Source organism: Nematolebias whitei, chromosome 21, assembly GCF_014905685.2.
Source record: "Nematolebias whitei isolate Nwh7 chromosome 21, NemWhi1, whole genome shotgun sequence".
Taxonomy (NCBI): domain Eukaryota; kingdom Metazoa; phylum Chordata; class Actinopteri; order Cyprinodontiformes; family Rivulidae; genus Nematolebias; species Nematolebias whitei.
In genome coordinates, this window is record NC_056518.1 from 15,960,747 (window position 1) to 16,024,043 (window position 63,297).

Genomic DNA, 63,297 nt, shown 5'->3' on the forward strand with positions numbered 1-63,297 from the left:
AAACATCACATGAATTATCTGTAATGGAGAGGACTCTGTTCTGGCACCGCTGACGGAGAAAATGAAACAAAACACGAGTTTAAATTTGGTAAATATTTGGGTTTTGTTTTGATTCAGCTCTTTTTTTGTGTGCTCGTAATTAGATGGCAAATATAGATCCACGTTGAAACCTTTCCTTTTGCGAAGCGGGAAAAGACTTCAGGTGCAGCAGCTCTTTGCACATCGCTCGTAAGAAAAGTTTATTAGTGTCCGCAGTCAAAAGCAAAAGGGTGAGAATGTTTTTGCATGTGAAAATCTACTGTTGGCAAAATATCTCATGGATGGATTTGAATTAAACTCTCAGATAATAATCATTGTAGTTTTAGTCTATAACGGGGCTATTCAAATGGTGGCCCGGGGGCCAAATCAGGCCCAAGGGCGTGCTCAGTTCGGCCCACCAATGGGTTCATTTTTAAATAAAACTACATTTTAAATTGTAAAACAACCTTAATGAGAATACAGTAACTGCTGGATGTCTGGCCCCTGAGCTCTTGGCTTGTGGTCCCCTGAGCAATTTAGTTAAATAGCCCTGGTCTATAACTACCATATCTTCCGTCGTACACGTCACACCACCGTATAAGTCGCTTCAGTCCAAATATGTCTAATAAAGTAGAAAATCACATAAATATGTTGCTTTGCCATACTAGCAATGTTTACATGGACGTAAGTAACCGGATCAAACGGCCGTTTGGAATAAAAACGCGCCATGTACACACACTGTTCCGGTTATTTTTTGTTTATTCAGCGTGATCCAAAATAATTAGTGATCAGAGCGAAACAGGTGGTTTACGCCGATTCATAACCCGAATGGTGTCCATGTAAACACTTAATCTGTTCATTTTTTTTCTGATCATGAAAAACTGACCTGACTGCGCATGTGCGACCCATGTCATTTCCGCCTGGCTAACGCTAGTAATATTAGCATGTCAGGGAAGCAAAACTGGTCGGTGAGCCCTGCAGCTCAGTCAAGGAGTGCAGTAACGTCTCCACCGTCATTAAAACCTGTCGCGGGTCCATTTTGTGTGCTCAGGTTTGTCTAAGTTCATCCCAGAAGAAAACCGGAAGTAGAACTTCTTCTTCTATGTTTTATTTAAAGGAGCGTTTACCACTCTGCACATGTCAGTACTTCTGTTCAGAACAAAGCCCGCTGCATGTAAACGTTCGACGTGAACAGATTGTGCCCATGTAAACAATACATTTTAATTATTTAATCTGAAAACATTTCAATCCGGTCAAAAATTTTGCGCATATAAACATAGCTTAAGTTGCATCTATTATGAGTCACCACTGATCACCCGGAAATGTGGGCCGGTGTTGTGCCAAAAATCGATTGGCTGTCAAATGGGGGCCGCGAGGACTTTAACAAGAATTTAACAAGATTAGCAATTAAAAACAATTATTTGTCTGCTTGAAATTATAGCAAAGGTGTGTCTCAGTTGAACTTTTCCTTAATAAACGCAATTTAATGGTCAGAACAGCGTCATTTCAAAAATCAATTTGCGGCTGCGGGAGCGCGCAGAGGGAGGACACGCTGTGCATTTCTTCAAAAATTTAATGATTAACACCTAAAAACAATTATTTGTCTGCTTGAAATTACAGTAAAGGTGTGTCTCAGTTTAACTTTTCCTTAATAAACGCACTTTAAGGGTCAAATCAGCTGCATTTCACCTGGGCAGCGCAGTGAAACGCAACTGATTTGACGTCGGCATCAGGAGTTTCGGAGCGAGACAAAGGTGACTCTGTATGGCAAGCCAAGTGTCTCATTAATAACCACTTTTCCTTATTAATGAGACACTTGGCTTGCTATATTAGTTGCGGGCCCTCTAGTGGCTGAAAATGCTAATGTTTAATATTTTTCATGTCAGAATGAATGAAATCGTCAGATCTCAGCCAAAAATTGGTTTATAAATATGGGGAAAAATGTATATACGCTTTGGTGTATATGTCGCAGGACTTGCAAATTTATGCAAAAAGATGTGACCTATATGGCGAAAAATACGGTAAATAACATTTGGAGTCAACCTAATTCAAAATGGCCACTACAGGAACGTGATCCAAGCAAATGCAAACATGGCTACAACTTAGCTAATTTAATAAACATAGAGCTAAAACTACGGGGTAGCAGCTGAGCGTCATCTTAAAGTGTGCATCTTTTACTCTTGCATGACACGCTGCATGTCATATTTGACCAAAACAGCTAAAAAAAAAAGTTCCTCAACATAAAATGATTTTGGTCTTAAACTGTAGCATGAAAAGCGGTGAGCGATACGCATTCCTTCGTGGAATGTTAGGCCTTTAAATTTCAGCCAGCGTCATCTTCCACTCTTATAAATGCACTTTAAGAAGAGAAATCCGCTCTCTGATTCCTCCATCCATCCATCTATCCGAGGCCGGCGGCACATTCTGACAGCTCCACCGGCTCAGGAGCCAAGCAAACAATGCTGCTCTGACAAGCGAATCTCCCCGTGTCGGAATCTCATCTACTTAAAGCACTATTTATTCAGCGCACATCCTTTTAATGCTGAATCTTGGCACCGGCGCATAAAATCCAGCACCTTAATTCCATTAGCTTGTTACTTCAATAAGTCCCAATAATCTACACCTAACTGCAACACATGCACTGACTCAGGAAGTACACAAACTGTAGCTGCTCCCTCAGGGCCATTTTAATAACACTAATAGCCTTTAAAGCTTGATTCATTCTACTGATATTAAAGCAAATGGCAGCATTAACCTGTTGGCGGAGACTAACTGTGGTGGAGCTGATCATATGGAGGAGCTAAAACCTGATGGCGAAATGAAACGCAGCAGGGTTTGGGGTATTTAAAATAATTACATTACAAAAATGCACCCGTAGCGGTTTGAATTCTTTCACTCTTCAGCTCGCAGCTCAGTTTCCCACCATCCTGAATGAACCTACTTACACTTGATCATAGTCCACACACAGGGCCGGGGCTATTGTCGATAAGAGACTGAAGCATCTCTTCAAATGGGGCTTAGCGAGTGTCATTCAAAGGCGCTACTCTTCATCTCAAAAGTGACTCAGCTTTTGTTGGTCGAGGGGGAAAAAGAGTCCTTTTTAGACCCCAGATGCCCTTGGTGGGGGGGGGGAAAATAGATAAACTGGGAAAATCAAAGAAAAGAGCAAAGAGAAAGTGAAAACAAAAGGCATTTTGATCTAAGGGAGGGAATGTGGTAGTAATAAGGATATTAAGAGCACAGCAGACAGAGAAAGTGTGCGCTGGTCGGTCTGATCCTACGTGAGCCGATGAGACGTGAGGAGGGGCGAGAGATAAGAGCCGAAAGAGGATTAGGGCCGTGAGAACCTTTGTTGTTGTGATCAGTTAAAAGCACTGCGGCTCTCAACAGTCCACCTGACCACTTCAGCGCGCTTACAGCAGCAAATCTGCATGAGAGGAATGACTAGACGCCACGTCTGCAGGCAGAGCCACACCAGCCTGGATGGGGTTTATTCAAGTTTTATTTAAATATCTAATCATAAATGTTGATTTTTTTTATTTTTTTTTTTGCAGAAAATGTACCAATGTGAATATATTAAAGAGTCATTTATTGGCATTTGTCATTTTTGCAAGTTAGACGGTGAAATTAGGCGTAAAGCAATTTATTTTACTCATATAACAAGATTCCTCGTTTAAAAAAATAAGAGACATTTGAGAGCGGTTTGACCTATGACCTTAGCCTGTTGGTGCGTCCTGGGCAGGCAAACGGGATGCTAAGTAAATCACTTTCATTGTGAGAACGTGCACTTTTCTAATGCAACACATTTTTCACACTTGCTCTGTACAATAAGTAACGCTTCAAAGACAGTGAAAAAGCATCTTGGCAGTGATGTTGTTAAGCTGTCAGCTTGGAAGGAAACAGACTGCATTGTTTTCCTGCTCTAGCATTTTATTTATTTTTTATGATTTTGGTTTTGAAAAAATAAGAGCTCTTTTATTGGTTAAGATATTTCCACTGAGGGACTAAAATATGAAACAAAAATTTAAGAAAAATGCCAACGAGTGAAAAAAAAAAAAAAAAAGTGACATTTTGAAAGCATTAACACTCACAAAACCACATTTCTTAAAACATATTTCCACAAACAAAAGCTCTCAAAAACAAAAAAAAATTATAATTATTTTTTAATCGCATATTTGTAGCCCACTGCTAAAAGAAAAAGAAGACAGGTGATGATGTTTTTGCCCCTGTCTCTGTGTGTGTACTTCTTTTAGCAAAGTATTTCATGAACTGGATTTGATTGAACTCAGGAAATAATCATTGGATGTTTAATAACTTTTGAAGCCAAGCTACTTTAAGATAATTGCCACAGCTAAGAGATATTGGTAAGCATTATAATACCTATACTGTAACTCTTTAGCAGCTATTAAGCTAAGACATGCTTGTTTTATTTTCATATTTTCAAATTACCAACGTTTGGTGAAGAGTTCTCATATTTTGCATTGTTCCTTTCATCGTCACACTAATTTTCTACCGCATTTTCCGCTGTACACATCGCACCGACGTATAAGTTGCATCAGTCTAAATATGTCTAATAAAGTGGAAAAATAAATAAATAAGTCGCATCTATTACGCAACACTGACAACCCGGAAATGTGGGCCGGTGTTGTGCCAAAAATCGATTGGCTGCCAAATGGCGGCCACGGGAGCATGCACAGGACTTTAACAAGATTAACACTTAAAATCAATTATTTGTTTGCTCGACATTATAGGGTGTATTATAGGTGTCTCAGTTTAACTTTTCCTTAATAAATGCACTTTAATGGTCAAATCAGCTGCATTTCACCTGTGCGGCGCAGCGAAATGAAGCTGATTTGATGTTTGCTCCAGGATTTCCAGAGCGAGACGAAGGTGGCTCTGTATGGCAAGCCAAATGTTTCATTAATATCCACTTTTACCTATTAATGAGACACTTGGCTTGCCTTATCAGTCTAGTGGCTGAAAATGGTAGTGTTCAATATTTTCCATGTCAGAATGAATGAAATCGTCAGATCTCAGCCAAACAACTGCAACATATACAGCGAAAAATATGGTTCTAAGGCTTCAAACAGGCGCCACTGTCCTGCCATGCAAACGTCTGCATTCAAAACACATTCCAGCAGCAGACTTTTAAAAATGCACTTCTCACCATCGGCTGCAGCCGCCCTTCAAAACACCAGACATAGACCTGAGAAGATCCAACGAGTGGTCAGAACTGGAACAGAACGCCACGGTGGTCTGTTCTCCATTTTCACAGAAACAAGCATGTTTCCTGCATTAACTCTCTCTTCCCTTTGTGTCGTATAAATAGAAAAAGATTGAGTAAGAGCAACAAGACCGACTTTGGTTAGGAGGAAGTGTACTTTTCTGCCACTGAACTCTGACAGGAACAAAGCTCTCCTAAAGAGTGAACTTCTCCAGGCTCTTCAGGAGCATGAGCTTCAAGCTCTTCAACTAAACTGCTCAGGGGGCCACAGTTACTGAAAGTCAAGAGCTCAGGGGCCCGACATCCAGCTCTTATTGTCATTAGTTTGTTTTATGGTTTCAAATCTAGTTTGATTTCAAATGAAGCCATTGGTGGGCCAAATCAAAGTAATCCATGGGTCTGATTTGGCCCCCGGGCCACCAGTTGAATAGCCCTGACTTAAAGCATCATTTAAAATACTCCAGCATCACTTTACATACACATATTTCTTCTAGTTGTCTCTTTTTAACGTTGCATAATTAGATTTAGTCTGAAAGCAATCAAATCTGTTGCAGCACAAACAACAAAAAAGCTGTTTCTCGGTTTTTTTTTCTTTTAAATCAAACTACAAAATAATACGTCTTTTTATATATTTAGAGCGCATTTAGCCCCAATTGAATTAGGCTTCTGTCTTCAGATTTGTATAAACATTTAAGCACGGACGGTTTAAACATTGTGATGCCTCATCCTCCCAAAAATTATTAAATATTGCACTAATACGCATGATAGGAAGCAATGCAATTTGGACTTACCGTAATTTTCGGACTATAAGTTCAATGAATAAGGCGCACCAGGTTATAATAAATTTCAATTCAATTCAAATTCAAAAAAAAAATTTTTTATTCCCAGGGAGGCAATGAAAAGCATTAAGCGAAGTTAAAATATTTTTGGCAGATTTTTGAGCATTGTGTACCACATAAAATCAGTTCCAAGTCAATTAGCACAACAGGAATTAAAACATAAGGCGCACTGTTGATTTTTGAGAAAATTAAAGGATTTTAAGTGCATCTTAGTTTGAAAAATACGATAAAAATTAAAGTCAAACAGTGAAGCAGATCAGCCTCCATTCAAACCTGCCATTAACAAACAGTGTTTCAAGGAGTTTTCCATTAAGTCATGACTATTTTAGGAAAAAAATCCCCTTCTTCATCCTCTTATAAATCTTGTAGAAAATAATTATTAAAAGGACAATACCCTTGGAATATGTGCATTGATTTGTTAACAGATGTGCATACTTCAGAATCAATGTTCTTGATCGCGAGTGAATCCTCACTAAATCTTTATAGCATCATTAGCCCACATTCAAGCAGTAAATAAATGCACTTATTGTCATCGTGTTTGAAGTTTTGTCTCACAAACTACCATAAATAGGAACTAAATTACGTCATGGCTGCAGAAACATCAGACCAAGAGATGAGACGAAAGTTTAAAATGAAACGTGTCTTGTGTTGTTTTTATATGTTATCAAGTTTATATAAAGCAACGAACGTGTTGCAAAATGACAGAAAAGTGACGAGCTGCACAGCCAGCGGAGAAACTCCTGGAAACTAGAGTCATCTGTTGGACACCGATTCTCAGAAGTCTGTGGGCTCGGTGGTATCAGAACCTGGTTTCAGGTCTCTTAAAAATACTCTCAATTCCCCTTGGAATAGAGGAACCTGTCAAACTGCAGCCTGGGATTTAAAGAGCATCACGGCACTCGTTGAAACGTCTGCAGATCTAATGACCTTCCATTACGACTGCCTGCACCTGATGCATCCCACAAACTGACTGAGTGGTCATTAAACCCCCAGTGTTGACACTGATAATACAGCTCTCCGACAGATCCTAACTTCTAATTTACGCCCAAACACCACCCCTCTCACCTCTGCACACAAAATTTGATTTCCCCAGTCCTCCAACTGGAAACCGCACCGTCCTACTCCCTGTGTGCAAATGAAGATATGCAGATATCTGATTACGGGGGCACAGACTACTCGCTGCAGTGACAGCTGTGCCGCAGTGATAGGTGGGCGAAACAGCTATGTTAACGTGTGATTGCGTGCCAACGGGCAATATTGCTCTAAAGTTACGCTGCAGCCAACTTTTCCACATTGCCAACTGGTTGTCACACATGTCCGCCTGATCTGAGTGAGCTGAACCTCAGAAACTAAGAGGAGTTTGAACTATTTTCATCGACTAGTTGCCTGATTCTTTCACACAGTGGAAGCAGGTTGCAGCATCCTCCTCCATTCCTCCTGTCTCACCTCCTGCAGCCAGCTGTGTGCTGAAGGGAGGAGGAGGAGGGCCGGCCTCCAGGGAGGCTTGGAGTGGCCACTCCACGACCAGCCTGGAAGGCACTCGGGCAGCCACGGTGCCTTTTGTCTCCCTGTCCAATCTGGCCTCCTCATCTCCCCCCGTCCTCCCAGCGCTTCGATCTGCTCCTGCTGCTGCGTCTCACGTGACAGCACCGAGCCCTGATGGCTGTTGCTCAGAGAGCAGAGAGACCCATCTGGACCTCAGGACAGAGAGAGGACAGGCACAAAGAGACCAGATGTTTTAGTCAAGGTCCAAACACCAGCTGAATCACATCTTACCTTGGTTGAATTTATTTTGTCCAACAGTTAAACAGATAGTCTATTTTCAAAATAATGCCCTGTCAAATATATTCCTTTAACTGATGAAGAAGAGATAGACGTCACCTTGCTGCAGTTGTTACAGCTGCTTCCCTCCATCTTTAAGCCTGTTTTACTTAAATCCAGCATCAGGGGGGTGTCTGATAACAAGCCCCGCCCCCCCGGGGGGTCAACGCTGCGAGGCTGGGAGACTGAGCGCTCCTCCACGCGACAGGCGCGTGGCAGCCCGCAGGAGAGGAGACGGAGCGCGAGACGCTGCGCTTCTCCCAGACCACAGCACAAAAAAAAAAAAAAAAAAAAAAAAAAAAAAGGAATCGTGATAGAAGTGGATTTTAACCCTGCTGTGTTTTTAATAGGTGGGCAGAAAATAACACGTGCACGGAGAACCCGGAGCCCGGACAGGGTGAGGCCGGACCCCCGCACCCCCAGGGAGGACAGCAGGGCTGAAACGTTTGCTGTGAAGGTTTTTAATCTAATATAGATCACTCCTGCTAAAAGTTTGCAGGCAGTTTCCTTGTTATAAGATTATTTAACACTTTAAATACAATTAAATAAACCACTAATTCAGTAATCCTGCACTGGTGTTGCTGATGAGAAGGAATGCATATCGCCCGCAGCCGTTCATGTCACCGTTTTAATCATTGCACGTTGAGAAATTACAGTTATAGTCAATTTATTCAAACCTTGAAAACTAATTCCTGCACAATAGCTCATGCAAAGTTGTGAAACGTTGCGTGATTTGTTAGTGCTTTGCTTGCAGGAAGTGTTATGACTCACTCTCTGCTACTACCACGCCAAATTGTAGCGCAATATTTCTAAAACTGACTGAGGTATAGTCGTTTGAATGTTTTCTAATTTCAGTTAGCTGTGACAGCATCTTCAATCGGCTTGGAACCAAAAGTTAATCAGTTGTAGAAGTGCATTCAGTGACTACATTAGTAGAGTTTCATTAAAATCCAACCAGTAGTTCATGAGATATTTTGCTAACAGACAAGATGGAGTTGCCAGCAGCTATTGGTAAAGTTTTAAGCACAGATCTCATATGAAACAGGTAGTGCTCAAACTATAGGTTGCTGATGACTCTCAGCTACCATCACATAAAATGTTATCTCAAAATGTGTAACATTGACTGAGTTATAGCCATTTTTGTGTTTTTTTAACATCACATTGCTGCAGTGGTCAAGTTGAATCGGGTTGACTCCAAATGTTAAAAGTTTGCAGATATACATCCATGATTACATACTGGCAGTTTCATTAAAAACCATCCGTATTTGAGATATTTTTCTAACACAACATTCACAGCAAAAACACTACCCCCTTAGGCAGCAGGTGATTAATTTAAAGCTAAAATATCATTGTAGTTGTTAAAGTATTACACTGTCAGCCTAGGTTGTTTATGTTTATTCATTTATTTTTTTGGTATAATTAATTTATAGGGGCTTACATGCCACTGCTGGAGTTAAAATATTTGAGTTGAGAAGTTCCGCTGGTCCCTGAAAGCACCACCTCACGAGAGATTCCGGCAGAGACCTTCAAACCCGTCCCCTCCCTAGATCCTCCCCCCACGGCCGGGCCGCCCACCCCCTGCGGGTGGATCAGCTGAGAAACTCCTCAGATTCCCATCCCTGAAACCCCGTCTCCATGGAAACCGCCTCAGCGGCGCCGCGAGGGCTTGGCTCGAGGGCTGCTGTGAATGAGCTGACGTCACGGCGCCAGAGAGTCTGAGGAGCGAGCGAGAGCGAGAGAAAGAGAGAGAAAGAGAGAGAGAGAAAGAGGAGGAGGAGAGATTGCTGCTGCTGGTGTTCCGCTCAGATCAGCACCGACGTGCTCTTGCGCCAATTCATCACCCGTCTGTCAGGCATCAGTCAGGGATGGGAACGGGTCCACAGCTGTGGGAGCGACATGAAGAAGGGGAGAAAATGAAAATATTGTCTCGCGCCAGATGTGGACACAGACTGCGGGAGTTTCAGATCGTGGTGGAAATGCATAAAAACACGGAGCGGAGGGAGGAGAGGCGCGCGCGTAAAACAGTGGCACAGATGGTGTTTTTACTGGATGTTTAACAAATAAATGCATCCCGCAAAACATCTCTCTGATTTAAACTGTCTGTGGACTGAAAGTCACCATTAGAAAAAATAAATCCATGTATGTTTGCAGAGTGTAACAATGAAATGCCAGTCTGTTCTTAAATTTTCTATTTGCGTCATCTAATAAAATATATATATATATATATATATTTCACAAAGTTTCAACTTTTTCTATAAAATCTAAAAATTAAAGCATCTTAACTTTAATTCTTTTTTTTTTTTTTTTTTTTCGGAATATGGCAACGCCAAGTGAGGAAGCGCGCAAATCCAACAAATACGTTGTTTTTTTTAATAACTAAATAAATTTTAGGCTAATCCCATTATTACCATTTGTCCGTTTTTATAACTGCCAATCCAAACAAAGATGCGCAAAACTCTTTAAAATTGCAGATTCTGTTGCGCATCATCACTTGGAGAGGTTCTTTGCTCCAACAACTATAAAGATAACACCGCTACATGCACACGAGTTTGTTTTTGCCCCTGTAATTTTATCCCTCAGCATTAAACGTGTGTTCACACCGGTTTCGGGCTGATGCGAATTAAGGATGATCAGACGCGCCCAGTTCAAAACCCACAACAGAATCTGTCCAAACCTGGAGTGCGTCTCACTTAAATCCACAATAAACTCTTATAGATGTTCCCAATTTATGTCGACACCTCTGCTTTTAAGTCTTCAGTAAATATTACTGAACTGTGTGGTTGGATGTGCGGGTGCGTGCGTGCGTAAAACGCGCATCATTAATTTTCTTGATCAGAAACAGGTAAGGGTTTAATTTTCCAAATTGCCCACCGGAGCTGCCGGAGCGCCCTGCCTCCTACAAGCGTTGCCACTGGTAACGCGTTGGGTAAGGGGCGGGGTTTGGGCCGAGAGAGCCAATAGAAAGGGAGGAAGGCGTTGAGTGACGGTTTGGCTGCGCCCAATGAGCGCGTTCGAGCCGCCCGTGTCACAAGCGCAGGCCGTTTCCTATATAAAGCGCACTGACAGCTCGATAATCCAGTCTGATCGCTCATCGTCTGACAAATTCAGGACTTTACGACAGAAAGGAAGATCCGAACCGAACCGAGCCGACACAATGAAGGCAATAAGCCCCGTGCGGTCCTTCCGGAAAAGCAACGCCAATTTCACGGAGCACTCCTCCGCCGCCTTGGGGATCTCCCGGAGCAAGACCCCCGTGGACGACCCCCTCAGCCTACTGTACAACATGAACGACTGCTACTCCAAGCTGAAGGAGCTCGTGCCCAGCATCCCGCAGAACAAGAGCGTCAGCAAGATGGAAATCCTGCAGCATGTCATCGACTACATCCTGGACCTGCAGATCGCGCTGGACTCCAGCGTGGCGCTCACCAGCCTGCATCACCCCGCGCGGACGGGGCAACAGACTCCATCCAGGACCCCCCTGACCACCCTCAACACAGACATCAGCATCTTGTCATTACAGGTAATTACACAGAGCGCGCGCACGCGTCCAGACCGAGGAGCGCTTTTTAATGAAAATGTTCTATTTGAGCGCAGAGGCGCGTCTCTGGCGCACAAAATGGCTCGTTGGGATCAGAAAATGGCTTTCCTCCCCCCCACACTCTCGCTTTTGTTCACAATCCTACAAGAAACAAACGTTGATAGGAGGCAAAGCCTTTAACATTTTGTTTGTGTGTGCGTTTGTTTTCAGTCCCCGGAGTTGCCGTCAGAGCTGCTGACAGATGACAGCCGGACTCTGCATCGTTAAAGCGGTAAGTCCTCATGTCTTCTGCTGCTGCGTTCTGTCCCCCAGCCAGTCTCCAGTCTGCTGGAGAATTATGGGCTAGAATTACCCCCTCCTTCCTTCACCCATCCATTTGTCCCCCCTTGCTGACGTCGCTGTAAAGATCACCAATGTTTTTGTTGTGGGAGAAAAAATGCGCACTTTGCGGCTCAGCTTATCTGACCGAACGCAAAGAATTGCGCTCCTGGCTCGGTGTATTCAAGTAGTCCAGGGTTGGATTATAGATTATAGCCTCTTGTGTCTGTAATGAAGAGCATCTGCAACAGGGAATAATGGCTGTTTGGATTACTGCTACTACGATGTCTGCACATAATTGGTACAAGAAGTGGGAAGGCGCCAGCTGAGCGGCAATTACGTTGATTCTTCCCCAGATTGGAGGCTGAAAGTTGTGAGAAAAGTGTGTGCGTGCGTGGCCCTCCCCCGTTCCCATCTATCCACGCGCGCGCGCGCGCGTGTGTGTACATCTGGAGCGCAGGGTTTGCTCAGTATTGGGAGTGTTTGGTTAAATGTTAAAAAACTGCGGCTTCCTCTCTGGCGCCAGTCTGTCCGGATCTCTGCCCTGTTTGCATTTTCTAAACACGCCTTCTCTTTTTCTCTCAATCTCTTGCAGGTGTTTGGTCAAGACGCAAAAACACCCACGCGCACACACACACGGGCCCTGAGGAGCAGGACTTTACCCACCCCTCCAGCCTCTGCCCTCCAGGCCTGGATTTTTTTTTCTCTCTCCTGACGCAGAAATCAAACTTTTTTTTATTATTATTATTATGGGACAATCTTTTATGTGATGTGTTTCTGTTTTGGACACCTCGTTAATATTTATTTGTAGGTCCTTTTCTGGAAAATGGAAGGCGCGTTTATGTTCCCAGCATTGGGAGGAAAACCGAGGATTACCCCCCGCCCCCCGCCCCCCCACCACCATGTCCATGTTGAACTCTTCGCTTTTTCTGCGAAGCTGTATAGAAACAGACCTGATTTTTAGTTCCTGTACAAAGAAAAGGGTTAGTCTCGTCTTGTCAGAATTGTTGGCACTTGTAGGACTGGACGATGTTTGAGGGGGAAAAAGAATAGAAGAAAAAAAAAAGAGAGAAACAAAACGAAAGAATGAAACTTTGTGAACTCTCATCCGGGAGTTTATCTTGTATAGTTGCAGGAATTTGAAACTTCTGCAAAAGTGTAATGTTGTACTTAATTATGCTGAGACTTTTTATAAAAGTAATGTAAATTGTACCTTTTTTATACAAAATAAATTAAAAAACACAAGTTGAGACATGTTTTATTTGGAGGGGGGTGTATTTTGGGGGGCCGTGGTGCGAAAAATCAATTAGTGTGGACATCAGGGACGTCTTAATGTCCTCAGATGTGCAGGATTTGATCTACAACTAAAGGACACATTTCCCAAAGGCAACAGTTGCATTAAAACTTCATGAAAGGTGCTCGGGCTGATTGCACTCTCACTTTCTCACATGCTATGTAAAGTAAATGGGATTAGGGGATTAACGGGCAGTCTGAGCCACTTAAATTCAAGTCTATCATTTTGTTTCTTCTGAGTGGAAATCATGGGAATTAAACTTGACATGAAATTGAGTGATCTATACATTTTAGATCTTGGGACTTAAAGCTGTTTACTCAAAACAGCAATACATTCCATGAGACATGAATTAGGTCCTTTGTTTTATTATTCAGTTTAAAGTGTTTAAATGACAGGTTTATAGGAGGCTACAACAGAGGTGCTATTCATTTTCTCATTTGAACTATATTTTTTCCTGTTTAGAATCTGCTTTATTGTCATTGCACCAAAGCACAACGCAATTGCATCATTGCAAATTATGCCATCTTATCTGCAAAATGTGCTTAAAGTTGGTCAGATCTGTCCTAATGGTCATTATTTGTGTAAAGAAATCCATAAAGTTGTCATTATCAAAGACTGGTTCAGGCAGTGCATTAAAAACTGATGTGCACGCTCCTTTGGTTTGACGCCTGCAGCAGGTTTGTATGAAGAGTGCGCCATCTGTCGGACACAAGCAGACCTGCCGCAAACATGTTCCCCATAAAGCTGCTCAAATACAAAACCGATTAAAAAAAAAAAAGTAATTTTAGTTTTGTTTTTATTAACCACTTAATATTTGCACAAACAGCTAATTTTCCATTAAACAGCCAAAAACAAAGATTAGACTTAAGAGTTCATGCAGTGAAATGTTTAATGATTCACAAAACGCACTCGGCAACAAATCACACTCCGGGGTCCATTTCTTCTCAGGCGACCACTAAACAGTAAGCTATTGGAAATGTTTGAGGACAAACGGCACAACGATGTAGTTTAGAGGCTAAAGGTAAAACTGAAATTTGAACAACGTGTAACTAGTTTTTCCACAGCAACAGCTTTTCCTCTGAGAACTTAACATTTCTTCAAGAAACACAAATTCCACACAACAGCAACAACACACATCTAAGTCGTTGTAATGCTACACAATCCACGTTTGACCTGTTTTGGTTTTTGGTACCATTAAAAGTCCAAATGTAATTTTGGATATTTAAAGCTTTACATGTGATTTTTTTTTTTTCTAACTATGAACATGAACTAATTCTTTGGAGCAGATCACAGCATCAACAACCGGACACATGACGACACACACACAGACGTGTTTCAGAGGACGCTCTCCCTCTCATCTCCCAGACTGAAGGTGCGCAGGTTCTGGTTGTGGTGGACGGTGGCTGCTGTGGTGTTGGTGGCGCTGCTGCCGGGGGTGATGATGACAGCTGGCGAGATGAGGATGCTGGTGAAGGGGGTGGTGGACTCGGTGGCTGCGCTGTTGTCCTGCTGATGGCTGTTGTTGGTGTTTGTGTTGTTGGGGCTGCTTGTGTTGTTGTTGAGGGTGGTGTTGCTGGCGGTGCGGTTCAGGTTGCTGACCTCGTTGGACAGCCACTCCTCATCTGGGCTGCTGGCCATTAGGCTGGCTTCGGACGGCACGTCGGAGCAGATGGACATGCGGGCCACCGCGGCGTCCTGAAGGCCGCTCAGTCTGCTCGGGAGGGCGCCTCTCTTCTTCACCAACCCCTCCAGCTCCAGTTCAATCAAACTGGGCTTCAGTGTTTCTTTCGGTCTGTCTGAGGCTCCTTCTGCATCCTCCATGGTGAGATCTGGGGAGCTGTCATTGGAGCCTGAGTCCAAAGAGTCCTTCTTATCCAGGAGGACTTCTGTGAGGAGGCCAGGCTTGGTCAACAGCCCAGCAGGCTGTGAGGCTCGGTGTGAAGATGGAGAACTGGCTCGAGCCTCCTTCTGAAGGAGCGGTGTGGTGTTGTCTGCTTCCTCCGGGCCAGAGTCTTCTTCATTGGACAGCCTGCAGTAGAAAGATCCAACTCCTTTCTTCCTGAAGCCGGAGGTTCTTGAGGACAAGCTGTGGTCCAGCTTCTCATCCTCTTCACTGATGGGGTCTAGAAGCTGAGCATCAGCACCCGGGGCGAAATCTGTGGCATCGCTGCTCTTCGAGGCCCTCTTGTTGAACGGTTTGCGGTTATCTTGGTCTGTTCCTTCTTTAGCCTGAGCAAAGGGAAGAGGATTAAATGAAGAGAGCAGAAAAAAAATATACAATAATTTGCGCTGCTGGTCCCTGAGAGGCCTCTGAAGAGGGGATTCCTGTCTCCCCCAGTAGCGCCAAGAGAAACAAAGTGTACAAGCCAATAATTAAGAAATGCAAGAAGCAATGATCTTCATTTTCCCAGCTCAAACCCAGCTTCTTGCAACTGCAGAGATCAGAGCAACACATTTAAAAACACTAGTTTCTTACTAGCAACTTACATAACTATCTCCACGTTTAGTGATGCTGTAATAAAAAGCTGACAGTTTACTTGTGAGTGTCCACCCACCCCTTTGTCCTCTGAGCTGGAGACCTGGAGGAACTGTCCGGGATGGGGCTGCACGGGTCTCTCCCCGCCACTGCCGGACATGTCGAGCTGGGCCATCTGAGCGATGTACTCCCTGTAGGCATCGCGATACTCAGCCTGCTGCTTGTCTGTCAGCTTACAGATGTCATTGGAGGATTCCTGAGAGTTGAGGCTGGATATGCTTGAAGTGTGTTGAGTCATCACCTGAAACGAGAAAAAAAAAGGTCCTCTACTTCAGTCATTTACATTTCAAGGCTAATAAATTCAAATTTGTAATAAAAAGACACAACAAATCCTGCAAATGTACTCGAATTCTGCGCAATAATAGACTTTTAATCAATGAAAACATAACATGAGAATCAGATCAAGTAAAAAGTTGACAGATAAATTATTTTTGTTAATTATTATTAATTTTTATTTAACCAGGCAAATACCACTGAGATCACAGATCTCTTTTGCAAAGGAGGCCTGGACCTGAAGGCAACCTAACATGCATGTTTTTGGACTGTGGAAGGACGCCGGTGTATCTGGAGAAAACCAATGCAAACATGAAGATGATGCAAACTCCCCAGGTCCAAACCAGGGATTGAACCCAGGACCTTCTTGCTGTGAGGCAACAGAGCTAACCACTAAGCTGCCATGCTGCCAGCAATGAAAATGTGTGCTTAATAGAGTCAAAACGCAAATCACTAAAAGAAGAGACTTTTAAAATAATAGCAGATACAGCTGTCTACATGCAAGAGTGCTCGTGTCTTAAAAGAGTTTGCAAACTGTGAACAGGAAGGGTGAAAATAAACAGAGGGCCTCATGACACCTTTTGAGCGTGCAGCAGATAGCGCATGTATTTTTAATTCTGTCAAATTCAAACAAGTTTCCTCTGCCGTTCTGTTTTCTCACTTAGAGCCTCCAATATGAAACCAGTGAGGCCACCAACATGCTGGTTTGGTGCAGCGGACACATGCACATTTCACAGTCTCAAACCTTTTCAGTAACATTTTGAAATTCAGCTGAAACTTTTCCTCTCTTTGCACGGTAACGTGTACAAATTTAAAGTTTTTGTACACTTCATGTTAAAGCTTCTGACTGGGACTGACCGGCCAGTGTGAGTTGTTGCTGCGTCTCGGAGGCTCTTCCAGCCCCGCTCCGCTGAGTTCCTCAAAGCTGAGGTTGAGGCTGAAGGGCCCCGTTTCATGCTGGGCTGCTGCGCGTCTGCTGGGCTCCCCGTGGACGACGCTGCTGCCTTGCTCACTGGCAGCTCGGGACTCATCCTGAATCACTGCCTGGCTTTCAGCGTGTCGTTGCTCTATCACCTTAAAAACAAGTTTCCAAAACACAATATTTTACTTTGGTCACAGGAGATGTTAGCTAAATTACACCGAAACGTCCTGACATAAGTTAAAAAACATGTTGTGTTTTCTTAGAGAACATGATACCAAAACCAAAAGCACAAGGTTGTGAGCAGTTCCTTTAAGTAAAGCTTCTCAGCTGTCCTTCCTCCCTGACAATAACCTCCCTTCATCCAGATATCGGTCAGCCATGTTGAACCAGATGGCTGTGCTCGCAGCATCCTGGCAACACAACGCTGCTTTTTACATGGAGCTTTAAGACTCTGTGGTTTCCAGCTGCTTCAATGTGGGACCTGCATCCAGTACTGGGCCCTGCTTTAGTTTTAGAAGCACAGACTGACATTTGACAAAGTGGAGCCGACTACATGTGGTAGTGATTTCGGCTTAAAGCTCAGCTGACCCAACTCCTGGCTGACTGGCGAGGGAGCTTCTCGTAATACAGATTATAAAATCTCCATCCCAAATTTTAAAGCAGAAAAAGACGTCTTGTTATGAGACATGATACTGCATTATTTTGTAGGTGTGCATCAACTGCAGCGGCAAGATATCACAAAGTGAGGAGGATGCACGCTGCTGAAAACGAACAGTATGAAAAACCTTTATTGACATAGACGTTATTTTTGTTATTGCAATGCAACAACATACCCAAAGCATGCTGGGAAGTGACTTCAAATCATCTAAAGGAACTTTGTCTCACCATTCCTCGGAAGAGCTGCCAGTCACCAAAATTCATCTCCATCTCTCTCTTCAGCTCGTCTAAGTTGCAGTGAGTAAGCACTCGACCATTTACGTTAGCCTGCAAGATGCAAATCAATATTTTAATGTGGAAAACTAATACAAGATAAAGGAGAAGGATCTGGAGGAAAGTGTCAAAGTATTAAAAATATAGTGCAGTAGTCCCTCGTTTATCGTGGGGTTTAGGGGAATTTAAATACTGTAATAAAATATTACAGTATTTAAATTTAAATTGTAGAGAAGAGAAGCGCAGCAGGACAGCAAAGGGTTAACCCTTCACAGAGCAGAAATGTGAAGACTTGATCAATTACACTGTAACAACTGAACATAGAAGTTCTAAGTATAAATAACTTTTAACACTTTTATATTTTGTGATTATGAAGATTTTACGATGTGACACATTTTAAATTTTAAGTTGGAAGACAAAAGTCGATCGGTGCAGCTGGACAGCAAAGGGTTCACGAAGCTGCTGCAGCTGGAGGAGAAATGTGGGCGGGGCAGAGAGCCGCAGGTGGCAGAGAGCGGAGATCATGACAGGCTGCAGGAGGGAACTTCTCCCTGCACCTAATGATCTAACAGGTGCTGAATTATTCAAAAATAATTTGTTTTAAATGAACAATCCATACAAATCGTGTGGCTCATCCATCAATCAGCAAATTGTGTGTCATGTCCAATCTTACTTTGAAAAACCGTAAAGTAGCGAGGGACTATTGTATCTAAATTAAGTAGTAATTCAAGAGCACACAAATCAATGAGGAAGTCTGTACCTTTTTGATCTTGGCTGCATACTGAGGCAACATGTTGGGGTCAACTCCATCCATTTGTCTGAGATGCTCGCACACTGCATCCGTGCTCAGAGAGCTGAGCAGCACCGCAGGACACATCTACACAATAACAACACACATAAACACATAGTTACTGTTTTCAGGGATTATTAGGGCGAACCCACGCACTGTCAGATCCAGGCATTATTACACCCAAAACACAGATGAATGCTGATTGAGCATCAACTCCTGGCAAAACGACATGCAGGCCTGTTACTGAGAGATACACAAAACACAATCCCACACAGTAATTCTATCAGTTTTAAAGTGAGCGTAAAGTAAACAAAGCTGCCAACCTGTGTCTAAATACAGTTACGTGCTTTTATCCTACTTCCTCAGCGTATATATAAGCACATTAAGTGTGTGCACAACACTTACGGGTTGCAGTCTGTGAGCAGCTGACGATCTGAGCCGCCGCTGTCGAAAGGCTAAAGGGCTTGATGTGACTAAAACACAGCCGGCATGCCAGCCACTGGCACAAACCCCCATACCTCATCTACTCACCCCTCTCCCTCTGCTTGTCTTATTGTCAAACACATTTCTCACACGTTCCTTCTCGTTTCTCCTCCTTCCTACCTTACAAACTATCCCACTCAGCCTCCTGTGTCGACCTCCTACATCTTTTTACTTTCCCTTCTCTTCCTCCAGCTCTACCCGGCTATTAGCACCATTAAGACATGGCTTCAGACTAAGCCCCCCAGCTTTGTGTCTGGTATTGAGGGAGAAAAAAGGCAAGCTTAGCTGGAGTGCAAGTGCTTGTTAGACAAAATAATCATCATCTCATTCAACACGGTACACAAAAGTAGGTGCCAACTTTGTGTAATGGAGGGGAGGAACACTAGCACTCAGGGAGTTTAACTACAGTGAGGGGTGTTCGCTCCACTGAAACTACTTTAGTAAACCTAAGGACTGTGACGGGATCTTATTTTGTGCGTACGACTATTTCTAGAGCATGCTGGATGGTGTTAGCGTGTTGAAGATGAAACAGAGCGATAGGTGATTGAAGAAAACGGCTGAAAGTGGAGATAAAAGAAGGAACGAAACCAAAAGTGTACCTGCTTCAATTTGTAAGGCAGCGACTTTAAATGCTTGATAAGGAGACAAAAAGAAGCGAACAGTCAAAACCACAGAAAAAGTCTCAGAAGGTTACGAAACCGAGACTGTACCTGTGAACAAAGAAGGTGGGAAGACAGAAATAAAGACAGTAGCACACACGTTGAACTGAACAGCGCAGACATTTTTCCATCTCAGAGCAGAGGAGGAAACAGCTTCTGTACAGTGCCTGGGAAAGTATGGCTATTAGAAGCAGAATTATTAAACAAAAAGGTTTTTGGTTTGCTGGAGTCAGAACAGACAACAGACTGCAAATAGATAGGAAGATATGGTTAAAAATATATATATATATTAAAGTATCGCTCACTCAACAAAAAGTAGAACTTTCCATTCAAGGAAGGCTGCAAGATTCTGATGGAAAATGTGTGAGAAATGTGAGTGAAAGTGTAAATGTCTCTGTATATATATATATATATATATATATATATATATATATATATATATATATATATATGTATCTATGTGTGTGTGTGTGTGTGTGTGTGTGTGATAAGACTGTAATTACAGCTGGGCTGAGCTCTGGGCTGTGCAGAAGGATGAGGAAGAGGAAACAGAGCTCTGTGAGGGAGGAAGCGCCTTGGTATGGAGATAAGCTCCACCAGACTTGGACTCATTGTCAGTGTACAGTATGTGTGTGTGTGTGTGTGTGTGTGTTTCCAGCTCCAACAGTTGCTCTGATGATAATCCCAGCAGCCACAGGGATCCACACTCACACTTACATCAGCTAGGTAATTACACTCGGGTGGGTCTGCTTACATATCCAAGAGCCGCACACAAATGTGTACAAACACGTATTTTCACAAATGAGAACTGCACAAAAAGATTAAGTATGAACCTTAAAGAGTGGGAAAACATACAAAATGACACTAAGGAAAGAGGAAAAAGAAGATATAAAAGAGTAAAAAGTTGCCTCAACTTTAATACACTGATGCATTAAGGACAGGATTTATATAAAAAAAATAAAAACACAAAATCCCGACAGATAAGAGGTAGAGGAATAGAACATTACACAATAATCTTTACTTAAATCTTTCATACAGCTTCTCTCAATGCTTGCTGGCAGAGCCCTGATAAGTGGCTTTGTGAAGCAGAAATCTCCTGAGTTGTGTCATCATTAAGCTCTTCTAATAGTAGCTGCTCTTTCTGGAAATGTGTGGATATCTGGACACAGTATTCTTTTTTTTTTTCTCCATTTGGTGGATAAAAAAAGAAAAGAGCCTCATAAGAAGTCCAAAAAGACTTAGCTCTTTGCAAGAAACTATATGAAGCCATATCTACGAAAGAGAATTAAAACTTTGACTTTGCCAACATTGGAATAAACTTTATTTTGACTGTTATAATTATATGTGATATAGTCTTCATAGTCATGTGTATGCAATCTGAAAGCCAATGGGCTACTGAAAAGGTTTTTTTTTTTTCACAATATGGTTCTAAACATTACATTTTCAACACATACCTTACCAAACACATGCATTTTATGAATGCAACTAAAAACGACGCATGACTGAATTAGTAAATCAACAGGCAGAAAATGTTAGAATAGTTCCACAACTGTGCAACAAAGTGCAGAAGACATGCTGATGTGTCTGCCCATGTTAGACAGGTTACCATCGTGTGCTCAAAGGGGCTTGAGAGGAGACCTTCCCTGGCATCCTCTGCAATAGCAACCTGGCACAGGCCCAGAATGGAAACAAAGATGGTATAAGAAGGAAGATTAATGAGGATTGAACTCATGACCGTGCAGTTCACAAAATCACCTTCTTCGCTTGTCCTTTCTGGAGAGTGGTTGAGAATAGTGACAGTGGAGGCAGAGTGACAATAAAATTAACAAAACAATAAAGGAGAATAGGAAAGCTAAAGCACCAAATGAAGAAGAGGGAAACAAAAGAACTGAGCAAAATATGTGAGACAAGAGGAAGCGTCGTAAAAAAAAAAGAAAAAGAGGAGAGACTGTGCAATAGATTAATTAATTGTTTGATCTGAAATAATTATCTCTTAACCAGTAAACGATGCTAAAGTCAACACAATCATACACTGTTGGCTTAAAAGATAACTTCCCCAGCATCTGCCTGTTTATGACACGAGATGAGACATGAGTGAAATGAGTCTAGTGCTTTGTTGTTGTTTTTTACTTACAAGTCCACTGGTATCCTGAGGTTGACTGGGTGGTTTAACAGAAGGGCGCAAGGATGGGGGGACATGGTGGGAGTAATGACGTGGCAGGTGATACACATGTTGGGGGAAATAAGGCTATGAGGGGAGAAACAAAAACATATCCAGATGTGGAAAGAAGAGGAGGTGAACCAAAGTAAAATAAATCAATAAAACAGAAAATTATATGAGGAATACACACATGGGACAAAATGAAATGAACACTTTCTTCATCTTTTTTTTTTTTTTACATTTATTTGCACATCTGAGTGAGTAGAGGTTTGGTAAACATGAGGACCCTTCATATCTCACCCGGTTGTAGAACGGATGCTGAGGGCCGGTCATTCCACTGAAGTAGGAGCTGTGGGGTTGAGGAGGCAGCGACCCGGCAAAGGAGGCCGTCGGAGAGCAGACGGCAGAGTGCTGGCCGTACCCTGCTTGTGGACGGGGCAGTGCCTCTTGCAGGGGCAGCGTGGGATAGGTCACTCCTCCCATGTTGATCTGCTCCCTGGCTGCACGCACATCTAAAAGAGGGCATAGCCGAGGGGGAATACAACGTCGTGAGGGGAGGGTAGAAGTGTTCATCTGTGACTCTGATGGTCGTGTTTTGGCCATAACTTTAAAGACCCTTCAGATCCACCCACACATCAATAACTTTGGTTTATTTCATGATCTCATGGGGGTTTAGACAGCTATGAATCTACAGAAAAAAATACTGATCAAACAGTTGATGCGAGCTAGAAGAGAAGTCCTGGGAATTACAAAAAGAACATTATTCCCAACATGTCCTTATCTAGAAGACAGTCAAAGGCCAAAGGAGTTTGGAGAAAATGGGAGCATATTAACGTGAGCTTCAGCTGCGAATTCAATTCCCATTTCGACTTTTGAATTATTTTGTTTGCTTGCAAACAGCAGGCGTGTTGATATAATCTGTTTTTCCAAATTATACGCCAGCCAAGTGATGACTCTCACACACGTAGGCTCTTGCTGTCCCGAACAAACAAATTAACCCATGTCAACAAACATAGCTGAACTCATAAACATGATCTTGTAAGTACTTTGCCACAGTTGTTTTCCCATAAATCTATTTGAATTTGAGACGGAGCTAAGTAGTAAGCGTCAGGAAAAATAAAACTCCCAAATTATAGTGAAATAACCCAAAAGACAGAACAGAGAGTCTCTGTGTGAAGGACCCAGAAACAGAAGCAGGCACCAGAATGTCTCCTGGTTATACAAGTGGCTGCTGAATGACACGCTGAGTGAGACCCAATCCAGGCTGTGAACACAATGGGGCCCTTATGATGTGAGTCAGGCTCATGGGTTCTGTATCACTGACAGCACTGCCCACTGGACACTGGACATCAACTACCAACTGGTCACATAGGGAGAGAGATGACTGAATAAGAGCATTGGTCACCTTCCGCTACTCGTGGACATGTGTGGAGCTGAAAACACCCTCCCTACGCAAATTTTAGAGGACGCCAATAAACACACGTTACAGTCCACAAACACCTAAACAGTTTTGGGGAATGAGTCTGCAGTTACAAATGGGACATCTGGTTGCAGAGCTTCATCAGCTGCGCCCTCCACGAGTTAAGGTTGGCTGAGCGAAACAGACGTTCTCTGTGTGTGATTGTTTTCTGCGGTCTCACAACGCTATGATGCAGCAGCTTCACACTGAGCGTCATTGACACGCCTGTACGAGCCGAAAGGCCGCTGACGCACGGCTGCAAAGCACGGCGCGGGACTGGACCTCAAGTTGAACACTGCTGCATTTTTCGTCACAGTAACCACAAACTGTGAAATTCTGTGCAACACTGCAGGCAGACTGGTGACTGGGAGTGAGAACATTGTCTTGATTTCACAGTTGTGGGATTCAAAACCTGCTCGACATTTAATTGTTTGAAAATGAGAAGCACAATGTAGGATCAGGAGAGTCCCAGGAGAAGACTGTTTTAAATTAAACCCTATGCTTTGTTATAAGTAATGCAAATGCTACTTAATACCGTTTTTAAATACACATTTACATGCTAACTAAGAAAGGACACAACATATGGTTTAGAGCAGGGGTGCCCACACTTTTTCATCATGCGAGCTGCTTTTAAAATGACCAAGTCAAAGTGATCTACGTACCTACTATAAAGCATCGTTTACACAGAACAACCTCTGGAAATGTTGGTGTTTTTTCAATGTTTACAAAAAACGAGTGGGTTTACATGAAAACGATGTACAGTAGACCCTCGCTACATCGCGGTATGTTTATCGCGGACTCTCTCTATCGCAGTTTTTCAAAATAAGACTGGACATGACACAAAATTGGCTGATTGATGGATGAGCCGCACATGGAATTTTTATTTAAAATAAATTATTTTAAATTATTTAGCACCTGCTGCACTTTGTGCAGAGCACAGCTGCAGAAAAAGCTTCCTCCTGCAGCTGATCAGCTGAGCTCCGTGCAGAGTGGAGAAGTGGGCGTGGCCAAGAGCGCTTGCAGGTGGCAAAGAGCAGCCGAGGCAGAGAGTTGAAATCATGACATTCTGTGCTCTTTTAGGCGAGCGGGGGAATACGTTGGTTCAAAAGGTTGGCTTTTAGGGTGCATTCACACCAGCCCTGTTTAGTCTGCTTTAATCGAACTCTAGCTCGTTTTCCTAGAAAGTCCGGTTCATTTGGGGAGGTGTGAACGTGCCATCGAACTCTGTCACGGAACAAAAAGGTGAACTCTGGCTCGGGCTAAAACCTAGGTCTCGGTCCGGTAGAAGAGAACTCCAGCACGGTTCGAGTACAGTGTGAATGCAATCAGACCGGGCCCCGCTCTACAAGCAAGAAGTGGAGTACAGCGCAGGGCAAACAAACACGCATTTCTCTTACTTGATATGGAGCCGTCAGCTGCCTTGTGTGAAAAATAACATTCTCCATGGTCTTCTGCCTCATCTTCTGCTCATGCGGAGTCCATTTTTGAAAAATGACAAAATATAACTCCTAAAACTGCTAAAACTTGATGCCACTCCATTTTCCAGAAGAAGAAGAAGTGTCTTTAGAGGTTTTTGTGTAATTTCTTTCAGTAGTTCTTGGTGCAGCGCCCACACAGGCGAGCGGGGGAATACGTTGGTTCAAAAGGTTGGCTCGACTGCACAGTGCAGTGTGAATGCAAAAGCGCCAGCTCAAATGTAAACAAAAGGTCATGAATATTGTTCCCCAACCGAACCGAGTCTACCAGACAATCAGGTGTGAAAACAACCTTAGAGCTTTTAGAGTTTAGAAACATTTTTTAGAATATTGCAAGAGTGTGGAAAGGGTTTAAAATGCATATATTTATATATAAATCAGATTCCAAAAAAGTTGGGACACTAAACAAATTGTGAATAAAAACTGAATGCCATGATGTGGAGATGGCAAATGTCAATATTTTATTCGTAATATAACATAGATGACAGATCAAAAGTTTAATCTGAGTAAATGTAACATTTTAAAAGGAAAAATATGTTGATTCAAAATTTCACAGTGTCAACAAATCCCAAAAAAGTTGGGACAAGTAGCAATAAGTTGCTGGAAAAAAGAAATTGAGCATATAACGAAAAACTGTAAGACCAATTAACACTAATTAGGTCAATTGACAACATGATTGGGTATAAAAAGAGCTTCTCAGAGTGTCAGTGTCTCTCAGAAGCCAAGATGGTAACAGGATCACCAATTCCACCATTGTTGCGCAGAAAGATATTGCAGCAATACCAGAATGGTGTTACCCAGCGTAAAATAGCAAAGACTTTTAAGTTTTCATCATCAACCGTGCATAACATCATCAAAAGATTCAGAGAATCTGGAACAATCGCTGTGCGTAAGGGTCAAGGCCGTAAAACTCTACTGGATGCTCGTGATCTCCAGGCCCTTAAACGTCACTGCACCTCAAACAGGGATGCCACTGTCAAGGAAATAACAGAATGGGCTCAGGAATACTTCCAGAAAGCATTGTCAGTGAACACAATCCACTGTGCCATCCGCCGTTGCCAGCTGAAACTCTACAGTGCAAAGAGGAAGCCATTTCTAAGCAAGCTCCACAAGCTCAGACGTTTGCACTGGGCCAGGGGTCATTTAAAATGGAGTGTGGCAAAATGGAAGACTGTTCTGTGGTCAGATAAGCCACGATTTGAAGTTCTTTATGGAACACTGGGACGCCATGTCATCCGGAGCAGAGAGGACAAGGATAGCCCAAGTTGTTATCAATGCTCCGTTCAGAAGCCTGCATCACTGATGGTATGGGGTTGCATGAGCGATTGTGGCATGGGCAGCTTGCATGTCTAGACAGGCACCATTAATGCAGAGAGCTATGTTCAGGTTCTACAATAACATACAGGTCCTTCTAAAAAAATTAGCATATTGTGGTCATTATTTTCCATAATGTAATGATAAAAATGAAACTTTAATATATTTCAGATTCATTGCACACCAACTGAAATATTTCAGGTCTTTAATTGTTTTAATACTGATGATTATGGCATACAGCTCATGAAAACCCAAAACGCCTGTCCCAAAAAATTAGCATATTTCATCCCACCAATGAAAGACAAGTGTTTTTAATACAAAAAACGCCAACCTTCAAATAATCATGTTCAGTTATGCACTCAATACTTGGTCGGGAATCCTTTTGCATGAATGACTGCTTCAATGCGGCGTGGCATGGAGACAATCAGCCTGTGGCACTGCTGAGGTGTTATGGAGGCCCAGGATGCTTCGATAGCGGCCTTAAACTCATCCAGAGTGTTGGGTCGTGCGTCTCTCAACTTTCTCTTCACAATATCCCACAGGTTCTCTATGGGGTTCAGGTCAGGAGAGTTGGCAGGCCAATTGAGAACAGTAATACCATGGTCAGTAAACCATTTACCAGTAGTTTTGGCACTGTGAGCAGGTGCCAGGTCGTGCTGAAAAATGAAATCTTCATCTCCATAAAGCTTTTCAGCAGATGGAAGCATGAAGTGCTCCAAAATCTCCTGATAGCTAGCTGCATTGACCCTGCACTTGATAAAACACAGTGGACCAACACCAGCAGCTGACATGGCACCCCAGACCATCACTGACTGTGGATGCTTCACACTGGACTTCTGGCATTTTGGCATTTCCTTCTCCCCAGTCTTCCTCCAGACTCTGGCACCTTGATTTCCGAATGACATGCAAAATTTGCTTTCATCCGAAAAACGTACTTTGGACCACTGAGCAACAGTCCAGTGCTGCTTCTCTGTAGCCCAGGTCAGGTGCTTCTGCCGCTGTTTCTGGTTCAAAAGTGGCTTGACCTGGGGAATGCGGCACCTGTAGCCCATTTCCTGCACACGCCTGTGCACGGTGGCTCTGGATGTTTCTACTCCAGACTCAGTCTACTGCTTCCGCAGGTCCCCCAAGGTCTGGAATCGGCCCTTCTCCACAATCTTCCTCAGGGTCCGGTCACCTCTTCTCATTGTGCAGCGTTTTCTGCCACACTTTTCCCACAGACTTCCCACTGAGGTGCCTTGATACAACACTCTGGGAACAGTCTATTCGTTCAGCAATTTCTTTCTGTGTCTTACCCTCTTGCTTGAGGGTGTCAATGATGGCCTTCTGGACAGCAGTCAGGTCTGCAGTCTTACCCATGATTGCGGTTTTGAGTAATGAACAAGGCTGGGAGTTTTTAAAAGCCTCAGGAATCTTTTGCAGGTGTTTAGTTATGTCGTTGATTCAGATGGTTAGGTTAATAGCTTGTTTAGAGAACCTTTTCATGATATGCTAATTTTTTGGGACAGGCTTTTTGGGTTTTCATGAGCTGTATGCCATAATCATCAGTATTAAAACAATTAAAGACCTGAAATATTTCAGTTGGTGTGCAATGAATCTGAAATTTATATATAAATATATATATATATATATATATATATATATATATATATATATATATAAAATACTACTCACTACTTGTACTACTATCCCTACTTCTTGGTTTTTCACTGATCGCGGGGCTTCAGAGTACGGATCCCCTGTGATAAACGAGGGACTACTGTAGTTTCCATGTCAGTCGGGTTGCCAGATAAGAGATTATGAACTATAGTACTGTGCCTAAAAAAATGATAGTATTTTGACCTAAACTGTCATATGTGCTGAGTAAATTTATTCTAAGGTGAGGTGTGTGTTGTGTTTGTTGAACATGTGCACAGAAAAGGAGGTGGTAAATAAGACTTTTTTAATTTATCTTGCAACCCTGATGCAGGGCTCAGCTGCATTCATTGTGCTTACAGTGTCTACACGACAGTTGAAACTGATGAATGCACCAATGTCTCTATGGACCCTGGATTTTATTAGTTTAGCTCCTACATGTTGAAAAAGAGTGAGCAGCACAAAAACACTCTGCTCTCTGCTATTTATTACAACTGTTATTAGTGCAGAAAAACTTTGGACTGCAGCCACCTGTAGTGCACATGCGTGACTTCACACTTGTGGAGGATTTCAGACCTCCATGGGGAGTTCCTCCAAATTTCTCCACTCTGAGACCTGGCTTCAGAAACCTTCATTTTCAGATAGAACGAGGGCTGTTGTCATGTAGATCAATGGCTGAACGTTTCACGTCGTGTAAACAGGGCCTCAGACTGGCTGCCCTGTATGTCAATGAAGTGACAAATTTCATAGTTTAACCTGTATAAATGTTTCATAGATTAACCTGTATAAATATGTTTCATACATTAACCTACATAAATAAAGGCTGAATAGTGAGGATGGATGATAGGCTGACGCCTATTTTTATTAATGCAATGCTATCTCCCCATAATACCTTTGCGATCTGGGCACCCGTGGTTTAAAGCTTCAGGAATAGCAGCAGAGTTGGTAGATGAAATTTATAAAGCAGCTGCTTTTAAGTTTTAAAAATCTACCTAAAAATCTATTTTCTAAGCACCCAGAATGAAACAGAAGTTTGATACAAAAAGAGCACTTTGCAACATTATCACCAAAGCACAAAACCGAGGATTATTTTTAGGAAGATTGTTAATCCCTGCAGCAGAAACCCACAGGCTTGCAGAATCCAGGCGTTGCATGGTTTGAATACCCAAACTAGAGAATAATTCAACCGTTTGTGAAAATACTGAGTGTGCACAGACCTGCTATGATCTCCCTGAGTTTGGGGTCCAGGTTGACAGTGCAGGGCAGAAACATCTCAACGTCTCTGGCATTAAGAACAGGCGTCCTGGAGGAGAGGAACACCTCAAAGCTACGGATGTCTCCATCGATCTCCAGCAGGGGCTCAATGTCCTTTGTAGTGGGGATGTTTTTGGAGATTCTTCAAGACAAAACACAAAAATTTGTTTTTAAACCATTTTAATGTGCCTTATTTTTTTTATTTTTTTTTTACTAATAAAGACTTATTTTATTCTCTAAAAATTTGATGATCAAGGATGCAGTGAAAATACAGCTACAAATAAGCCAAAGTGTCAGTTCATACAAAAGTGACTTGAATATTCAGAGCAGAAAACACAAAGTGTTACAAAGTCTAAAAAAAGAGGAAACGGCAAGCAGCACTGCTAAGATTAAAAAGATATGCCAACGGTCATCATCGTCGTGAGAGCAGAGAGATAACTGGATTTAGAGAAGGGAAGATAGTGAAATGGGGGATGTTCGAGGACAGATAGAGTGAGGGATGTTATCTTTTCTGAGCAGAGGAGGAAACCTGAGAAGATGACAATCAGAGTAATTTAGCAAGCAGCAGACGGAAGCACGTCATGATGCGCTGCAGCGGTTAACGTGACGTTTGTTATCGCAGACTCTAAGCAAACCAAATGTTTTGGAGATCGCTCCATGACCGTGTGATATAGTATTTCAGGCCTGCACTGCAGGAATGAACGCAAGAATGCTGCATTATATGACAAACATCAGACACTATTTGGAAAAACACTGAACACTGAATTTTTACTGCATAAACTATAAATAAACCAGTGGTGGCAGGATGACAGAAATGATGAGTAAACTCTAAAACATGCAATAGAAATTCATAGTTTAGTTACACCAAGTTAAAGAGTATCAGTTAAATCAAGAACAGGAACATCTGGACCCAAAGATGCAAACTTTAATAACTCGTAGCAGTAAGAACGTCTTGCCGATTCTATCATTCAGACATGAATTTCCTTACGATACAAGCCATTTATCACAAAAGTGGCAGCTTTTATCAGATGAATGAGGAGACTCCACTGGAGAGAAGGCATTTTTCTTACCCCTGCCTCCATTTGTCATCCAGACTGTTCATCATTTTCTCAGGTGATGCTTCTCTCCCTCTCCATCCCGCTTAACCGCCCCTCCTTCCACATAAACCCCATCTTACCCTCGTTCTCATATATCAACCAATCTGTCTAATGCTGAAGTGGCAGGCCCGAAACATGGGCTTTTCCCTCAAACTGGTGCATGGTTGAGAACAGGCTGATCTTTCTGAATGATTAGAGTCAGTGTTGCAGCAAACAAGCCAAGTCAAAATGGGGTCAGAAGGGCAGAGCTCAACAGAGCACCCCGTTAACTAAAACTTTTAATTAGTCTCATTTAGCTTGTCTGGTCAAAAGTTCCTACTAAAATCTATTAAGTGAAGCTCTCATTTCTGTGTGCTAAACAAGACTTATCTTGGAGTTACGTACGGTCATTTTTAAGTTCAGTTGGCTTAAAGTGAGTGAACAGGTAGGGGTCCAGACCTGTTCAAGGACATTTTGACAGGACAGATGGCTGGTGATGGACACATCTGCTGCTGTAGAGCCTAAACCTTTGACCTTGTGCTTAGAGGATGTCTCCAACCAAATGTACAAGTGAGGCAAATAATACTCAGAAGTGTGCGACGTATTCACACACTTGAAAGTAACAGTTAAAACACCCTTTAATCTGAGTTTTGTTGAAATATTGGTGCTACTTTCCCTCGTGTGCTAAACGCTAGCAAACTATTTGTAAAGCTTTAAGTACACATTTATGCACAATGATTAAACAGACTGTGCTTCATGCCGGCTCAGACATTAACCTCTTTCCTGTGACCTCCGCGTCAGGATAAATGGGACTGTAAAGGTATGGATGTTACTTGTGTGTACACACAGCATCAGCACCTGTGAAGGGTCGCAACACGGCTGCTAATTTAAGTAAGAATGACTAAAATAACTGCAGTGGTCACCACAGACACCTTGGCAGGGAGGATGAGGAACTTTGCAGGGTGGAGTGTGTGTTTGTGCCAACGTGTACATGCAATTCTGTGTATAGTATGCATGCGTGGGTGTTTGTTCCTTTTCTCGTGAACTATATTAACTCATATAAGAGAAGCTTGTGCTTTTCTCTATTTCCAGCTGGATTGCTGATGTTTATTTGTGGGTCTTTAGACACAGACCAACAGGAGCCAGTGACTCTCTCTCTCTCTCTCTCTCACACACACACACACACACACACACGCGCACACACGCGCACGCACGCACACGCACGCGCGCGCACACACACACACACACACACACACACACACGCATGCATACAAATTTCCTTTTGGTTTAAAAAAAAAAAACTGCAAAAACTTTCCAAGGAATCTAGTATATTTTTAAAGGTTCATCTAAAATATTTTTAAAAGAACTATTTCTGAAGGCATTTATTTTAGAAAAAGTATTGTCCCAAGATTTGCGATTTGTATGACTTTCAAGCTCAAGAGTTATATATTTTATCATTTATATCTCTTAACAACAGCTAATGAAAACAGTTCAGAAGTTTGCTTATCTATCTAAATACAATCAAAATGATGTGTTTGCTTTTGCAAGTTCTTGTGCACTGCTAATAAGCAGTAACACAAACAGCTGCGTCCTAAAGTCGAAGAGAACAAGTCAAAGACGTCGACCACTGAGCTCCAGCCAAACAGCCAGAAAGACACAAGGAGACACAGAAACTCAGAGTCAGCTCCTGAAGTTTTCTGACACGTCTGTAAACAGATAGACAAAGTGCAGAACGTCTACTTTAACTACAGCCCTCAGTGTAATATTATTAGATCCAGGAACATCAGTGAACAGAAAGGAAAAATACCAGCCCGAACTAAAATAGCTGTAATACTAATAAATAGATTAACAGGTGAAAACACAGTCAGAACAGTGAGAAGTGTAACAAAAAACAGCGAATCAATTGCAAAAAAAAAACTGTTTAGACATGAAGTGATTTAATGTCTACTGATATTGGATTGTTGACATTAAATATTTGACATGGATCATTTCCAGGGTTGCACATAACTAGCATGTGCAACAAAACTCAGGAATGTGTAGCATCACCTGTGTTACTAAACACCTTTGCGTACTTGACCGTCAAGTTATGAACGCCCAGGATCCCAGAATCGGGAGGATCGGGATATTTCCCGATGGGCCGGTCTGATGTGTGGGCTGCTGGGCCGGCACTGTTTTTTTAAGGACTTTTTATTAACAACATTAAAACTCAGAGCGCCACTGCATTTGGGCTGCCCCGCCTCCACCCAGGGCAAACGGGCAGCAGCAGCAATTTTTTTTTTGCACGAGTCGGATCTGCAACACAACCTGTCAATCAATGAATCCAGTAGGCATGTCAGCAGCCGACCAGTCAACAACCTCAGTTTGTCCTGAAAGTAAACGACCTTAACCTGCAGATGCATTCCCATCAGTTTTTTTCCCTAGAACTTTATTAACAACACAAAACAGAACAATGCAACAAGATACGAATACAATCTCATGAAGGGTGTCATAACTACATTTCACAAAATAGTTTTTTTTTTTTTACAAAATAATGAAAGGGAATATAAAACCAAGGACAAGGAGGTACATCTGCAGCATCATCTATGCAGGAAGCTGAAGCAGAGAATAGTGGGAATGACACTGAGGAGGACAGCGAGGAAGGTGGCACTTATTAAGACAAAGCTGCATATGGGGTGAGTACCAAACACCATCTACTGGTACTCACCTGAGGAGCCCACTAAAAAAGTTATGTGCACCCCTGATCATTTCAGACTTAGCCCTTCATGTAAGCAATCAGATGCCAAATGAAAAGATGGCAGTTTAGGTTGACCTACTCAAATGCTGTTGAGTTACGTTCAAGATGAAAGTCAAGCTAAAGATGGTCAGGCATCTCTGCAGCCATTTTTGTTCAACAGAACTATTGAGGTTCAGCTTACAGCAGCGGCAGATCAGGCACTCGGTGTGTGGCATGGCCACTGGGATCTTTCTAAGCTTATCCAAATGCTAATAGGTCTCAAAGCTGAGTGGTGCAAAGCCTTTTCTTGTCCTCTCAACCACCTTCATATTGCAGCTGATGAAAGAAAAGGCAGATTTGATCAATCTATGCCTTATGTATACTCCATGGGTAGACTGTATAAATGTACCACTTGACTTTGCTTTACAGCCGGTCTCTGTGCTTATGGACAAGGTTTGCACGCACGCCACAAAGAGGTGGTCTCTCTGCCAAACATTTCCATAAAGGGACCCAAAGACGGAGAGATGCCAGGAGAACAGACGACCGCCTGTGCACATTGTTTGAGAAGCTCGAGAGTTTCATTGTCAAGACACTGTGCGACCAGTATGAAAAGTGTGTGGGTGAAGAAGTTCGCCAGGCCCTGGGTCTGCCACATTCTTCTCCAGGTCGGAGTCATGTCAGAGCCGCTGGCAGTGTGTGCCAAGCGCGTGGATGAAAACAGCGAGGCCCTCTCTGGGAAAGCACTGGACGTTGGCGCGTGGACTCACAGCATCAATGCAGAGGAAGGTTATTGTAACAACGAAAGCTGCCAAGGCCTCCAACCACCCAAAAAAGCAGAGGCAGAAAGCAAAAATATGTTTTCACTTTAGATGACGCCATGCTCTTTGTCTCCTTAAGGTTCAGACATGTTTTCTTGATTTAAATCAAATGCTTGAAGTATTGTGAACAACCTCTGACTTGGATTTTCTCTCACTTCTCTCCCCTTACCTTGGCAGTGCCAACTGACAACTTGTGGCGATGTCTGTTTTCCATAGACATTTGTGGCAACGTTTAGTCCAGTAATTGAAACTCTCTTGTACTTAACTGGACCTGTGCAGCCCAAAGCAAACCACAGAGACAAGCAGGCTAATGGGAAACACACCATGCTGATAAAAACCAAGCTTCGGAGCAGGCGGCCTCTCAGTGAGACGGGCTAAAGACTCAGTGGTTCCCTGAAATGTTGATTAAACTCATGTGTAGCGCCGAAACGGAGCCTTCGTGTTCCAGACCCCTAAAACCTTAACTGAACCCTCCACTAAAACTAACTCAGGCCTCATTCTTGACAAATAGTAAAGCAATAAACCCCAGATTGTGATTTATGTACAACAGAGAAAGTTTAAAACATCCTAAGGCAGGGTTTGCTCATTGTGACAGTAACTGCTCAGAGTTTGAAACAGTACTTGTGGTTGTTTGAGAGCTATAATGGCCAGTTGATAGACCATGTGATGCTAAGTTAAGTAGGGTGGACGACTAAAGTACAGACAAATATGCAAAAGTAAATTATACATCTGGGAGAGTCTTTTATGAAACTAAAATATACACAGTGAATGATTAATGTGACAAATAAAGCTTGGGAATCTTAGGCTGAACAAACAATTTTCTGTTAAGCCTTACTCAAAGGAATGCAGACTAGATAAGAAGAGGACAATATCATCAATGTAACAGAAAAAGAGAATTATTAAAATACGTTGTGCACATGCAATGCAGTCCGGAAAATTAGCTGGGCATGTTCCAGAGGGGATGTATGCAAACCCGCTTATGCCCACAGGGTTTACACCAGATCCCCTTTGTAGATAACCCCAATGGCTTCCTTGAAAATGGAAACATGTGGAAACACAGCAGGAAAAAACACTCATAAAGATTAAATTTGTGAGCCGAGGAGGCAAAAATCAGTATCTGTGTGTTCTTTTCGTTGCTTTGAATTCTTTAATATTGTTGATTTCTCCGGATACGCATGAAAGAAATAAATGTTCACGTTAATGGTTCTTTTAACAATCTTATACAATAAACACATCATAGCATTATCCAAAGCACAATTTTTTTTCTTATTGCCACACCTCCTGTGGAATCTGCATTTGTCAGTAACTTTCGCTAATCCTTTGCACGTTCTCTGAATTTTCGTCATTGCTCAAGTGTCAAAACATCTAAACACAAAGAGTGAGGGAAATGTTATGTGGTCAGAAAAAAGCCCCTTCACTTCAGTTTGGAAGCATCTCTCCTGCTGATTACAAACTTTCCTTGAACGCAGACTGCTTCAGGAGACGCTCCAGTGGAAAAATCTGATAACCGAATGTTTGAGCTACACACTGACTGGTAGCATGATCACTTGCCAAATTAAAAGCTTATTTTATTGTGGTTTCTACACACACACTCGCTGTGGGGCCCTGACTCTAATTGGGGTCCGCTGACTTCTAAGAGCTGAGACGTTAACATCAGTTAAGGGCCAGATGTGCACATCAAGAGTACCTGTGGTTCCTGTAGATAAGTGGTGAATTTTGCCATCTCTTTAAAAGTCAACATCAATCCTCTCACAACCTTGTGCTATTTATACTATTCACCTTCCAGAAGCTCCACCTCAAACAGACACACACACACAAAAAGCAGGAGACATCAGTAGGGATGCATATTATCGGCATGTATCGTATCGGCCGATATCAACGATAAAGTTAAATATCGGACATCGGCCATTCCATCAAAATTAATCAACGATATAAAAGGCTTCTGTTTTAAGTTCATTTTTAATTTAAGAAACTGCCAAGGATATCTATTAATATACTATTATGCGCTTTTCACTTGTCGCTTGTGAACAGGTTGAGTTTAGATTTGTGAAAACTTACAAATTTGCACTGTTCGAGTGTTGTCATTGTGTTAGAGTAAGTATCAGGAATATATTTGACATTAAACATAATCCAAGTTGAAGTGTTACATCATTGTCAGCCCCCTTTTTGGCATCTGCATTTGGTAGCAGGTCAAACTGACAAAGACCATGCAGAATAATGTATTTTAATTCCACAGCAGAGAAAGCTCTGTAGTCTCTGTAAGTAGGTCTAGGAGAAAATATAGGTATTGGTATCGTTATAGGCCAAATAAGTTTTAATATATCCGCATATTGGATATTGGCCAAAAATCCAATATCGTGCATCTCGTGACATCAGTGCTAACGCTAACCACAGCAGAAATTCTAAACTATCGGGCGGTCTGTTTCTAATCTGTCCTCTCATCTCAGTGTCACAGTTAACTGTTAATCCAACCTGGTTGTCTCTGTGAAGCCCCTCTGTGACTCCGAAGTAGAGTCACAGAAGTCATAACGTTGGCTTTTACAGCATTTTAAGTTCCCAGCAGTGTTCTGGACTAAATGAAGAACAGAGCAGGTCTCTTGTTTCAGACCAATTAGACTAATCCTTCAACCTCGGCTTACAGGCAGAAATGAAAAGGGCTTTAAGGATTTTCTAACAAAAAAATTCTCCATGACGCTTTTTTCCATGCTCACGTGGTGGCCTCCACACAATCCAAAACTCCCCTTCTACATGCACACACCTTCTCCTGTGTCACCTGTACACAATGACTGTAATTTATTTCTCCTGTTTTTGATTTTAAGCAGCTCAGCAGGGACTGAGCTGTGTTGGAGCAGAGCATGATTCATGTGTTAGACATCGCCAAACACCTGAGCGATGGAGAGACAACAAAATGAGACATTGTGCGCGGTTCTGCATCCCTCACTTGCATCACCATGACCTGACGCCAACGACAGACTAATGTGTGACCTATCAGTGCTAGAGCAAGGACTTCATTGAGATATAACTTCACACACTTTTACAGATGTACACATTTCCCAAGAAATAGCAACTAAAAACATAACCATCACTTTTCATCTGTAATTTACTAAAATACCTGTTCAGAGGGATTTCACACAGGGACAATGGGCTCCACGGGAGGACAGAGGAGAATAAAAACCTTTCAACATGTATCTAGAATGCAGAGTGGCACAAGAAACAGGAACAATAGAACCATGTGATAAAAGAATAAAAGCTCTTCATTTGAGGGCAAGAAAAGTTCACAGTGCTGATTAAAAGAAAAGAATTGAATTGTACAACTTTTGTGTCTGAAATTGAATAGCTTATTAAAGGACTCCATATAAAAGAAGCACCAGCGTGAGCTTTGGAATGGCACTTTCAACTCAGCACATAATTGCAAGTAAATTACAATAATTGTGCCAATTAAAGTAATCCTGAATGAAGAGAGTGTCATCTTAATGTTTCAGTACTAGGGATAAGAGTCACTCTAATTAAGAGCGAATTGCAGGGCTGCAAATTCACTCAAGTTTTGATTAGTGTTTTATTTTTGGGAGTGTCCAAGAAATGCCTTTGGTGGGAAAAGTCAGAAAAATGGAGGATAAGTCTAAAAACGTAAGAGGGAAGCTTATTCCCAAACAAATATAGAGGAATCATAATAAGACTATATATCTTAATATAACAATTTTACCTTTTTGTTTTGTTTGTTTTTTTGAGAATGTGTGTGTACTTGTTTGCTAAACACAGCCTGCATCTCGGGGTTTGAGTAGTTCAATTTCAGGGGAGTTGGGGGTGACAACCTGTTGTGATAAACATTAAATCAATTAATCGCATGATAAATGAAAATTATCAACCTCATTTTCATTTATCAGCTTTATTGTTTCTTCATGTCTCTCTTTCTACTGGACACTGGATGACAAAAGGTTAAAATCCGGTGACCCTGCCCTTTCTCTTTAAAATCCATTTTAACTGAACAAGATTATGTTTTTGGATCGTTAAAAGCAGCTAAGCTGAGAAGTTGGGCTACGAGCTAAGCTAACAGGCCGACCTCAGGAAGAAAACCTCCGTCTTGTTGAAGCTCCAAAATTCACTGTTGCAACCCGTGCATTTGTGTAAAAAGTTGTTTTCTTCTGCAAAAAGAAGCTGAGCACTTGTTTACTGATGTTTATTAAAAGCTTTGTGTGAAAAATGCTATGCTAAAGAGCTCAACCGCACAGAGAGTCCGCCATTTTGAGAAACGAAAAACAGGAGAGACAGCCCATGTCACGTCAAGGTGCCTCCCTCCCATTTTTCTTAGAGACTCGCTGCTTGCACCCTCACTATCCATCCTTCAGTTCAAACAGTCCTATACTGCCATCCAGTAGTCAAAAAAGGAACTACACAAAACAAGTTACGAACATTTCTTCTTAAATTTGACAAAAATTACTAATTATTATATTATATATATATTATAGTTAATCGCAATAATTTCTGAGACAATTAATCGCCCAGCAAAATTTGTTATCGTGACAGGCCTAGTGACATATGTTCATGTCCTGGTGTGACGGCTACTTCTACATGTACAAAAATGCACGTGTGTATGAGACATGTATCACCTTCAATAAATGTGCACGTTTTGACATAGGTGCGCACCTTAGTTTAACTGCCAACGCTTAACGTGACAACACATCACTGCAACTCTGACGTGCTGAGGTGTCTGAATGTATAGCAGGTGATGGTTTGTGTGCACGGATGCGTGGGTGTGTGTGACAAACAGGAGATTCAGGTGTAGAGCCAGAAACACACTTCGGAGTGCAGCGGGGGCATCCTGGCACAGACGGGGCACCAGATGTCAGAGTGGTGCAGGAATCTGCTCAGCGGACCAGTCACACTTTTTCTAGAGCTGAAAACTGGATCTGGGCATCCAGGAATAAACTCTCTGATGGTCTGACAAAACCCGCCCTCGTACATCTCTGGGTCCAAATATGTTAATCACAAAGAACTGCTTCTCTCAAGTCATAAAATAATAATAATAAAATAAATCCGTCTTGTGACAAGCCATGGTATTAAATGAAGCAACACGGAAATAAACATTTTCACTACTTTTGAACTCGGTTGTACAAAAGTTCAATTAAAAATGTGAACATTTTGATTGACTAAATAAGTTCAGCAACTTCCAGTAAACTTCAATTGAACCATCTAGTTTTGATAAACACGCCGAATTAATGAATATAATCTAATAAAGAAAGCTGAATTTATTTTCACCTGTTCAGGTACAAATTTATCCGTTAGTTAATAGCTTTTTTGTTGATGCATTTCATTTTAGAAAACTTTGTGGGTTGTATTTTGTTTTGACTAAACTCATTTATTGTTTACATTCGATGCAGAAATGTTAATAATATCCCAGTAGCTGTACTAAGCAGCTAAAACAAACAGCCGAAATGTGCTCTTGATCAATTTCTTTGAGTTCGTCTACAAAACAGACGTCATTAAATGTAAATGTTAAATGCAAGAGATGAACTGGCTCCAAACAGCATCGAGCTAATAAACATGAGTCTTTATTTACAATCTGGAAATGACAGGACTGCTTGGAAGCAAAAACCGTGAAGCAGGAGACAGCACGTTCAGCTATAGTCATTAGTTGTCTAATGGTAGCCGAAACTAAAGAAACATGACTCATCAGAAGTGAAGAGCGTGAGAAAAAAGACAGTGACGGCTAAAGTATAAATTTGGGGGAGGTCATTTGACAGCTAAAGAAAACTGATTAAAATATAATTTTTTTTCTCTTTAGTTTATTTTAGCATGTTGGTAATAACACAATGATTGCTTGTGGTGTAATCTTTCCTTAGAGTTTACAAACATTGTAGCTACATTCAGTCTGCAACACTTCATTACTGAGTACCTTCAGTGCAGTTAGTGACGTATTTCTTATAATTTTTATTCTCTCTCTGCTCCATTGCATTAGTCTGGGTGGTACACACCAGTCGTACCAAAAAAGAAAGAAATTAGGAGATGAAAAACCGATTAGACATTCTCCATCAGATTAGGAAGGCTGTACTGAGCTGCTCCAACTTTGAGATTCAACAGTACATTTTTTTGCCATGTGTCCTCAATGACCCCACATTTGTGGTTTTTTGCTAAAAAGCAAAACAGAAGAGCTCTGGGTCTTTTGAAAGCCTGTGTGTTCTTGAGAGATAGGAGCAAATGCAGCGGCGCATTTTTATTTATTTATTTATTTATTTATTCTAGAAGTACAGGTACATAGAAGGTTGTCACATGCTTTTGATTAAGCAGTGGATGGATTTAATTTAAAAATGAAAACAATGCGCGTTATTTAGCAACAAACGAAGCACTTTACAAACAATCTAAACAGTTAGTTTTGTATTGTTCTGACAAAAATCTGTTCCCGGCAATATTATTAATCTGTTGTGTGATTTGCAATGCATAATGTTTCTGTTAATCTATGTACTGTTGAACAGCAAGCTCTACAAAGAGAGGAGAGGAAGAGCGTGTTGCCTTGTGACTGAGATGCAGGGCGACAGTTGACCTATAAGGGGCTGACTCACCCCCATGTTCACTTCACCACTAATATATTCACTTAGTAACGCTCAGGGGATGTGCAATTCTGCTGAGCACAAGAACTTGTACATGAATACAGACCACAGATTAAACAAAATAAAACAATTCCAACTGTAAGATAGAGAAATCTGGTGAGTGGTTAAATTAGGCTACAACATAAAATGTCCTTGCACATAAAAATGAACAGCTATTTATTTCACAAGCAAACAGACAGGAGAAAGACCCTGCGGTTGATAGAAGCCAGTACGCCGTCCATTTTAGCTGAAATAGATAGAATAACTCATCGAGAACAAAAATGGGGTACTTAAAGAGCCTCAGAAGAAAAGGGAAGAGAAGAGCAGAGACATGAAAAGATGCACGGACAGAGGCCTGAGTCTTATCAACGGAAGATTGGTGTGAGAGATAAGGCCACTAGACAAGGCGTCGCGTTTAGCCTGTTTGAGGCTTCCTGTCATCATCATTAAGTCAGCTACTTCGATGGCCACTGCAAAACAGAGCAGGCATTTGGAAAGACACTCAGAGCGGATGGAGATAAAGAACGACAGGATCGTTGGTCAAAAGCAAGAAAATGAGTGCTGCTACATTCTTTAGTGTACAAGCTGGATGTTTAAGGCTTTCTTTTAACTATACATACAATTATTATTACACAAATTAAAAAAAAACCTTTATAATATCCACTACACTTGAAAGTGTATTATTAAAATACATATTTAATTATAAAAGGCAGATTATATCTACAACACATTGAGATGGTTCACAGTTACCACCTCCAACCACTCTTTATTTCTTGTGTTTTACTTTGTGACAGTTCCAAAAAAAAAAAAAAAAAGTAAGGCAACACGTTTTTTTTGTCTCCTAAAACAGCAAAAAAAAAAAAGGTCTAATGAGGCAGTGGACAGTGTTGGAGATGGGGGATGGAGAGCTGTCTGCTGAATGTAGCTGGCTGAATGGCTGACAGTAACTATCTGTGACACATCCCTGCCTCAGGAGTATATGGCGCTAGTGTATTGTGACGGAGCTCAACCTTTAAAGGCCAGAGATTGATGCACAGCAGCTCCCAAACCCAGCGACACAGGCTCTTTCAGTCTCCCTCCTCTTGTCTGCTGTGAGCATGCCTAAAAATCCTTCTTGACCTCACAGACACAAACGCTCACACTAAGCACGCACACCAACTCAAGATGTTCTTATTGCTCCACATTTGAACATAAATAGTTTAAATGTCTTGAATCTCACATTGTTCAGGCTAAAAGTCCATCGTCAACTGCATCAAACATTACGATCAGTTACAAAGTCTGACAGCTCATTGTCCCTTTGCATTTCACTTACAGCCTTTGGAATTAAATGGCCACAATGTGCAACATAAAATCCTCTACTGCCACCTGCTGGTAATAACAAAAACTACAATAGTATTTTTAAATCATTTGATTGAACTTAAATTTAAATTAAAAATAGGTATAAAAATATAATAAAAATAGAAAAAGTAGAAATTACATATCAAGATATACTATGAATATCTGTAAGCCTTCCAAAACATGTTTGTGTGAGTGTATACCTCTCATAGACTGCTTTGAGAGTGACCTGATCTGACACTCCATCAGCTTCTTCCAAGAAGAGGATGATCCATGATGTCCTGTAGGGCCACTCCTCTGTCAGGTGGATCCATGACGCTAGGCGATCCCAGTTAAAGATGATCTGATTGGCCCGCAAAAGACGGCCTGTCAATAATTGACCAGAGAATTAAGGAGCAATCAGCCACATGTTTACTCGATGCAAAAGGCACACCTGATAGAACTAGTTAATAAAAGCTGCAGCGTAATGTGTTTTTGTTAGGGTTAGCTTTTACAGGTGTTTGTTAGCAACTTTTCCCACAATCTAAAATCTCAAACCTGGTTTACAAATCCCATCAGAGCTTTGACGGGGTTGTTTTTTTCCTCCATCTTTGACTGTACTCACAACACTATTTAATATTTTGCTGACTTAAGCTGACTAAAGGAAATCCCCTTAAGTTCTTCCTATTCTCGGAAAATCTGACCAAAACATCAATCTAAAACATACTTCAAGTAAAGTGAGAGCTCTTCTTGAACAATTTAACTAAAACTGAGTTGGGAAAGAACACACACACACACACACACACACACACACACACACACACACACACACACACACACACACACACACACACAAACATTGTTCTAAATGTTTTTTGGAAACAGTTTCCTGGTAGATAGATGACTACAGCTGTAAGCTATTAGCTAAAAACCACAATCAGCCCACAGCTTGTTGCCTTACCAAGTCCTAACTCAAATTAGATAATAGCCTCCCAAAAATGAATATTTTACAGTCTTTTCGAATACATGTTAAGGAGCAAAAACAGCTTCAGAGTCCACAGAATTGTTTTTTTTTTATAGATAATTCCTTCCCAGGTAGTCACAATACACATGCATTTCTTTTTGAAATGTACCTTTAGTTTAGCTGTTCCTTATGAGGCATTTTATTTGTCAAAATCTAAAAATGATTGAGTTTAACACACATCGGTCACACCGGGGGCTTACTGAAGTAATTTTGCTTTACAGAATTTACGTATTTGGACGCTAAAAGAACTCCTGCAAATGGCATGATTTAATTTTCATATCATTATTTGTTAATTGATGCCAGAAACTTCAAAAAGTCAAATAACAGATGGATAAGTTTATGCATGTAATTGGATCTACTTTCTTGTAAATACACAAGCTTGATGGCTTTTTTCTTTCTGGGTCACACTGGAGCTGGTGCCCATCTCCAGCCATCATTGTCTTTTTGTAGATAATAATAATAACAATAATAATAATAAACTATTTCTATAGCACCTTCCAACAATGCCTTGCATTAACCAAAGTGCTTTACAAGATAAAACAAATAAAAACAGGACACAGTAAATCAGTGCAAATTAAAAACACAGCCACAATAAAAGAAGGTAAAAGAGATTTTTTTTTTAAAAAGCTAAATAATAAAATAGAGTATTGTATTGTAGTCTTCCCTGAACAGGTTGCAAGTTCATCAGTGGAGCCACAAAGAGACAAAACGATCATTCACACTCTCACTCACACCTACAGTCAATTTTAGAGTTACAAATGAACCTAACATGCATGTTTTTATCCAGTGGGAAGAAACTGGAGTACCCAGAGTAATCCCACATGAGAGAGAATACACAAACTACCAACAGGGGAGGTGAACTTGCAACTTTCTTGCAGTTAGGGGACAGAGCTAACCACTGCCCTGACGCCCATAGCTCAATAATCTTTACTTTACTGGTACGTTGCACCATTTACATGCTGCACTTATTAACTTTTTGAGAGAGGCATAAACAGTTTAATTCCAACAGTGAGACTAAGAAGATATCAATTAAAAAAAAAACCTGTTGAATAAACTTTACTGCTGACGTAAACAAAATATTGGGTTTTATTGTGAGAAGATTCAGGAAGTGCTAAAGCTCACATTGGTTGTGTCTTTACCTGTGATGGAAACGATGTTAAGCAGCCTCCTCATAGTCTGTGGGCTGATGTCGCAGAACCAATCTTCTGTCACCAGCAGCTTGGTCAGGTCAAAGGACATTTGTCTGGTGATGGTTCTCTGCATCTGACGACGGCGGTACGTGTCCTTAGCAAACAAATTAGCATAAGGTGGTTCATTTTAATATTTGATTCCAAAATATTCCAGGTGCAGAGGTAAGGTAGAGTCATTAAAACTAAGGGGTCTGTTCAGGTCAACACAGCATATTAACCAATGTGGATTGTTAAAAATTAACTGTACATTAAAAGAACGAACACAGGAAAAGCAAACGTTAGCCTAATGTAGCAACAAGAATCTCATGCAATGTACTTTAACCTTTTTGGTCTTTTACATGTGAGTGACATGAAACCCAGACAGAACTCTGAATACTGTATATTTCAGCCTATAAGTCACAGGTTTTTTTTGCATAATTTACATGCCCTGCAACTTATACATCGAAGCAACTTATTTATTCTTTTCCCATATTTATAAACCAATTTTTGGCCGAGATATGACTGTTTTCATTCATTCTGACATTGAAAATATTAAACACTACCATTTTCAGCTGCTAGATGGCAGTCGAGTATTATGGCATGCCATTGTGAGATGTAATAGATAAAAGTGGCTATTAATAACACAATCGGCTTGCCAGAGACTGCCACGTTTGTCCAGCTTGCCTGGAGCAACCATCAAATCAGCTTCATTTCACTGCGCCGCCCCAGCGAAATGCAGCTGATTTGACCATTAAAGTGCATTTATTAAGCAAAAGTTAGACTGAGACACACCTTTGCTATAATTTCAAGCAAACAAATAATTGTTTTTAAGTGTTCATCTAGTTAAATTCTTGTCAAAGTCCTCCCGTGCACGTTCCCACGGCCACCATTTGGCAGTCAATCGATTTTCACCAGCCCACATTTCCAGGTTGTCAGCGGTGACGCATAATAGATGCGACTTATACGGCAGTGCGACGTGTACGGCGTAAAATACAGTAACCATGATGCAGTGTGCAGTAACATAACCATTTCACTACTGCACACTTTTCATCATGAGATATGTGATCTCAGCATTTAGTGTTTAAATATATTGAAGAATATATGAAGTTAGTTGGATGTGAACTCAAATTAACCATTTCTACATCAAACATATCCAAATGCAACCTAAAAAAAAGTCCTCTACTCTCAATCACAAGCAAATCATTTTCTCTGTATACTGGTGACATCACAACTTTGTAGCAAGTAAAACAGCTGCTAACAAAAACTGTAAAAAATAATCTATTTGCAGTAAAACCAACAAAAACTGTGTAATAATATAAACAGAGGGTCCTATGAGCTACTGTCCAAAGCCAGAGTCATGACATCCAGGAAACTATTGACACAGATCTCCAGGAAAACATCTGACAGCTGTCATGGTCGTGAGCCAACGTGAGGCTTTTGGTTGACTTTGAAGTTATAATACCAGCCTCATGACCTCTCTCTCAGAAAGGTGGAACCACTCAGTCACATCTGAAAAGGTCCAGCATACACACATTTTTATGAGGCTTAATTTTCAATATATAGCAAAACAGTTGCACGTTTCTTATTATATACGTTCCATTTAAGAAATTATTGTTTGGGGGGGGGGGTTACAAAAAACTGAAGAAGAGATCATTTTAAACAGAAATTAATGGTTAAATTTGGTTAAAAATAAATGTAAACAAAAGAAAACTTGATAAGCCACATGAAAATAGCAAGCCACTAATTGATTCCCCCCCCTGCTCTCGTTTTAATCTCCACTTGTAGAAAGCGGATCCTTCTGCCAAGAACTGGCTTTTAACAGAATAGAGAATCCTCTGACATAATAAAAGGGCCAACAGCAATAATTGAGGGGAACTAGATAAACATGAGGTACAAACAAATGTCAAGCAAACAAACAAACAAGGCAGGAAGGCAAAAAGGAAGGGGATGGGGGAGTATGAGGTCTCACAGGAGGGAGGACGGCATCAGTGAAAGCAGCAGTCACTTAGCCTCCTGCCAGCAGACCTGGTGCCAGTGTTTTGTCACAGGGACCCTCTGCTGCTAGGCCTTGTCATTAGGCTGTGGCAACACAGCAGGAAGGATAAACAGCCATTACATCAATTACACCAGGAACCTTGGCCGCACACCGAGCACCTCTCAGTTTTCATCTAAAGCCGCGTCTCCACGGACGTGACTTTAATCAGTTCGCATCAACACAGCATCAGCCAATTGTGTCTCCATTCCCTGTTCCTGCTTGTTTGTTGGACCCGCCTCAGTCAGACGTGGTTCCCAGCGAGCTGAGCCCAGCAAACAATTCTGACGTCAGCAAACCGCAGCTGTTGATTGGCTCAATGTCACTGGACACGCCAAGGCTGTACTTGAAATCGCCCAACTTTGTTGCGATGTTTAGTGAGTTTTCAAACCCTTTTAGCATCTTATTTATTTATTTATTCAAAAGAGCGACTAGTAAGAAATCTAGCTACTTTTTCTGGTGTGTTTGGAGTCTTTTGGGGACTTTTAGCAGGGAGACACCTACACCTGAGAAGAACTGAATAGAAATAAGGAGATTATTGGATTATATGTGTCCCCCACCTGTTCTATAGACCTCTGCACTGCCTGCCAATACCAGGTCTCTGCTAAAGACTATGGGCACAAATTCCGGTCATAAATCCAGCAGGAGGTGGAACAACTGGAGAGCTGGTGCAGGAAGAACGACCTTCATATCAATGTGAAGAAGACGAAGGAGATAGTTGTGGACTTGAGACGGAACAAACACACCTACCCCCTCTGAACATAGGAGGACTGCAGTGGAAGTGGTCGCCAACTACAAGTACTTGGGTGTGCACCTGTGCCACATTTAAAAAGGCGGACACTTTGACGTACCGCTGCAGGGGGCCAGCACACTCAATGAGGCAGTGCATCCGCCATATTGAATGTAGCAGATCTGCCGGTCAACTAATACCAGGAAATGGACTGAACTTCATAAAGCATCGTTCCACAAAGTGTTTAAGATATATTGGTGTATATATGATCATCGATGTGATTAATCAAAATCAGTTAAATGTGAACGTTAGTGCTCTTTATTCAGAAAATCCACACATCACATTTCAGGATCTAGTTATTATAGAAACAGATTAAAAGTTAAATATTAATATTTCTATATTTATCACCACCGTAATAGTGTTACATATGTTAGTAGTTGCAAACAATAAAAACAACACATATGTTGGTTTGGTGTTTACCAATAATCTAAAGATTTAAGGAGTAAACATTTTTAATAATCACATTAAAAGTTACAAATGTTGTGTTTGGTGCCTGTTAGTTTTCAAAATATATTAATGTGGTGAAAGACAGGGATTAACTTAAAACACTTGTAGAACAGTGCTTTATAAAGTTCAGTCCATTTCTTTGTATGAGATGACCGGCAGATCTGCCACATTCAATATGGCGGATGATCTGACATATTTCTGCAACGGGCCAGCCTGCTCAACAAGGCACCTACAGCCAGACCCATCTGTTCTCTGACTGGACCATTCAATTTGTGATTATGACATTGATCAATCAGCTATAGCTATAGCTATAGAGGAGGAAAATTCAGGTCAAAATTCATACTCGTAAAATCAAACTCACGGGAAGAGATGCACACGTAGTTTTTGGATTCGTATCAGTAAACAGAACATTGTAAAAAAGTTTTGTAACTTGTGACTTTTTTCTTTTACAAATATAAATCTTTTTTTCCACAGACAACTTTTTTTTACAAGATTACAAATCTTTTTTACACATGCAAAATATTTATGACCGGAATTTGTGCCCATAAAAGGCCCCAATCAGAGAGGAGGCAGCAAACGGAGGGTTTCTAAAGTCACATTTCTCTGACAATCCCAGTGCTTTCAAGATGAGAGGAATGAATGTGTTTAAATCATGTGATGACATCACGCAAAGTAAAATAGGATTGAGAACACATTAAGGCCCTGTTTACACAAGAACGATCTCTGGAAACTCTCTGTTAGTTGTTGATTGTAGCAAATAAACATGAAAAAAACTTGTTTACATGTGGAACGCCGCGCTCTTTGAATCTGCTGTAGTTTCCATGCCAGGCGGGGCTGCCAGCAAGGAAATGACAACATATCATACTGTTGCTTTCAAGTTAATGTTAGTAGTGCTCACACACAATTTCACCCCTCTGCAGGTATGAAAAATCTCCACTATAGGATCCGCATTCAAAAAACTTTGGTTTTAAAGGAAATGAGCACCGTCATGTTCACGGACTGTCGAACCGCAGTAGAAAAGCTATGAATTAAAAAACGGCATTGTGCAAACTGGGCCTTAGACTCATTACACTTTGATATTTCTATTATCTTACATGTATTGTGTCTCCATATATCTTTAAAGGTTGGCAATGGACCCACCAATATATGTAAACCTATATTGACATATATTATAAAACATAAAGTTGACTTGAGGAGTAATTACCCTTCTATTTAGAGTACTCTTGCTGCCATGCTTGCCCTGCTCTTGCGACAGACTGTTCTGAGACACCTTCCTGTCCATGTCTTCAGGCCATCCTGGAGAGAAGCAAGAAGAAAAAATAATCATAAATAAAGCGACTTTACAAAACGTTCCAACGCTCTTTGCAAACAATGTAGATGTTACAAACAGGTTGGTTTTTACCCTCAGCTGGCAGAGCCTCTCCATTGGTAGAAGCTGCCATGCAAAGCTTTTTGGCTCGGCTGAGTCCTCTGCTGTTGAGGAATACTGGCAGGTGGACAATGTTTCTCATGTAGTCATGGCCATTGATGTTTGAGTCTCTCAGCACACTGTTAAGGTTTTGATTGATAGCTTTAATTATAATATGAGGGTCGCTGGCAAAAATGGAAATAAAAGGACCCTTGGAGAAGAGGACTCTCACCTAGAAGAAAGAAACAAATGGTAAGTGCTTTATGAACAGTTCTCTTGACCTTTAATGGTTAGCTACAAGATGTTACTGAGCCCTATAAGACAGATTTTTAAAATTAGATTTGATTTGTTTGTGGTACCAGTATCTAAAACTCTGGATAACTGATCCCTTAGTAAAGGATCTACTTTACCACTCGAGGTAACAGTCAGCTGCAATGTTTAAACTTAATGGCTCCTGTGAGACCTGACATGGGGCTGGGGATTTCCTCTCTGCTAACTCAACAACATTGTCCAAGTGTCACAGGACATCAATTTGTGCTAATGCATTTGTGGTTTGTTAAACCCTGGCCAGCACCCCCAGGCTCGCATCGCCGGACAATAAATCTCTGTACCTGAAACAGCTGCTATCATCATAAACTGAGCTGCATGATGTCCGCATCTTTGAAAGAAAAGTACACAAACTGAAGGCAACATGATTTAACTTGGCAAATAGTAAATAGTAAACTTATATAAAGTATTATTTTTAGTCAGAGATGCTTAAACATTCTCAACACAACAGAAGAATGAAACTGAAGAGATTCAACAACTGCATGAGCACACTGACGGTTGTCATCTTCCCAGGGATTACTTCAACAAATAATAACATTTAGTTAGAGGAAATTGTGTTACAGCAGCTGGGAGGAATAAAATAAACTTGGAAGTGAGTTGAGGCAGCAGGAAACACCCAAGTGTCTGCACTGCACCAGGACGAAGACTCACTTTTTGTTAAGGTCACGTCACAGCTGCTCCTCAGCAACTCGTCTCATTATTGCAAATTTTCTTAAAATTCAAGTATCAAAAATGTGAAATTAATCCATTGACTCATTATGAGACTCAAGCAGATGTAAACACACACCGTGTCCAGCATTTGCAGCACTTTGTCCTGCTCACAAGCGTCCAGCCCATCGATGATGACAGCCATGCGTGTCTGGTTTTGGGTGAAGCCGTCAATAGTTTTGGCCATTTTTGACATCAGCTCAACTTCATGCTTCAGGACCTGTTGAGACATTTTAAAAGCATAAAGGAATTTAACATTCGGTGCTTTTCTTGTCAGGAAAATTGCCTGTATTAAGTCTTATAACCTCCATCCTTCCATTTATTATCTGCCACTTATTCAGGAGTCAGGTAGCAGCGGCAGCAGCTTAATCAGGGAGACCCAGACATCTTTTTCCCCACAAACCTCTTCCAGGAAGATTACAAGACATTCCTAGGCTAGCCAAGAGACATAGTGTCTCCAGCGTGTCCTGGGTCTTCATTGGGGTCTCTGACCAGTTGGACATGACGAACCTCCCTGTCAGAAGCGCATCCTTACCAGATGCCCGAACCACCTCAACTGGCTCCTCTAGATGTGGAGGTGCAGCAGCTTTTCTCTGAGTCTTTCCCAGAAAGCTGAACTTCTCCAACTATCTCTAAGGGAGAGTGCAGTTACACAGTGGAGAGAACTGGTTTCCACCACCTATATCTGCAATTATCATTCTTTCAGCCACTGCCCAGAGATTGTGGCCATAGGTGAGGGTATGAACGTACCAGTAAACAAAGAGCTTTGCGTTGCAGCTCAGTTTCCTCTTTGCCACAACGAATCGGCAGAGTGTGCAACACTGGGGAAGCTGCGATTGCATGATTGTTAATCTCACATGCCATTCCTCCCTCACTCATGAACAAAACCTCAAGATACTTGAACTCCACCACTTAAGGCAGCACCTCACTCCCAACCTGCAGATGGCAGTCCACCTTTTTCTGACTGAGGACCATAGCCTCAGATTGAGGTGCTGATCCTCATCCCAGCTGTTTCACATTCATCTACAAACCACTCCAGTGAGAGCTGGAGATCACGGCACGATGGCGCCAACAGGACCAAATTATCTGCAAATAGCAGAAGGAACCACGAGGTCACTGAACCAGACCCCTGCCCCCTGGCTGAAATAAGAATTTTGTTTATAAAAGTTATGAATAGAATAACAGAATCTGAAGGGGTTCGACTTACAGCTGATTCACACAGTTGTTCAAACAGTCGTTTGCTGTTTTATAACTTCATGAGCAAATTTATTGCACCTACAGCCATGACAACAATATATCAAACAATTGATGTTTACAGTTCATTAGGTAAAAGTGCACAAGTTTAATAATCTACCTTCATAAATCCTTCACTTTTGAGCTTATGGAGGTTGTTGGCAGCACTGTGCAGGCGTTTCCTCTGGGAGTTAAGAACAGAATCAGCCACCTGCCACCACGTCTTACAGTTGAGCAGTAAAGCCAGGCCTACCACACTGGCCATGGCTATCAGCACTGCGTTTACTGTCAGGTTCTTGGGGTCCACCTAAACCAAATAAATAAATCTAATTAAAATCTAGGAAATGTAAGTAAGACCATGCAGCTTTTTCTACCCATGTAAATCTAGATTTATCATTATTTATACTTAAAATAGTGTAATTTTTTACCAAACCTAAATCCCCACTGAATAACTATGACTACAAACAAAAATCACTGGATTTCATGTAAAAAAGGTGCAACTGTCACGGTTATTTTCAAATAATGCAAATTTTCCATAAACTTACAAAAACATTTTTCTTGAGTAATTTAACCCACCTTAAAGATGGCCAACAGTGCCACTCCAGTTATCAGGCAGCCAAGAGTCAATGAAAACACCACAAAGGAGGGAACACAACATGTTTTCTTCCATTTTTGACCTGAAATGTTGGAGGAATGTAGACAATATCAGACAAATACATAATCATTTTTTGTAACGTGCATTAGTGAAGGAAAAGCTTTTAAGATCTTTTAAATTTGACTCATTTTTGATGATGTTTGAACAAGGCAGGAAAATCTTGAACAAGAAAATCACAGAAATAGATATTGGCAGTACTTCTCCCCATCTTAGTTGACATCTTCTTTTAAAACCACGTATGCCATTTTACACCCTCTATTTCTTGGACAATACTAGTCTCTACAGGAAGCTACAGTAGTCCCTCGATCTTTCGCGGTTTTTCAAAGTAAGATTGGACATGACCACTGACTGACGGATGAGTCACACGAGCAGCATGGATTGTTTATTTAAAATAAATTATTTTAAATGATTTAGCACCTGCTAAATCATTGGGTGCAGGGAGAAGTTCCCTCCTGTAGCCTGTCATGATCTCCGCTCTCAGCCACCTGCGGCTCTCTGCCACGCCCACATTTCTCCTCCAGCTGAAGTAGCTTCGTGAAGGGTTAACCCTTTGCTGTCCAACTGCACTTCTCTTCTCTACAATTTAAATACTGTAATATTTTAAATAAACAATTCATGCTGTATGGATTGTTTATTTAAAATATTACAGTACTTATATTTAAATTGTTTACTTACACAGAAGGAGGGAGATTGGGAGCGAAACTGGTGATGAGTGTGATTGCAGTGTGGCAGAGAGTGGAGATCTTGACATGCTGTGCTCTTTTAGAGCGTTTAGAGTTTAGAAACGTTGTTTGGAATATTGCAAGAGTGTGGGAAAGGTTTATAAAGCATTAATATATATATATATATACTAAAATAAACTACTACTTACTACTACTACTATCCGTACTTCGCGGTCCCTACACCCCACGATCATTGAGGGACTACTGTATTTTACTCACTAGGAAAAGCCCGGATTCTCCTGATTAAGTGTTGGCTGAAGGTATTTTTTGGCATGGGGTAATTTCTCTGGCATGGTGGCACCTCCCAACAAAATGCACATTAAGTCAATTTGTTATGACCACGCTTACATAAATCTGATCATAAAGGTGTTCTCAAAACCTTTTGAACACTCAGTAATGTCGCACAAAGGAAAACAAAGTGTGATCTTAACCTTATGTGATTTTTTTTTTCCACTGTCAATACAATGTAGAAGCACCTAACAAATTTTAGCAAACTCATTTGCGTAAACAAACATCGTGAATATGCTTCTAAGCTTTCAGATATAAATATACATTTTCATTTTGTTTATTAGATCTCACCCTTGATCTCGTCGTTCATAAAAACTCTAAACAGTCTGGTGGCCAGGAAGCCAAACTCTCTCTCACAGGCGTCTGATAGCGTGGCAATCATTTCAGCTAAAGAAGTCTCTCCTCCAACACTCGACAGGCGGTTATAATCTGTGAACAAGAACCTGTGGAACAAAACCATGCAAATGGAACTTGGTAATATTGTCGACTTAATGCATAATGCTGATAAATTATGCTAAACTTTGTGTGTGAATTTACAGCTCAAATCAAGTGTGGGAATCCTACAAACTGACAGCATGGTGGTACACGTCAGTTAGATATTTTTAGCTGAACTAACGTTATAATATTCTGTGAGCATAAGCAAACTGCAGTGACTGAAGGGTGTTTTCTGTGTTGATCACCTGACAGGCAGGGCTCGAGCAGTCTGCTCAGGAAGCTCCAGGGGGTTTACAAACATCAGCTTGAGCAGCAGCTCTAGATAACCGACCTGACGAGCCAGGCGGGTACTGATGACCCACGCCCAGTTCCAGTTCTCCCTTTCACGTCGACTTCCAAAGTACACCAACACTAGAAACACAAAAAACACATACAACATATCAAACCATTTAGTATTTGCTGTGATTGTTTATTTTTCCTAAAGTGTGTAAGGAAAACAAGTTAGCACTAGTTGTATAATGGCACCCTCTAGTGAGTTTAAATTTTAACAAGCTGAAGGGCAATTTTAACATAAAACACTAAGATTCATTTCATTTACCAATATGCATTCATCTCAATACAAAGCAACTCAAAGCAACGTTTTTCCACGTTCTTTGGCAAATTTGATCTCCTTACCAAAAAAAATATAGAGCAGAGCAAGGAGGCTGAGGGATACAGCAATTGCCAACTTGGGATTGACAGTAAAGCCCAGAATGACAGCAATTGAGCCACAGAGAAGCAGGGTGAGGAAGACCACGAGCCAGGAGAACTGGAACAGCGGCTCGATCTGCTGACCTGCAAATGTCTTCATCTCATCTAATGAGGGAGAGACAATGGAGGAAAGCGTAGAACTGAGAACAAAAACACTAAATAGGATTCAGATGTAAGGCACGTTACAAAAATCAGTTTTCTCCATGTTTTATCTTTTTCAAAGATAATTTTCTGTTGATGCATGAGCACTTACCCTCCAGCTTTTTAAGAAGGAAAGACTTGCCACTCCCCCACTGAGCGTACAGGCCAACGCAGATAGGTGGCTGCATGGTGGGTTCACTAAGAATATCAGCTAGAGCGCTGCTATACAGGTCATAACCCAGCATGTCTCCATCCGATTCAGTCGGGGAAAGGTGCTCTGTGTGAGACAAACAAAAGGTTAACAGTAAAGATAAAATTAAAACCCCACATTTAGAATCAACTAAAGAAGATGGGTCATACTGGCTCCAAATATCTGTGTCAGGATGCTTTTCTGGTGGGTGCAGTCAATGTTGTATGGAGTTTCTCCTGTTTTGTTGGGGCGGTACAGCAAGCGGCCATCTTTGGGGTTCCTAAGCAGCAGCTCAGCCAGCTTTCGGCTTCGTCCACGGATGGCGATATGGAGCGGAGTATCTCCTTTCTGACTCAGTGAAAACACAAAATGGGTTAATTAGCTAAACTAAAACTAATCAACACTGAATATGTAACATATGTTGTTTCTTGTTAACCATACCCTGTCCACTGCAGCCACTTTGGCTCCTTTATCCAGCAGCAGCTCCACTATCTCTATGTTCCTCATTTTTGTGGCTTTGATTAGTGGAGTCTCTCCATCCTAAAGAACAAACAAAATTACATTTTAAACACTACATACACAGCCAGTGTTTCTTTCTCACAAGCTAAAGTAAGAAGACATTGCTTTACATTCATTAGCTGTTAAATATGTATCTATTGGGGCCTATATTTATTTTATTTTCAAATAAAACAGGACAATAATCATGCTCTTCTTGTTAGTAAACATCAAACTCCATATTCTAAAAAAGTTAAATCTGGTCCTCTGGACATTCAAAAAAAATTTTTTTTGAATGTCCAGAGAACCAGATTTAACTTTTTTAGATTTTTCTACCTGGATTATTGAGCATGCATCAGGATCAACTCCATATTATTCATTTCCAGTGACATTTGTTACCTTGGTGCAGCTCTCTGTGTCCGGGTTACACTGCAGGATGTCTCTCACCATCGTTGCATTAGCTTTCTCCACCGACCAGTAGAGGGCAGTCTTTCCATCCTGAAGAGAGAAAGGCAAAAACAAACACAAGCTTGTTTTATTTTATTCAAATTAAATATGTTATGAATCACTATGCCTGAATAACAACAAATATATTAGGATAATCTGTGCAAAAACTTGAATATGTGTATAATGTTTTAAAGGGGTGAAGGTGTGTTATTTAACAAAACCTGCGCTTTTAACCCACGGTTAAAAGTTCACTTACTAAAAGACGATAAGGATAAATAAGACTGATCGATTACATTTCACACTGAGAACATGAGCAGGAAACACAGTAGGAGAGGGCGGTCTACCTGGCCTTTAACGTCAACATCAGCATATTTGTTCAGCAAAGCTCGAACTATCTCCACATGACCTCCTCTCACGGCTCCAATCAGCACAGTCTCTCCACTCTGAACAAATAAAAAAAGAGCGAGAGAAGACAAAATGAGATGCAAGACACAGATTTTATTGCACTCAGATTATATTTAATGCTGCTTATTGTTTCTGGTGTCAAACAGCAGTAAAGAACAGTTTAGTGCACTTTACCCTGTCTGGAATATTAACATAAGTGCCAGCATCAAGCAGGTCCTGCACAATCTCCGTGTGACCCTCTTTGGCAGCGATGGCGAGGGCTGTGTTTCCATCCTTGTCTGTCATGTTCACATTTGGGTTCCTCTTCAGCAGTTCTTTAACAACTTTAGTGTAGCCACCTTTCACTGCTACAATCAGAGCTGTCATGGAGTTCTGAAGAAGCAAGGAGAGAAGTGAATCCTACAAGTCTAGGTTCTTTAAACACTTGTTTTCACTCTACATTATTGGACGACAAAGATGTGTTACCAGACTTTTTGGACTATAAATCGCATCTTTTTGCATAAAATAGCAAGTCCTATGACTTATAGTCCGAAGCAACTAATTTACGTTTTTTCCCATAATTTATAACTCAATTTTTGGCTGAGATATGACGATTTCATTCATTTTGACATGAAAAATATTGAACACTACCATTTTCAGCTGCTAGAGGGCACTCGACCAATAAGGCAAGCCACGTGTCTCATTAATAGGTAAAAGTCGATATTAATGAGACACTTGGTTTGCCATACAAGGCACCTTTAGCTCGCTCCAAAACTCCAGGAGCTTCATTTTGCCGTGCCACCCAGGCGAAATGCAGCTGGTTTGACCATTAAAGTGCATTTATTAAGGAAAAGTTAAACTGAGACACACCTTTGACATAGTGTTGAGCAAACAAATAATTGTTTTTAAGTGTTAATCTTGTAAATTCTTGTTAAAGTGCTCCCGTGCACGCTCCCGAGGCCGCCATTTGGCAGCCAATCGATTTTTGGCACAACACCGGCCCACATTTCCGGGTGGTCAGCGATGACGCATAATAGATGTGACTTATTTAAAGAAGCAACGTATTTATGTTTTTTTTCCACTTTATTTTGGACTGATGCGACTTTTAAGTCGGAAAGTACAGTAATTCTCTTTCATAGCTTTTGTTGTGCTACTCAAGAGAACCAGGGTCATGAAAGTAACCTAAAGTTTTCAGTGATGTAGGAAGGAGATTCTAAGCTGCAAAACCTAATATGTTTAGTTTTAGTAGCTTTATGAAACACTGCTGGTTTAAGACAGTTTATTTATGAGAATCAAGGCTACTAATCACTTACAAATGATTGTTTCTGCAACATTAGCTACATATCTATCTGATTATTGATGCTACGTGTAGAACTATATCATTCAGTTTGTGTCAGAACAGATGCAATGTGACATGAAAGAGGACAGCTGCACAGTGCTGAAGTCACAATTAATCACCTAACAATCTAATATCACATCATCACTTGTGTTTGCACCTCTTATTGACAGTAAAATTAACAGTCTGTAGTGATTCCCTAAATGATAAAAACCTTTAAAAATGCCCTAAGAGCAGATTGATATATTTTTAAATGTGTTGGTGTGATACCTCAACAAATGTCATTTTATATATGTATGTTATCTTGCACAAATTAATTTTTAGTTGCTTTTATTTAGTAAAGTAGATGCACAACCTTGAGATTTATCTATTTCAAAGTTGATTCAAGTAAGAAAATAAATAAATGCAGTCATATGAAGACTAAAATTGTACATTGATGTGTCTTTACATATGACAGCCTGATAATCTTAGATACTCTGAATGCTATCTATGATCTACGTACAGCTCCTTCCTGATCCACATCAGCTCCATTGGCCAAAAGGTGCATCACACTGTCATAGTGACCCTTCCTTGCTGCCCAGATCAAAGGAGTGGTCCCATACTGCAAAGAAAAATAGATAATGCTGTTAAGTACATAAAACGCCAAAGCCAAGAGATTACTTTGTCAACAATCAAATGTTTTAATTATGAAAGACAAAAAAAAAGGAGAAGGAATAAGAATTAGACTTTCGACCGACTGATAATTATGTGCATCCTCTGTGTGATTAAAAACAAATAAATGATAAACATCTGTCAGTATGCATGTACCTTGTCCGAGCAGTTGACCTTGGCTCCGTGCTGCAGCAGAAGATCGACAATCTCTGCATGGCCTCGACCTGCCGCCCAGATAATGGGGTAGACGCTGTACTGTTGGGCCAGAGGACAGCGGTGAAGTCATGCACAGAGTAACTAATGATCGGTGTTAGGACTGCAGACAGACAAACGCTTAAACAGCAGGTAAGCTATACATTTTAGGTTTAGTGCGATATAGAGCCTATTTAAAACTATAGAGACTTCTCTGCTTTAAAACTGTTTAAAACTCAAAACCTGAACAAAAACACAAACTTTTATTGATTTATTCTGAGAAGAAATGCTTTTATTTTAACAAGATAAGAACTTCACATGAAAATGACATGCAAGCATAAACCAGATATGTGATAATGTCAGACCGAGTACCTGTCCAGTGATGTTAGGATTAGCTCCTTTTTCTAAAAGCAGCTGGACCACATCTGTGCGATTCTTGTAGGCCGCCCACATGAGAGCAGTCCATCCTCCCTGTGCAAAGTAATAATAATAATAAGCCCATTTGTTAAGTTTTACTGTTATTAGAAACACAAAGAGAGAAAAAAACTCTTACACATCAATAAAACAACTATATACTGTATATAATGTTTAATATTTAGAATGTAGGATCATTAAATAGTTTTATCATAGTAAAGTGCAAGGACAGCCATAAAAGTAACACATTTAAGGTTTAGAAAATACACCAAATCTAAGCTGATTTTGCTGTAGGAGAATGTGCTATTTATGGATGGAGTGACACACTTTCCAGTGAGCGACAACGTGGTTTATCATAATCCAACTGCAATGACTGGTTGTAGCCACTCCTGGACAGCCTGAACTGCACTGAGTCACCTGACATCCTGGCTCAGTCTCCAAACATTACACACAAAAATATGTATTTTACTTATTTCTATACACGACATGTTCATTGCTCATTATGACTGCTTTTGTCAGAATTTCTGCCTCTAAAACGAGTCAATCCTAAAAAAAAATTATTAAATAAGTATATGTATTGCGATAGGCTCAAGGATACACAAAGAATCAGGTATAGTTTTGCAAAAAAGGCACTCTGGCTGACACAAGTCTGGATCAAATGTATTCTCATATCTCTGACCAATCCCAACACAACTAAAGCGTAGTAAATTTAATTTGTTTTAGAGAGGAGCCATTAAATAGTAATTTAATTTTATGTCCATTTCCAAGCAACGGGAACTTCAACCACGACTTGGATTGACACATAAATGAAGACAACATGGCTAAATTATTTGAGGTCATTTAAAACTATATTCCTGGCTTTTGTTTAGCTAGCATTTCTTTTTCTAATAATAAAAAAAAAATAAATCAATCCTAGTACCAAAAATTCATTATTAGGCTTGTACTTTATATTACACATCACTAATGTTGTAGCAGGAATATTACAATAACATCCAGGCAGATGTTATAAAGGGGGTAATTCAAACAAAGGTTAGATGCCTGTAAACTAAAGGTCTCTCTTTAAAGTATCTTGTTCATGAAACTCACTTTGGACAATCGCATGTGACAACATGGTTTGTTTTAATATGAAACAAGTGTTAAGATCAGGGATAAAATATATTAAAAAATATAAACTTTTCCAATAATAAGTCCTACCATGTCTCTGTGCTCCAAGTTGGCATTGTTCTCCAGTAATTCCTTCACCACCTCGATGTGGCCCTCCTTCGCTGCTGAGATCAGCGCTGTCCAGCAGTCCTGCACACATTGTCATCCTGTTACTTTGAGGACTCCCATCAGACATTACATCCAGGGGAACATTCATCAGTCGGAGTGCCATCATACCTACCAGCTGATCATACCAAATGCTCTTGGGGGCACGCTGTCTCATTGATACTTGAGAAGTCAGACAGCGGGGTACACTGACCAGAGAGACTACAGAATCTAAAGCCTCTGCTCTTTTCGTGTGCGTTAGTCCAAGTTTGAGTGTACCATGTGTAATAGCAGGTTATAAGTGTGTGAGATGTTAATAAAGGGTGTGTGAGCATGTGTATGCGAGTGCTGAGGTGGGAGGGTCCATATCCATGAGTGTATGTGTGTCTGGAGGCTGGCTTCTGAAGAAGCAAGGTGTGTTGGTGAGCAGATCCTGTCATTAAGTGAAAAAGAGCAAAGGTAAAGGTGTGTGATAGGGTGTCATTATGGCTCATAATAACTGAGAGCTGAGCTCTCATGTGGTGAGTTCAGCAAGACGGAACATCAAGGCCGCTACTTGCATCTTCTTTGTTTAGTAGATGATGTGGTTACCATGACCGCATTGTTTTTTCCACTTGTGCATCGACTCTGTTGTACACGTGTTCGTACGCATGTGTTCACATTAGATAATGGTATGTGAGAATAACGGCATGCTTACAACGTCATCAAAGTTAACACAAGCTCCTCTCCTGATGAGTTCTTGTACGATCTCCAGACTGCCCAGCTCTGCAGCCACCATCAGGGGAGTCTGTCCATTCTGGAACAAATACACAGGAAATAAAGTGAAATAACTCCTGTTTATCTCAGAAGCAAATTAATTTGACTATTCTTGTATTTATAAAGTGAAAACTCAGAAACAGCTTGAGCCTGTAAATTAAATACCATATTTTCCAGCTTATAAGTCACAGGTTGTTGTTTTTTTTGTATAGATTTGTCAGTCCTGCGACTTATACACCAAGCGACTTATATATATATATATATTTTATTTTCATGACGCAATTTTTGACTGACACATTAAATTTCTAAGAACTGCAAAAGCAAGTCCTCCCGTGTGCACTCGCTTCACTCAGCTGGTGCAGACAAAGGAACGCTGGAGAGCTAGCAGCTCCAGTTGCGACAGATGGATGGCGCCACGCCGCCCAGGCAAAATGAAGCTGTTTTGACCATTAAATAAACGCATAATAAACGCATAATAAACGCATAATAAATGCGACGGGTCAGTGGTGATGCATAATAAATGCCACTTATTCGCCGAAGCGACTTATATGTTTTTTCCTCTTCATGATGCTTGTTTTGACGGATGTGACTTATACGCCGGAAAATACAGTAATTGTAAAATATTTTCAAAGTAATCAACAGAAAAATACCTACTCTAAACTTATCGTAAATAAGTAACATAATGATCTTTAAAAGCTCCAGCTCAAGGGAAGTCGTATACTTTTTTAAAGCACTGTAACTCTAGTGAAAATCCTTTCCCCCACAGAACACTTGTTGCATAACCTCAAAAAGCCTCTCATTACTGTGTAATCTTCCCTTACTTTCCTGAGCCAACAGGGGGCTTGTTGTGATACTGGATGACTTACATCGCTCCTACAGTCCACATCTCTGAACTTGTCCAAATGTGCCTTGACGGCAGCCAGGTCCTCCTCCTCCATGTAGCTGAACAGGCTCTGGACAGCTAGGGAGGTCATCTTCATGGAGGTGGTGGTATCCATGGCTCTCTGCTGACCACCTGCACACTGTGAAGCAAGAGGAAACCCGATAAGAACTCCCAGCATGCAAATGACACCAAGGATATTTGTTACTTGAGCTGTAACGCACTTTTAAAAGGAGTATCTCACTGGGCTATGACTGGAGACAAGCTCACGACTAACTTGTGTTGTGGGAAAATAAGCAAACCTTCAGTGAAAGTCTCACTGGATTCTGAGGGAGGTGTGGTGCGCATTTGAAATGTGCATGTGGACTAAACTGGAACGGTTCGAATCAAACTCAAAAACAAAAACTGACCCTTCCAAAGCAGATGGGATCCTGGATAGCTCCTGAGACTGTTATTTTGAGTTTGTATAGATTTTCACTCATCGTGGTCAGTGCCATGGTCTTGTAATTCTGAGGTTGCAGGTTCTAACACAGGCTGTGTCAGAAAGGGCAACCGGTATAAAAACAGTTGCCAAATATTTCATGCAAGTTCGCTCGCTGCAACCTCCTGAAGGAAGGAGCAGCCAAAAGAAACTTACCGGTACTATAGAGTTTCACTCCTCCAGGACATCTTCATTCCTGAGATTTTAACATCAAAACAACAGGAACATTTTTCAGTAGATGAAAATGTTTTGTTTCTTACTCAGGGAGGTTTCTCAATTAAAAACTGAAATGTCTGACATCCTTTGTCACTGTGTCATTTCTTACCAATTTGTGTGTGTATTTCTTTCTAACGGGCTGTTAAAGTAGTTGTCGCACTGCTTGCTCATTGCACAACGTCTAACAGGCACACTACTTTTCTCTGCTTCCTTCCATCATTGTGCCCATGCCTAAAACTTGAAACTAACTTTGTCCACTCTTTATAATGAAGGACAACAGTCACAATGCTCTGCTCAAGAAAGAGAACTGAATCATTAAATATAAATAACGTCAAACTATATTTAGATTATTTGTTTCAGAAATGACTCACAAAAGGTGCACTGGACTTTTTGCCTTAAATATATCAAGGCAATTTCTGCTGTAACTTCCTTTACTGCCAGAAATTGGACAATTACACAAGACAAGAGCAGAGATAAATGCAAAAGGGGGAAGGGGGATGGCAGCAAAGCAGAAATAAACAATCATCTGGATCTAATGAATCAATGCATGCAACTCCCTTTAGGGATTTCAAGTAGTCAGTCTGCATCATTCAAAAGGCTGAATAACAAGACGCAGATGAGCATCCTCTTTTATCAACTGGGACATTTTTTATTCTTTTTACTCCAATTACTAGATCAAGATTTTTCTTTACAACTGCAGCAATCTTTTCTTTTATCAATGACCCCCTCAAACATTTAAAGTACTATAAGGCTAAGATAACCTAACTTAAATGCGTTTGCCTTTTCTCTATTAGGGGTTCAGACAATCGATAAAAGGCTCATCAATGATTTATAAAGTTGGGCTCTTCCATCGTAGTCAGAGTTACTTCCTGCCACAAATTAATGAGCAGCACTCAATGCTTGCATGTTGCCTTGGCAAGTGGTGCTATAATGTAACTACCTAACCCGCTGCTTGATATTTCTTCATAATCCTTGGAACAAGCTGCTCAGGCTCAAGTCGATACACACTTAAACGTCACATCCCGGCTTGGCTGTCAGTTCAAAGGCCCAATAGTTCAGTTAAATTTATCTAAAGGAAATTTTAAAAAGCCTGACCCTTCTTTTCCAGTCATGCATCACCTGTCAACTGTTCTTCCACATCAAATATAAACACATGTAAGCGGAAAAAAAATAATCCTTTGTTTACTGTGACAGCAGCACCAGGAGCCTGTTGACACACCCTCCTCAGCTCGCTGTCTCTCAGGACAATGGCTGGATGTTTACACCAAACAAGAACCAATCAGTAAACACTCTGAGCACTTTCCTCTGCTCAGCAGGTCGAACATCCTTTTCCACAAATTCCCGAAAACACTACAAAATCCAATACCAATAAAATAAACTCTAAAATGTGCATAAAACTAATAACTGAACAAAGGCAAAGCTATATAAAGAAGTTGAATTTGATTATAGAGACAAACCTCAACCTTGCTGTGGAGGGAAGTTGATTTTAATTCTTCAGTTCAACACCGACACGATTCCTGCTCAACCGTGGAGACTTTCAACAAGCCCTGCCGGCTCACTATCGCTCAGCATCCCCCTAAGAGCTGAATATTAAATGAGAGGAGGGGGGTGTCTGGCCCACGCCCATCTCTTCTCCACACAATAGGCACACTCCACCAGATTCACCATACAGAAGCTGGACTGATGCACATAAAAGAACAAGGAAGGCAAATAACGTGTGACGAATTTGGTTTACTTTTTAATTGGAACATTTTCCATGCTGCTATAAGTTTATTAAATGATTCAACGTAGCCAACTTTACCTGAATTAAAGGAAAGTAAGGAAGCAGACAGTAGTTAGGTTTGTTAAAGCCTCTAAAGTAGAAGGTGCATCTGTGTTTTGTGTTAATAAGACTTCTAGTCACCAAATTCAGACCAACACAACCAGACTGTGACAGCTTCATCACACAAGCCTTCACACTCCTCAACTCTAGTCTCTGACACACACACACACACACACACACACACACACACACACACACACACAATGTA

At 41.1% G+C, this 63,297-nt stretch overlaps 2 protein-coding genes across 2 annotated transcripts; one reads left to right on the forward strand and one right to left on the reverse strand.

The window, feature by feature from the left end:
- Positions 1–10,984: 10,984 nt before the first annotated feature.
- id2a (inhibitor of DNA binding 2a) lies at positions 10,985–12,813 on the forward strand. The gene is made up of 3 exons (XM_037694968.1): positions 10,985–11,422; positions 11,651–11,711; positions 12,354–12,813. The coding sequence occupies exons 1-2, from the start codon at positions 11,057–11,059 to the stop codon at positions 11,705–11,707; spliced, it is 423 nt and encodes a 140-aa protein (XP_037550896.1). The 5' UTR covers positions 10,985–11,056; the 3' UTR covers positions 11,708–11,711; positions 12,354–12,813.
- Positions 12,814–14,271: 1,458 nt separating this feature from the next.
- Positions 14,272–60,708, reverse strand: kidins220a (kinase D-interacting substrate 220a). Its single transcript, XM_037694967.1, has 31 exons — positions 60,557–60,708; positions 59,632–59,730; positions 58,881–58,979; positions 57,645–57,743; positions 57,237–57,335; positions 56,932–57,030; positions 55,289–55,486; positions 55,054–55,152; positions 54,662–54,760; positions 54,209–54,307; positions 53,938–54,115; positions 53,690–53,854; positions 53,362–53,541; positions 52,932–53,097; positions 52,543–52,694; positions 51,163–51,263; positions 50,708–50,893; positions 49,433–49,573; positions 48,313–48,550; positions 48,115–48,206; positions 43,612–43,756; positions 41,673–41,835; positions 28,907–29,085; positions 22,107–22,318; positions 21,780–21,893; positions 21,252–21,311; positions 18,474–18,590; positions 17,669–17,767; positions 16,720–16,935; positions 15,608–15,829; positions 14,272–15,281 (listed from the first exon to the last, which is right to left on the reverse strand). The coding sequence occupies exons 1-31, from the start codon at positions 60,686–60,688 to the stop codon at positions 14,388–14,390; spliced, it is 5,142 nt and encodes a 1,713-aa protein (XP_037550895.1). The 5' UTR covers positions 60,689–60,708; the 3' UTR covers positions 14,272–14,387.
- Positions 60,709–63,297: the final 2,589 nt, after the last annotated feature.

Bases quoted from the DNA above. Each gene is read 5' to 3' on its own strand.
- id2a (XM_037694968.1), top strand. From the start codon at position 11,057: ATGAAGGCAATAAGCCCCGTGCGGTCCTTCCGGAAAAGCAACGCCAAT. The intron at 11,423-11,650 runs GTAATTACACAG...GTTTGTTTTCAG, and splicing joins TCAGCATCTTGTCATTACAG to TCCCCGGAGTTGCCGTCAGA.
- kidins220a (XM_037694967.1), bottom strand. From the start codon at position 60,688: ATGGATACCACCACCTCCATGAAGATGACCTCCCTAGCTGTCCAGAGC. The intron at 53,542-53,689 runs GTAAGTGCTCAT...CTCCCTCATTAG, and splicing joins CCTTCTTAAAAAGCTGGAGG to ATGAGATGAAGACATTTGCA. The intron at 15,830-16,719 runs GTCAGTCCCAGT...TTCTCGTTTCAG, and splicing joins GCAACAACTCACACTGGCCG to GTGATGACTCAACACACTTC.